The 72089-nt window shown below is 44.6% G+C and overlaps 2 protein-coding genes, 1 long non-coding RNA gene and 2 pseudogenes across 8 annotated transcripts; all 5 read right to left on the bottom strand.

Annotated features, from left to right (window-relative positions):
* Window positions 1-14994: 14994 nt before the first annotated feature.
* On the bottom strand, window positions 14995-16901 carry LOC125524714. Of its 2 annotated transcripts, none has more exons than XR_007290922.1 (3): window positions 15781-16901; window positions 15510-15670; window positions 14995-15373 (listed from the first exon to the last, which is right to left on the bottom strand). It is a non-coding gene; the product is annotated as an uncharacterized LOC125524714 (long non-coding RNA). The 2 variants fall into 2 exon arrangements; XR_007290921.1 differs by having other exon boundaries at window positions 15806-16889.
* Window positions 16902-22459: 5558 nt separating this feature from the next.
* LOC125524713 lies at window positions 22460-24034 on the bottom strand. The gene is made up of 2 exons (XM_048689753.1): window positions 22903-24034; window positions 22460-22729 (listed from the first exon to the last, which is right to left on the bottom strand). Exon 1 carries the CDS (start codon window positions 24020-24022, stop codon window positions 23363-23365), a length of 660 nt encoding a protein of 219 aa, XP_048545710.1. The 5' UTR covers window positions 24023-24034; the 3' UTR covers window positions 22460-22729; window positions 22903-23362.
* On the bottom strand, window positions 23395-23533 carry LOC125526127 (annotated as a pseudogene).
* A 17313-nt stretch (window positions 24035-41347) lies between the features above and the next one.
* LOC125523826 (disease resistance protein PIK6-NP-like) lies at window positions 41348-47892 on the bottom strand. Of its 5 annotated transcripts, XM_048688894.1 has the most exons (7): window positions 46835-47890; window positions 43701-46538; window positions 43489-43574; window positions 42980-43383; window positions 42363-42653; window positions 41926-42084; window positions 41348-41833 (listed from the first exon to the last, which is right to left on the bottom strand). In XM_048688894.1, exons 1-3 carry the CDS (start codon window positions 46948-46950, stop codon window positions 43538-43540), a joined length of 2991 nt encoding a protein of 996 aa, XP_048544851.1. In that variant the 5' UTR covers window positions 46951-47890; the 3' UTR covers window positions 41348-41833; window positions 41926-42084; window positions 42363-42653; window positions 42980-43383; window positions 43489-43537. The 5 variants fall into 5 exon arrangements, 4 of the variants coding, with proteins under 4 accessions (XP_048544851.1, XP_048544850.1, XP_048544852.1 ...); XM_048688893.1 differs by lacking the exons at window positions 41348-41833; window positions 41926-42084 and adding an exon at window positions 42101-42143; XR_007290446.1 differs by lacking the exons at window positions 42980-43383; window positions 43489-43574; window positions 43701-46538; window positions 46835-47890 and having other exon boundaries at window positions 41926-42143; window positions 42363-42973.
* Window positions 47893-51950: 4058 nt separating this feature from the next.
* On the bottom strand, window positions 51951-58289 carry LOC125526047 (annotated as a pseudogene).
* Between the last annotated feature and the right edge of the window lie 13800 nt (window positions 58290-72089).

Genomic DNA, 72089 nt, shown 5'->3' with positions numbered 1-72089 from the left:
GCGGACGGCCGGCCGAATCCATGCCGGGAAATCGGCGGCGGCGGCGACATGACAAACCCGTAGCTACTGCATGCGGCGATGGGACATTCCGGGAGCTGCGCGAGGTGCTCCCCGACCATTCCATCGCTTCGCGCAGCCACCGCCGACCGGAAAAGCCAAATCTGGGCGGCCCCACGACCAAGGGCCGCGGATCTCCATCTTTCCAGCCAGCCGACGCAGGAGGGGGTGGCGGAGGGCAACCTCATCCGTGTGGCGGCCTTCGGCGTGATCTCGCCGGCTACTTTGGCCGGAATCATGGGCGGCGCCCGGCGGCGGGGGCGAGGGAAGCGGGGAGGTGGTTGGTGGGGAAAAGCGCGGGCTGAAATGTCCTCCCCACCAACAGCTCCCGCTATATGCAGGGCACCGACGGGCCGGGAGGAGGGGGGCTCGAATAACGGGTTGGGCCGAGATTTTGCAGCGTCCCTCAAAATTTTTATGGGCTGGCCGTGTTTGCGGGGTCTGTTCAGGCGGGATTTTCCGCGCCGACCCATATTTTGACAGTTATTATGCGAGTCGGGTGTTTTGCGGGATCTGCTAGAGATGCTCTGACCAACCACATGCTCGTACCAGCCCGTGTTTGACAGCGAGTACTAGAATCATTTTCCAACTCGGCTACGACGCCTGAATTAACAGGACAAGACAGGAGAGATGGTCTTGGGCTCCATATATATGCAGACAGAAGTAACTGAGAGCGCGCGCATGGCCATCATCCAGATCCAGCTCTGGACATGACACATTCGTTCATTGATCTCGGCCACCTCCATATGTGTTCGACAATAGATTTGATGTTTTTGGGGCTATATAGACGGAAGGCCAAAGATGTGTTCGAAGGGTACCAGTAAGCCCCCACACGCCCTAGTAGCATTCTTCAGACCTGGGCGCGCGACATTGGCGACTTGTTAGCTCTGACGGCCCGTATTTGCAGGTTCTTTTTTTTTTGGAAAAGGGGGATTCCCCGGCCTCTACATCAGAAAGATGCATACGGTCATCTTATTAACCAAATAAAGTAGTGCGAACATGGTTTCAGTTGTCTCCAAAAGAAATAAAAAGCACAAAAAAGCTCCCACAGAGCCAATAAAGGCTAGAAACACCAACTAGCCAAGATAAGACGCCACAACCGGCTGGCTCAAACTAGATAGGGAAACTAAATGCCTATCCTATTACATGACCGTCATCCAAACCAATTGAAGATATTCCGAGCTACCATCTCCCAGCGGAAAGACCCAGTAACCAAATGCTCCCTGGCCTCTGTCTGGGTGAGTAGCGACCACGAACGGATCAGTGCCGTAGTTCGGAATATGACCTGCAAAAAAAATGTATATATGATATTCTGTTAAAAACCGGATCATTTCTGCAAGTCCAGATAGTCCACAGCAAAGCACAAACTCCAACCCGAATATGTCTCGCTAAGTCAGGCTCAATCCCATTAAGCCATGTCCCAAATAAGGCATTAACAGAATTCGGTGGATTGATGTTAAAAGCAATGTGGACCGTCTGCCAAAGGACCTTGGCCAACGGGCAATCAAAAAAGAGGTGTTTGATAGTCTCATTCCGATCGCAGAAACTACACCTAGTAGGTCCTGTCCAATTACGCTTTATCAAGTTGTCCTTAGTTAAAATAACTTGTTTATGGACAAACCACATAAACACTTTTATTTTCAAAGGAACTTTGACATCCCAAACATGCTTGGATGTAGGAATGGAGCTCGAATTAATAACATCAATATACATCGATTTAACCATGAATACTCTAGACTTAGTCAATTTCCAGCGTAATTCGTCGGGTTGTTGTGAAAGCTGGACCTCCATCAGTCTCCTAACTAGACGGAGCCATTCTTCCCAACGATTGCCCGCTAGCGTTCGTCGGAACTGAATATTAAGGGGGGTAGATTGAAGGACCGATGCGACGAAGACCTCACGTCGTTGAACAATGCGGTACAAAGACGAATACTGGATGGCCAAGGGTGTCTCGCCGAGCCAAGTATCTTCCCAGAAACGTGTACTCATGCCGTTTCCAATAACAAATTTCGTCCTATTAAACAAGGACTGTTTGACTTTCATCAGGCCTTTCCAGAAAGGTGAATCGGTCGGCCTGACTGTAACCTGGGACAAAGTTTTTGTCTGGAGGTACTTGCTGCGAAGGATTTGAGCCCACATAGCATCATTCTCCGATGAGAGCTTCCACAGCCACTTGCTAAGAAGGCATTTATTCTTAACTTCGAGATTCTCAATACGTAGACCCCCTTTGTCTTTCGGTCTACAGATGATATCCCATTTAGCAAGCCGATATTTTCTTTTAAGCTCATCACCCTGCCAAAAGAAACGCGATCGATAGAAGTCCAGTCTCTTCCTAACACCAACTGGGACCTCAAAGAACGATAGGAGAAACATTGGCATACTCGTGAGCACCGAATTAATCAGTATTTGCAGGTTCTTAACTCCACAATGTTCTCCTATCATGAAAATCTCAGAAAGGACATTTTATGATTTTTATCGCTTCGTAAAATAACTTTTTCTGTAAAGCAAAAAAACAACATTTCACACTCTGTCAATAATATGTTGGTCCAAAAAAGTGAAAAACGTTGTATAGAAGTGTGTATAAGTGCAACAAATATGGCATGAACATGACAAAATACGCCCGACCAGGCATGCAAGCTATTATAGCTAAGATCATGCATGCAACCAATTAAATTGCTCCAATCATTTAAGCTGGATGGAGGGGGTATATGATTTTTGGAGAAGATGTGTTCTCATATGCCTCCCTTACATATTTCTCAACAAATTACATATCCAACCCATCACAATTCTCACTACTATGTCCCCTCTCTTGCACCACTACTATGTTCATGTTTGTTTGACTGCTAGTAAAATCCTTATAACATAGATAGAGGCTACAAGAAGTGGCGACTCTTCGTTTTGTAAGTGTTTGTCATGCTCAGAGTGAGAAATATTGTTGAGCACATTAGCTATCCATCAATTAAATTTATGACCAAATCTTGGAGTCTGCGTCGTACCGGAACCTTTATTTCCCTTTCTCTACAGAGGTTTTGCTACACATGTGTGCTCTGCTAGGCTTGGCACGTACACTCAATACTAAATATCAGTTCTTGTGGGAGATGGTGCGTATGGATCCTGTACAAAATAACAAAGCCATGCTCCCATTATAACCTCACACACCATCTGGATTCTGAGGAAGGAGTGAAATTCTTGGATATCCAAGATCCCGCCAGCCCCCTTGCAACGGCCTTCAAGATTGCAAATGAGGTGGCTCCCCTGATTCTTGCAAGAGGGTACTGTAGTGCTATCTTCGTACTGCAAACACTTCTCCACTATTGATCCTTGTTAGGAACTTTTCCCTACTACAATGGATGACAGAGCCTTGGCTGGTTTGGCCAATTAACTCCAAGCTAAAATAGCATGTCATGTCCTACGAAGAAGCTAGAGTCTTGTTCTATGCTAGTCGGGGATTTGTAATTTGCACTCGTGGTAAGATGGAGGGTGTGGAAAACACAAATATTCATTCCCGCACTCGAGCTCATCTGATCTCGGTGAACAGTAAAGATAAATACTAGATTTTTTTTAAGAAAATTGTTTTTTGGCATGGAAGATATTTGAGTGTATGAGGTCTTTGCCAATTTTCAACGCGTTCGGACATCTGAGTAGCTCGCAGAAGAAAAAATCATTCTGAGCAGTGGATGAACAGCAAACTTTTTTACAGACCCTATTTTTGTTTGACAGCTTCTCCCTCCTTCCCAAAATATAAGGCGTGCGTTGACTTTTTTGTCTTCATCACACAACTTTGATGACTATCATTTTCACTTACCGTATGACTAAAAATTATTTTTCTTGACAAATACAATGATACTATTGATACATGTTCAATCCATGTACTTCGGTATATATTAATGATCAAAGTCATGCATCAAAGACCATGCAAAGTCAAGCGTGACTCATATATTTCGGGAAGGTGGGAACACTCAGATAACAAACGAGCTGAAAATTGATACTGACTTCATGCACTCAGACATCTTCCATGCAAAAAAAATCACATTTTTTTGAATTTATAGCAATGCAAAAAACATTTATAGAATAAACATAATTTGTTAAAAGGCACTGAATAAAATGAAAAAAAAGTACAAAACATAAAATGGCCCTCTGAAGCCCATTGGACATGTCGCTCACCAGATAGAAACCGAAAAACAAAACATTATTTTTCTGGGCCAGGACTACCTAGGCCGTTGTCCATTGTCAGATTTGGCCTGTTTAGCTTCAGAAGGCCCGTCTGTGTCTCCGGTCCAGCACCAGCTGTTGGATCACAATCAAACGGCTCAATACGCCTCCCAGTCCCAGAGGAACAAAATAAGCAGCTGGTGCCCAAAAAACCTTCGTCTGTCGTTATCTGCCCCCGATGAGAGAGGCGATTACATCGGCAATTCAAGTGCGCCGGTTAGGCGACCCCATCCATGGTGGCACGGTGACTGCGTTCAGCGAAGAAGCGTGTGACACGCGCATGGCATCCGGTGATGAGGTTGTGGAGGGGAGCGGCGGTCTGTCTCCTGGTCTTCAGAAGGCTCCTTGTCTTTGTCTTTAGTCAGTCTGCTGATTCCTCAATTTAGCCTACAGGTTCGTGAAACTATCAACGGTTGAAACGAGAAACATGGTCACAAATCATAGATGGAAAATACTGCTCCCAAAATAAAACCTATGGGTTTCATATGCCGCCGCTTCGCCTTTTTCTGACAAACCGTAATTGGCAAAGTGAAAAATCGATGAGGATCACAAGTATAGCAGGCGCATTATTCCATCAACTCAAATTTTGCGGAAAATGGATGACAGCAGATGCAATCATCATTCTTCATCGGCAAACAAGCACATACAAGAATTTGAGAGCAATTAATCATCTTCAAGGAAACGGAGTACTAGGAATAGAGCAAGTTTGCATTCTCATCAGGTTGATTTTGTACTACGGGACTGCTCGACTCGGCACTGTCCACTCGACGGAGTCAGAGGAATCGCTGCCACTCCGGAGTGGAGAGAATTCAAACATATTCTTAAATTTGCTGGACTTGGATAAATACGTATGCAATCCTCATTCTTTGATTACAAGCAAGCACAAGTAAAAATCCTCTTCTCCCTTTCCAATTTCTCTACCTACTGACTGCTCACATGTACCAGGCCCTCCATTGCAGCTGTGATTATCTCAATGTTACCACTGCCTTTCCTCCTCCGGAACACGTGAACTACACCTATCCATACGTCCCATATAATTTTTCAAGATAATGTGTTTCCAAATGCCTCCCATTCATATTTCTCCATTGATTGCTTTGATCCAACGTATTGTTTTTTTCACCGCTCTCTCGATTGGGATCCTCAACTCCGTATGTGTTTGTTTGGCTGGTAGTACTATCATGATAACATGAAGGCTACAGAAAACCACAAAGAGTAGTGTGTCTTTTATAGAGCGGTAAAGGTTGGTGAGTACATTAGCTATATATTAATTTCAGTCATTTTCAGATTTTGCATCATACTTGAGCCTTAACTGCCCTTTCTCGAAAGAGGACTGGCTACACATGTATGCTCTGCCACCGCTTCTCCGTCTCACCTTGGCCTCTACAGACAACACCGAGTTGCCAAGCTTGTAGGAGACGAGCATACACTAAAAACCAGAACAATGGTCAATGTTATAGCAACGTACACCATCCTAAATTTGTGGAAGAAGTGACATGCTCGAATCTACATCAACGCCACCCACCGCCCCTTAGTGAGGTGGCCTTCAAGATTCCAAATGACATGTTATCTTCGTTTGCACTAACATGGCCTAATGATTCCAGGAAACAATGTGTCCTACGACACTACGATTGTTTGTTGCTTTTGGCCATTTATGTTTGCTTTGAGAGAGAGAGGAAGTCCGTCAATGTGGCATGCGACGCAACAAGTTTGATGAAGATGACTCGACATATCATTCCTTCTCCCGCAGAGTGTCAAAAAAGGACTACAAATTGGATTGCATCGTTTCCATCGAGGTGAAGGTGTCAAAATTCTTTAATAAATAGATCTGATGCTTTGGGTGTATGCAGATGGAGGGTCACCGAGACGTTGCAGGGGTACCAGTGGGCCCCACACACCCTAGTAGAGTGTCCTAGACCTGGGTGCGGGGGAGTGGGGGCTTGTTGGCTCCAGCTGCTCCCCTTTGCTGGTTCCTGGCTCCACGGTGTTCTCCTTATTATGAAAATCCCGGTCAGGATTTTTTTCTGATTTTTCTCATTTCATAAAATACCTTTTTATATAAAGCAAGAACAACAGTGGACACTCTGGCAATAATATGTTGGGCAAAGAGAATAGCAGACTACATGTGTGATTGTGTGTAAGAGGCACAAAATGCCTCACGTGATGCTTGTAACCTCTTCCTTCAAATGGACACGACATCTCTCTCTCTCTCTCTCTCTCTCTCTCTCTCTCTCTCTCTCATGTGTGTGTGTGTGTGTGTGTGTGTGTGTGTGTGTGTGTGTGTGTGCTCTGTCTATTGAGCCACACCCCTTTTCCAGCCGAGCAAGAAACCCAACGATTTCCAGCCACCAATTTGGCTTGCAACAGGTATATACTCCCAAGCCTCCGCCCTGCTCCCTTTTCTTGTATAATGTAAAATCCTAGGTCATGATTCCCAGTTGCAGCAATTATAGGCTTTCGTGAGATGAAAATAGGTTGCAATCGGTTGAGGAGGCATAGAAGAAAATGTTGAGCCATTTTTACGTAGTGAAATTTCTCTTCTTTCCTTTTCAATGTAGCCACCTAGTAGTACTCTGTCCCTGATTTGTACCACCGCCGTCATGAGCTCTGCGATTACCTTAGCGTTATCGCTACATACCCTTGAAATACATGGAATAAATCTCTTTTGCATCTTACTTCCTCCATTCGGGATTAAAGGGCCTATGAGCCACGGTGAGCCGTTTGAATTTACAAGGCCGTGATAATTACGTCAGAAATTTCTGCCTAGATTCTGCTCTAGTTTGTTGCAGCAATTACGACTGGCAGCATGAAACCACTAAAATCGGCGAATATGTCCAATGAGGCATGCAACCTATTACAGCTGAGAGCATGAATGTAGCTAGTTAAATTGCTGCACTCAGTGAAGCTGGCGTTCATGTGTTTTGGCTTTCGAGACTGATAAACCCGGACCGAGGGAGTATATGATTTTTTGGGAAGGTGTGTTTCCATATGGCTCCCATTCATATTTCTCAATAAATTCCATTGATACAAACTATCACAATTGTCACTGCAATGTCCCTCTCTCTCTCTATCTTGGGCCACGATTTCATTCATGTTTGTTTGGCTGCTAGTAGCATCCTGATAACAGAGCACAGGTAGAGGCTACAAGATGTAGTGATTCCACGTTTATAAGTGTTGGTCATGCTTAGACCGAGAAATGTTGGTGAGCACATTAGTTATTTTACGAAATCTTGGAGTCACGTCGTCCCTGAACATTTATTTCGGTTTCTCCAATGTAGGTTTTCCTACAGTTGTGTGCTCTGCTCTATTATCCCCATCTAACCTTGGCATACATTCAATACTGAATATCAATCTGGTGGGAGATTGTGCATTTGGATCTTGTACAAAAAACAAAGCGATGCTCCCTGTTAGAAGAGAGAGAGGGGGATTGTTGCGGAATATGATGGATGTATTATTGAGCCTCGAGGGCGAGTATATATTGAGTACAAGACTTGGAGGGCAAGACGCCTCTCCTGGAGATAAGGTAGGAGACGGATTACAAATCCTAGACTACCAAATACATGTATCCTAAATATATCTCTAACATCCCCCCGCAGTCGTAGCGGTAGCGTTGCGAACAACAGGAGCGACGCGGACGGTCAGAATGGAGAGAATAGCAGCCGACAGACTGACATCCCCCCGCAGTCCTAGCGGGAGTGTCGTGGACGGTGTCGCGTTGCGGACGCGTTGACTGTAGAGGAAGCCGACGAGTTACTCAAGCGGATGATAACCCTTTGTGCCGATGTCGAAGTAGCCGAGAGCGTAGGGTGGTGTAGCCGTGGTCGAGGTAGCCGTGCGAAGAACGCCGTGGTCGATGTCGAGTCGGATAGGCGGTGTAGAGGGAGTTGCCGTGGAGCCGCGAGCGCAAGGAGGTGCCGAGTTAGTCATGGGCGCAGTGGTGTCGAAGAAGTGATGCGCCAGGAAGGAGAATGGTGTTGACGATGCGTCGCGCCGGGGTTGCCAACCCCCCGTGGACACATCGTAGACGAAGGCACGCGCCGGTGTTGCCAGCACCGGGCATGCGTAGACGGACGAAGACGAAGTTGACGAAGCGTCGACCAGGCTTGCCAAGCCCGGAGACACGTCGTGGACGAAGGCACGCGGCGGTGTTGCCAGCACCGGGCATGCGTAGACTGGGACCTGCACGAGCTGTACGCCATGTCGAAGAAGTCGGAGAGGCCGGCAGAGAAGAACTCGACGACGATTGCGGCGTCCATCGGCGCGGGGCCGATGTCACCAACGGTGGTCGGAGTAGATGAAGTGGTCGGGGTAGATGGCGGCGACGCTGACGACGGGCTCGTGCTGGACGAAGACGAACGGGGTGGACGGGCGGCGGCGACAGCTACGGAGGTAGCAGTGGCGGCGGCCAAAGAAGAGCGGCGACGGCGGCCTGACGGCGGCGACGTCGGCTAGGTTAGGAGTGCGGCGGCGGTGCTCGAAGTAGGCGAAAAACCCGACAGCGTGAAGAAGACCCGCGCGGACGGTGGCCTTCCCGCGCCAAAGAGAGACGGCGCGGCGCATACCACGAGAGGTCGACGCGCGTTGACGGCAGAGTGGACCGCGGGCCGCGGCGCTACGGCCCGAAGGGGCGACGCAGCGGCGGCAGGCGGTTCGGGGCGACGGCGGGAAGACCTCAGGGTGGCGGCGGGGACCACGCGCCGCGGCGCTACGGCCCGAAGGGGCGGTGCAGCGGCGTAGTGCGGGTCGGTGCAACCGCGGGGACGGCCTCGGGGTGGTGGCTGGGACCGCGTATCGCGGCACTACGGCCCGTAGGGGTGACGCAGCGGCGACGCACGAGTCGATGCAGCCGCGAGGAGAACCACGGGGCGGCGGCGCTGCGGCCCGACGGGGCGACGCAGCGACAGCCTGTTGCTCGATCGGTGGAGGGGCGCGCTGAACTCGAGGACGATCTTCACGGGACCTGCGGAGGCGCGCGTAACCCACGGGCTAGGTCGGTCATGCGGCGTAGATGAGGCGGATCGCGGCGGCGAGCGGGTGATCAAGCCGATCGCGCGCGAGGTCGGGGACGTCGCTCGGTGGAGGCGGGGTGGCGGCGGAGTCCTGTGATGAGGCCGGCGACGGCGGGCGGCATGGCGGCTATGATTGGCCGCCCCATGGCGCGAGGTCGCCGGGTCGAGGTGATGCAGGTGTTCCGGTCGGAGCAGGGCGGTGACAGCCGACGCAGGGCGACGGGCGGATCGACACGCGGACGGCGGCTGGACCGGACAGGTCACCGCGGCGCGCGTGGCCGCCAGGTCGAAGGAGAGGCCGGCTGGTCGCGCCGGGGTCGGAGTAGAGGCGCACGGGGGTCGACGGCGGCGGCGGGTGATGCAAACCGATCAACATTAGATCGGAAAACCAAAAAGAAAAACGCCGATCAAAACGACCGGCGAGAGAGCAAAAAAACCCGGAGCAAGGGCTCGGGAAAAAGACTCTCTAGGGCAGCCGGCCAACACGGCCGACGGACGAACCCTAGGTACGGGCGGCGCGGCCCCCGGCGACGGTCATGGAGGTCGACCGCCCCGGGGGCGGCGCGCGGGTGCGGAAGCGGCGGCGGCTAGGGTTTGGGTCGTGATTAGGCTGATACCATGTTAGAAGAGAGAGAAAGGGATTGTTGCGGAATATGATGGATATATTATTGAACCTCGAGGGCGAGTATATATTGAGTACAAGACTTGAAGGGCAAGACGCCTCTCCTGGAAATAAGGTAGGAAACGGATTACAAATCCTAGACTACCAAATACATGTATCCCAAATATATCTCTAACACTCCCATTATAACCTCACACACCATCTTGGATTTTGAAGGAGTGAAATTCTTGGATATCTAAGATCCTGCCTCCAGCCCCCTTGCAACGGCCTTGAAGATTGCAAATGAGGTGGCTCCCCTTATTCTTGCAAGAGAGTAGTGTAGTCGTATCTTTCTACTGCAAAGACTTTTCCATTTTTGATCCTTGTTAGGTTGTGAAACTTTTCCGTACTACAATGAATGACAGAGCTTTGGCTTGTTTGGCAAATGAACTCCAAACTAAAATAGCATGTCGCATCCTACAAAGAAGATAAAGTCTTGTTCTATGCTACTCGGGGAACATTTGTAGTTTGCATTCGTGGTAAGATGGAGGGCGTGGAAAACACAAATATCTATTTCTACACCCGAGCTCATCTGATCTCAATGAACAGTAAAAGGCAAATACAAGTTTTTTTTCTTCAAAAAGTTCTTTTTTGGCATGGAAGATATTTGAGTGTGTGGGGTCTATGTCAATTTTCTACGTGTTCGGACATCTGAGTATTTCTCAGAAAAAAATCATTCCAAACAGTGGATGAACAGTATGAATTTTTTTCAAACCCTTAATTTTCTGAGACCTACTCAGATGACAAACGCGCTGAAAATTGACACAAACATCACGCACTTAAGCATCTTCCGGGCCAAAAATGTCAGAGTTTTTGAAATTATACAATGCAAAAAATATTTATAGAATAAACTAATCTATTAAAAGGCACTGAATAAAAATGAAAAAAAGTCCAGAACATAAAATAGCCCACGGAAGCCCATTAGACACAAGGCCCACCAGATAAAAACCGAAGAACAGAACATTATTTTCTGGACCAGGACTACATAGGTCATTGTCCATTGTCAGATTTGGCCCGTTTAGCTCCCAAAGGTCCGTCGGTGTCTCTGGTCGAGACGCCTCCCAAGGAACAAAATCAGCAGCCGGTGACCAAAACCTTCGTCTCTTCCCTGACTTATCAGATCCCGACGAGGCGATTACATCGGCGATTCAAGTGCCCCGGTCTGGCGACCTCATCTATGGCGGTGCGGCGGTTGCGTTCGGCGAAGAAACATGTGACGGACCAAGTCATGTGCCCTCCTCCGCCGACCATGGCTGCCGGTGACGCGCGCATGGCGTCCGGTGATGAGGTTGGGGAGGCGAGCGGTGGTCTGTCTCCTGGTCTTTTTCTTAGTCGATCTGCTGATTGGCTCAATTCAGCCCTCTGGCTCCTGAAAATATCAACATTTTTTAGGCTGAAGACTATCAACGGTTGAAACGAGAAACATGGTCACAAATTACATTTGGAAAATACTGCTCCCAAAATAAACCTATGGGTTTCGTATGCTGTCGCGTGGCGTTCTGTTGATAAACTATAATTGGCAAACCCAAACCGATGAGGATCGCAAATTTAATGGCGTATATAGGAGGTGTATTATTTCATCAATTCAAATTCCGCGGAAAATGGAGGACAATAGATGAAAGGAAAGGAGCCTCCCCGGCGCCGCCTCCTCTTAGGCGACTCGGGGGCGAACCCTAACCTCTCCTCCTCGTCCCGCCTTCGTATTCCCCTCTCCGCCGCCGTCAGAGGTGCTCACCAGCGCGGTCGGGTGGCTCCGGTGAAGGTGGTGCCAGGGATCCGGGTGGCTCCACTACGAGTGGAGTGCCTCAACTTCCAGGACGACGGCCATGGGTGGTGGCGCGCAGCGCGGCCTGAGCGGCGGGCGACATCGGCAGGTGCAGGTGGGCCACTTTCTCGACCGTGTGGGCGGCGTGCAGGCGATGGGCATCGGCTGCCACGGCGGACCCCTGCTGGTTGCTGGATTGCCATGGAGTAATTCGTCCTCAACCCTGATCTGCTTCAGATCCAACCGCTGGTGGCTCCGGCTGACGCCCTCGGGTGCTGGTACTACGGATCTGGTGGCTAGAGGTGGGTCCGAGCGAATCCCTTGGTCGGCGCGGCGGCCACACCGAAGGCGGCGCCTTTGGGCCGCTGCTCCCCTTGTAGGAGGCTTTGGCGAGGATCCCCTTCCTCCCACCCCTCCCAAGAGCTCGGGTGAAAGCCTCAAACCCCTTGTTCCATGTGACGACGCCACCATGGTGGTGTGATCCTTCCTGAAGGCGCCATTTGGGGGTTTCTCGAGCGGTGGTGCAGTTGGCGGCGGTTTGATGACGGCGTGTGTTGGCCAGACTTTATCTTCGGGAGCTTGCTCGGCTCTTGGTGCGGTTGGTCCTGGCCGTCGGTGTGAGGGGATCGGTGTCCCTCTCGCCGCCTATGGTTTCCGGCGATTCCTACCCTTGACCAATGTGTTGTGCTGCCATGTTCGGCCTTCTCCGTGGTTCGGCGCCTTCGTTCGACATCTCCCGTCTGGCGTTCTGCCTTGTCACTCGCGACGATGCTGCTTGGGTGGTGGGGCCTCCGTTGCGTGTGGGTCTGCTCCTGCTGTCTCCCATTGGGCAGCTTGGACACCTTGATTTGGGTTCTTGGAGAACCACTCTGCTGGTCGCCGGTGCCTCACCCTTCCAGCCTGGGTGAAAGGGTAGTGGCCCTTTGCGGCGGCAGAGACAAATCTTTGTTGCCCGTGTGTGGCCCTTCGGTGGCAGTCAGCGAACACAATACTCGCACGGTGTTTCCCTCCTCCCGTGGCCTTAATTAGTAGGTTAGCTGGTGTAGGTGTACCGGGGGTCGTTGGCAACGACGCGGTGTGTTCTTGCCCGCTGTGGTTGTTGCCTTGGAGTTGTTCTACTTAGCACCTTGTATCCCTTATTTCCGCTTTCTTCCTTTGTATTTGTTGCTTCCATGTATTCCTGGCCGGTTGATGGCTTTTTTAATTCAAAGTCAGGCTAGGTGCGAGCTCCTCTTGGGCTCGGCCGATGCCTTTTCATGCAATCATCATTCTTCGTTTACAAACAAGTGCAGACATAGTAGCAACAAGAATTTGAGAGCAATTAATCATCTTCAAGAAAACAGAGTACTAGAAATAGAGTAAGTCTGTGAAGCGAAACCAATGAGAATCGCAACTTTAATGGCATATACTCAGAGTATACAGCAGGCGCATTATTTCACAAACTCATATTTTGTGTAAAATGGATGACAGCAGATGAAATCATCATTTGTTGCCTACAAACAAGCACAGACATAGTGGCAGCAAGAATTTGAGTGCAATTAATCATATTCAAGAAAACAGAGTACTAGAAACAGAGCAAGGGTGGATTCTCATCAGGTTGATTTTGTACTATGGGACTGCTCTGCTCCGCACTGCCGACTCCACGGAATCAGAGCGGTCGCTGCTGTTTCGAAGTAGAGAAAATTTGAACAGATTCTTAAATTAGCGGAACTTGGATAACAACACATGCAATCCTCATTCTTTGATTACAAGCAAGCACAAACATACTGGTAGGAACAACTTGAGAGCAATAAACCATCTCTAGAAAAACATATTACTAGAGAAGCAAAGTAAGTCTGTAATCAAAAGTCAAAACTGAAGGTCTTCAGATGAGGTTGATCAGCCATTCCATTCCACGGTGTTCCCCAAGAACAGTTTTCATTTGGGCCAACAATTCCAACTTGTAAACTCCTTCAGAAAATAGCATTGCAGTTTGCTACTCCCCTCCGTCATGTTGAAAGCCCCAAGATCAATGCGTTCCTCTTCCATCCACAGTGGAGAAATGTCGAGATTCCTCTCAGCTTCACCTTTGCACCATATCAGAGGTGCCAGCCAGCAGAGAAATTGCAGTTGAACTGACCACTTATTGGTGTGATCGCCGTTCACATCAGAGAACATTGAGTGTCCTTCTCAAGCACTGGATGGCTGGAACATTTTGCTCACTTCAGCTGCAGAGGGCAAGCACCCGCTCAAATCTCATCTGCCAGAGTTGCTCCAGTTCCTCCTAAATATCAAGATTCCTGGCATTTGGAAATGCTACCACACTGTAGCACTAATTTATCTCTATCGTATAAAATTATACACGGAAATACAGGAGGAACACGAGGTTAGTTGGTGCTAACCGCTGGTACTTCCATTGGTTAGACCTTCATCCAGCTGGCTCCGTGCTAATATACTTCCTCCGTTCCTAAATATGTCTTTCTAGATATTTCAACAAATGACTACATACGAAGTAAAATGAGTGAATCTACACTCTAAAATATGTCTACATACATCCGTATGTCGTAGTCCATTTGAAATGTCTAAAAAGACTTATATTTAGGAACGGAGGGAGTACAACCTTGAGCAGAAAATCAAGTAATGCGCCGCCATAAGTCGCATTAATTGCATCATGAGCTTAATCATGCCATGCTCCAGCTTGTCCGAGGTTGAGAAATCCTTACTTCCTGTGAAGTGCGTAAACAAAATGGGTGCTTCAAATTATGAAAGACAAGAGGAGGTAGCCCAATTGATAATGGTGAGAGTCTAACAGACCAAACTGACCATATGAAAAAGAACTTACAGTGCAGATTGCATGTCCCAATTCGTCATGGTGAGAGTCTAAGAGACAAAACTTACCATACGAAAGAGAACTAGTAGTTCTGTTTGGATATGGCAGGTAACAACAACTTACGGTGCAGATTGTATACCGTCGCGAGGCCTTTTTGCTGGCACTGACTATAGATGGAAAATACTACTGCTCATTCCAAAAAAAAAACTGTGGATGGTGGATACCGTCGCGAGGCCTTTTTGCTGGCAAACTGTATTTTGCAAACGAAAACGATGAAAACCGCAGAGTGCATAGGGCAGCAGGCCTATTTGTTTCATCAACTCAAGTTTGCAGAAAATGGATAACAATTCAACAACAGATGCAATCATCATTCTCTGTTTACAAACAAGCGCAGACATAGTGGCAGCAACAAATGGAGAGCAATCAATCATCTCTAGAAACAGGGTACTAGAAAACAAAGTTAGTTTGTATTCAAAATTGAAGGTATTCTCATCACGTTCATCATCTATTCCATTTCCATGGTGTTCCCCAGGAACCCAGTTTTTCATCTGGGCTAGTTGCAACTTGTAAACCTTCTGAGATCTCAAGATGGCATTACATTGAAAACAGTTGCAACAGCTTGCTACCCCCCTTCATTACATTGAAGCCCCAGATCAATGCAATCCTCTTCCATTCGCAGTGTAGTAATGTCGAGGTCCCTCTCAGCTTCATCTTGCACCATATCAGAGGCCAGCAGCCAGTAGAGAACTTAGAGAGCTGAACGTGATGGTCAATTGCAGCATAACAGTACATATATGCAGCTTGATTGGTAGCAGCATTTTGTGTGGTGTAGTCCATTGCATTTTCCAATGTCGTCGCCCCAGCTGAGAACAAATACAGGGCATTAATTAATTAGCACATATCATCAGCAGATGCATGTTCGGAACCTTAAAACGACACCAGGAACTGTATGTATATGGAAAATCGAACATGCCAAGAACGAGAAGGAGCTGAACTGACCATTTATGGTGTGATCACAGTTCACACTTCAGAACATTCAGTTTCCTTTTCAAGCACCGGATGGCTAAAATGTTTTGTTCACTTCAGCTGCAGAGGCATGCACCCTGCTCAGACCTCATATACCTGAGAGTTGCTCCAGCTCCCCCGTTATATCAAGATTCCTGAAATTTTGAAATACTACCACATTGAGAGCACTAATTTCTCCCCAGCATATACAATTATAAACTGAAATACAGAAAGAAAAGGAGGTTAGCCGGTGCTCACGGCCCACCTCTGGTACTTCCATTGGACTATACCTTCCTCCAGTTGGCACCTTGCTATTATACAACCTTCATCGGAAAATCAGGTAATGTGCCGCCATAAGTCGCATTAATTGCATTATGAGCTTAGTCATGCCATGCTCCAGCTTGTCCCAGGTTGAGAAATCCCAACTTCGTGTAAAGTGTGTCAACAAAAGGGGTGCTTCAAATTATATAAGAGATGAGGAGGTAGCCCATATCGTAATGGTGAGAGTATATAATAGAGCAAGCTGACCATATGAAAAAGAACTAGTTCTGTTTGGAGACGACAGGCATCAACTTACAGTGCAGATTGTATGGCCTATAATTTGGGGTTTATGTTTAAAGAACAGAATGTTATTTTCTTCTTTTGTACAAAAAACAGGGGAAATATAAGCTGAAAGGAAATCTAGGAAAAATCAGTCACCTGTAAGCTGTAGCCTTGGAAATATATGCAGACGATTTGGGTGCAGAAGCATGGTGCTATAATTAGACTCCGATGCCATCATATAACAGCGCAGCTCATCATCGCTATAAGAGACAATAAAAAGAGAGATGAATCGAAACATCTCATCTGGTAGCTAGTAGCTAGTACCTACTGCTTGAACAAAAGAGAAATCAACTTATCAACAGCTCACTGAAAGAAACTAGGTTAAGCGTTTGATAATCTTATCAGGGACGCGTTCATGTTGATATATATAGCACAGAGTACATGCGGTGAGGTAGGTTGTTGAAGTCTTGGCCCCTAATCCAAGCTATACAAGATAAGGCCGAATTCTAACAACCTACCTCGATTACAACCAACTCATACAACGCATACACAAATACGTACAAAGTTGACACGCTACAATCTACCTTTTAACATCCTCCCTCAATCTTAACATGTCAAGGTTGAGATTGTTCTTGAAGGCTTGAAGCTGTGGAACTTGTAGTGGTTTAGTGAACCCATCTGCAACTTGATCTCCAGTTGGGATGAATTTTATCTCCAAAAGTTTCTGTGCAACTCTTTCACGTACAAAGTGAAAGTCAATCTCTATGTGTTTTGTTCTGGCATGAAACACAGGGTTTGCAGACAAATATGTTGCTCCAAGATTATCACACCATAAGTATGACACACGTGGTCTATCAATTTTTAACTCATCAAGAAGTGTCTCTATCCACATCACCTCAGCAGTAGCATTTGCCAAAGACTTGTACTCAGCCTCAGTACTAGAACGTGAGACTGTTGCTTGTTTCCTTGCAGTCCATGATATGAGGTTTGAACCAAAGAACACAGCAAAGCCTCCAGTGGATCTCCTGTCATCAGGACACCCTGCCCAATCTGCATCAGAAAAGGCACTAACAGTTGTTGAAGGAGATTTGCATATTGTCAGACCAGTGCCAGCACTTCCTTGGATATATCTTAGTATTCTCTTTACAGCTGTCCAGTGAACAGAAGTAGGAGCATGCAAAAACTGACAGACCTTGTTGACAGAGAAAGATATATCTGGTCTTGTTAATGTTAAGTACTGAAGTGCACCAACTGTACTTCTATATTTTGTTCCTTCTTCTGGACTTAGTAATTCTCCTTCATGCAATGACAATTTTTCAGTAGTTGACATTGGTGTGCTGGAAGGCTTGCAATCTGACATTCCTACACGCTTTAATATGTCCTTGGCATACTTTTCTTGTGCAAGTAAAATACCTTCGTTTAACCTTTTAACTTCTATGCCTAGGAAATAATGCAACTCTCCTAAATCTTTGATTGCAAAGTCATTTTTCAAATTTTTCAACAATGCTGAGGTTGCTTCTGATGAAGAGCTAGCAACAATTATATCATCAACATAAATTAACATAAATATGATCACCTTCCCTTTCTGAAAGAAGAACAGAGAGGTATCTCCTCTCGATGGTCGGAAACCAAGTTGTTGCAGCTTTGAGCTCAACCTTGAATCCCACGCCCTGGGTGCCTGTTTGAGACCATATAAAGCTTTGTCCAACCTGCATACATGATGTGGTCTTGACCCATCCTCAAAACCAGGTGGCTGTCGCATATAGACTTCTTCCTCGAGAACGCCATGCAAGAACGCATTCTGTACATCCAATTCGCGAAGGCTCCATCCCCTGGAGACAGCAACAGACAGAACAAGCCTAATAGTAGCAGCTTTAACTACTGGACTAAAGGTGTCCTCATAGTCAATACCATATCTTTATTTGAATCCTTTAGCCACTAACCTAGCCTTGTATCTGTCTATTGTACCATCAGATTTCCTTTTAATTTTATATACCCATTTACAGTCTATAATATTTCTTCCTCGCTTAGGTGGCACTAAATGCCATGTTTGATTTCTCATAAGAGCATCATACTTAACATGCATAGCATTTTTCCAATTTTTGTTACTCAAGGCTTCTATCAAATCTTGTGGTTCACCAGTGGCAGCAAAGTTAGCAAATTTGAATTTTTTCTTATACCTGACTGTTCCATCTTTGGGAACTGTTGGTTTGAAATGTAGCGACCAGACCCGAATGGATCAAGTCTACTGTGCTCCGGTGTCATCCCTGGATCAGTAATGCTGACACCACACAGTACTTCGAAGGATTTATAGCAGAGTTGCAATCACACACTTATTACATCGGTGTCTCAAAGAGAACTTATTACAATAAATGGGCTTAAGGCCATCTAATAACGATAACAGCGGAAGACTCGGAAGATAAATGGGTCCATCAACTCCAACGGCATCACTGAGTATAGGACCACGACCTAAATGCACCTTACTCGTCGTCTGAAAAGTCTGCAACATGAAAAGTTGCAGCCCGAAAACGGGTCAGCACATGGAATATGCTGGCAATGTAACACATAGAGAGTAATGGAATGAAACAGCTATACTACATGCATATATGGCTGGTGGAAAGCTCTATGGTTACAGTTTTTGCGTAAAGCCAGTTTTTCCCTACTGCAAAGGAATAAATTTATTTAACTATCATGGTAGTTGTTAAACATCGAGAATGGTTGACAGCATTCCGATCCCAATTAAGTGAACAATTAAAACCCATCAATATTAATTAGAGTAACATGTTGAGATTCACATGATATTCAAGTACTAGATACTCAAGTTGTCCATAACCGGGGACACGGCTAATCATGATTAGTTTGTTACACTCTGCAAAGGTTTGCGCACTTTTCCCCACAAGACTCGATCGCCTCCGTTTGGTTTCTCGCACTACATGGTGTTTGAGAAGACGGATGACCGAGACACAGTCTTTCAGAAGCGCTAGCACCTTACGTCCGGGTAGACCGGTACACCTACTTTCCCCTACATCTTCTAGTCTACCACTGTAAGAGTTCGCACGACTTAATCAACTATGCCAGAGCCCATAATGTCTTGTGGCTGCACACGGAAGTTACTAGTATGAATGATCTTATGATCCCTTCGAGCCTGGGTGGCGGTCCAAAATAAAACAGGCAAGTCCCGATAGACATCAGGTGCCTCAATCCACCCAGATGTGTGTTTAAGTTGCCACCTTAGATAAACCATTAAATTATCAATACATCTGTCATGGATATCACTCACCCAATCCACGTCTACTAGCATAGCATGGCATAATAAGCAAACGTAGAAGTAACTCCCAAAGGTTTCATAATAATCGGGTAATAGGTACTACCTCATCTACTTCCCATCCCACAATTTAATTAGATCCTAATCATGCAATGTGAGAGGATTGATCTAATGCAATAAAACTGGGTTGTAGAAAAGGTATGATCAAAGTGTTACTTGCCTTGCTGATGATCCGCGAGTCCTAGGGTTTCGAAGTAACAGGCGGCGCAATCCGGGTAATCTATCGCAGACAAACAACAAGCACACAATAAGTACTCATCTAATGCACAGGTAAAACTCGAACAAGAGAACGAACCAGAAAGTTCAACTTAAGAACTCCGGTTGCAAAGAAAGAAAGAACCGAACAAACGGCGGAAAACAAACGGCGGAAGAAAACAACTCGGTTCTAGCAAGTTGAAACTAGGTCAAATTTTACTGTAGCAAAAGCTTGTTCAAGTTGATTAGACGGAATGGCGGTTTCGAGACGAAACTCCAGGCGCTTGAATCACCTGATTCCGACAAACGAGCGAGAAGAAAGACTAGAAAGAAGATCGGATCTGAGATCACGATCGCGTAATAAATCCGATGAAAAGAAAGAGCCGAACGGTTAAACGAACGGGCGTCGTTAACCGGGAATAATCGGTGATCACGTTCGTTGAGACGAATGGTCCGGAAGAAGAACGAAAACCGATCTAGGGTTTTCGGAGAAAAAGACCGAAAAAAGAAACGGAATCCTATCTAGGGTTTTGGAAAAGAAAACCGAAACAAAGAACGAAAGAAAACCGGAACGGTTTAGAAGAAAACTGAACCGAGGGGAGAAAAAGAGACGCGGCGCGGGGCAACCTCGGCGAGGCTCCGGCGAACGGCGGCGACGGCGGCGTGCTAGGGCGGCGGCGGCGGCGCTATAGGGCGGTGGCGGCGGGTGAGGGGCGCGGGGTGGGGCGCGCCTTGGGGAGGCGCGGGGTGGTGTGGTGTTTAGAGGGGGGGGGCGTTGGTAATTATATTGGTGAGGGGAGAGGAGACTTGGGGTAGGGGGCAAGAAAAAGAGAAGGAAAAGGAAAAACGAAACGGAGTCCTAGTGGGACTCCACTTGGGCGGCGGAGGTGGCTCCCCGCGCTGGCGCGCGCGCGGTGGCCTGGCCTTGGCCGGCCGGCTGCTGGCTGGGCTTTGGCCCAAGGCGCTGCGAAGATTTTTTTTTTCTTTCGGTTTCGCGCACAGAAAAACACAAAAAAGAAAATCTAAACGAGCTCCAAAACTCCCAAAGTAAATTTTCCCCGACTCCTAAAAATGAGTCGAACAAAATGAACTTTACTCCGGACCTAAAATGCAAGTTTTGAAAACGCGCATTTTTCCCTATCCAAAGAAAACGCAAAAGAACTCCGGCAAAACCAAAATTTGATTTATTCATTAGATCTTCATTTTTCCTAACTTTTGGGAAAGTCATATTATTCCCTCTCTCATATTTTGATATTGGAAAAATAATTGAAGATGAAATAAATAAATCAAATGATCCTCTTTTCAAATTCGAGAAAACTCTCAAATATGAAAATAACGAAATCTCCAACTCTCTCCGAGGGTCCTTGAGTTGCGTGAAATTTCTAGGATCAACCAAAAGGGAAGAAAATATGACATGCATGATGATCTATGTATAACATTCCAAATTGAAAATTTGGGATGTTACATGAAAATACCTTGTTGCGACCGAGTTACTCGTGTAGACCCAGCAGTATTTGTTGATCCAGCCGCAGAAGATCCTCCTCCCATAACCGCGTCAGGATCAAGAGTGGCCACCGAAGATCCGCCTCCTCGTACTGACCTGCCAGGAGAATCCGCCTCGGCGCTCGAGCGGTCGATCTGCCTCGGATCAGGTGCAGACGGCGACGGCTCGCGACGAGATGGGCTGCCAGCCTCATCATGACGTGCAGGATCTGTCGCGCACCCAGCCCGGCTGTCGTCACATGAAGACAAGGGCGGGCTGGACCCACCCGCTCGTGGACCGAATTCCGTCCGCGTATCATGCGCGGAGAGGGGGCTCGCACCCCGTGCGGCTGTCTCCGCCCGCACATCGCGCGCAGGACTGCCGCTGCCAGGCGAATCCTCCCTGGGATCCGCGCCTGTTGCGCCTGTCACAACTGCGCCAGATCTCTCGGGATCAGCGCATGTCCCTTCCTCGTGTCCTGCGCCTGTGGAGCCATGCAGAGAGAGCTGTTTCTGCATAAAATCATGACCACAAACAGCATTTTTTTCCTGTAAATCAGTGTTATGACTAGTTGCCAATTGATCAACACATTCATTACCCCCGTGATCTATTGGATTTAGAAGCTCCGGGGACAAAAGAAGAATTTCTGCCCGTAGGCGAGCGCCGGCATTTGGGTGCAATTCAGAGAATGGGAAAATTGTTTCATCAAAGACAACATCCCTTGAGATGTATACACGTCCAGTAGAAATATCTAGGCACTTGAAACCTTTATGCAAGTTGCTGTAGCCGAGAAAAGCACACCTTTTGGAGCGAAATTGGAGTTTATGCGAATTGTATGGACGCAAATTTGGCCAGCAAGCACACCCAAAGATTCTAAGAGATGAATAATTGGGTTTTTCATTTGAACAATTTTTCAAGAGGAGTTTCAAACTTAATCACTTTGCTAGGCAACCTATTGATGAGATAGGTAGCGGCAATAAAGGCCTCATCCCAAAATTTCAAGGGCATACAAGCTTGAGCAAGAAGGGAGAGACCTACTTCAACGATGTGACGATGCTTGCGTTCAGCTGACCCATTCTGTTGATGGGCATGGGGACATGAAACATGATGGGATATTCCTATTTTATTGAAAAAAGAATTTAATTTCTCATATTCTCCCCCCCAATCTGTTTGGAGAGCAAGGATTTTTCGGCTGAATTGTCTTTCAACAAGATTTTGGAAGTCATGAAATTTTTGAAAAACTTCTGACTTATGTTTGATTAGGTAGATCCATGTGAACTTACTGAAATCATCTATGAAGCTCACATAGTATTTTTTTTTTCTACCTACTAATTCAACAGCTGGTCCCCATACATCAGAAAAGATAAGTTCCAAAGGAAACTTGGATTCACTTATAGACTTTGGATATGGTAACTGATGGCTCTTGCCCTTCTGGCAAGCATCACAAACAAGTTCATTATTTGACAAACTAACACATGGAAGCTTATTCTTGCTAATTATTTTGCTAACAATAATCGATGAAGGGTGTCCTAGACGCCAATGCCATCTGTCCGAGGATGGAGAGGTGACACTGAGCACATGCTTTTTGGCATCTTGTTCCATGTGTTTTACAGGGTATAGGCCTCGCCTACCCCTGCCGCGAAGAAGGGTTCTCTTCGTTGCCCGATCCTTAACAAGAAAAGAATAGGGGTGAATCTCAACGAAAGAATTGTTATCAATGGAAAGACGACTAGCAGAGATTAAACTTTTATCAGCTTCAAGGACATGAAGGATATTTTTAAGGACAAGATCTCGTTCAGGGGTATATATGTGTGATTGACCAATGTGAGCAATAGTCATACCTGATCCACTAGCTGTGTGGATTTGCTCGTTTCCTGTGTAGCGATCGCGAACTGTCAGCTTCTCCAAGTCTCCCGTGATGTGATCTGTCGCGCCGCTGTCAAGATACCAGTTGGTATCCACTCCATATTGGGGAGCCGCCATGTTTGCCGAGCGCTGGTGCTACTGTTCTTCTCCTCCCTGGTAAGATGAATCATACCTTTTCCAACACTTCCACGCAGGGTGTCCAATCTCGCCGCAGATCTGGCACGTAGGCTTGGCAGAGGGATTGTTGTTGTAGTTCCCGCCGCTGCCACCTCCGTTGCCACTGCCTCCCCCGTTTCCACGGTTTGGCGGCTTGGAGTAGTTGCGGTTGCGATCACCGCCGCCACCGCCGCCTTGCTTGTTGGGGAAGCCACGGCCGCCGCCGCCACCTTGCTTGTTGGGGAAGCCACGACCACGTCCTGCCGCGTTTGCAGATGACTAAGAGGACCCGCCACGCAGGTTCATGCGAGTCTCGAAGCTCAGGAGCTGCGAGTACAGCTCCGGCACCCCGACAGGTTCGACCCATGAGCACATGGCAGAAACCACGGGGTCAAACTCCTCGTCGAGTCCAGCGAGGATATGGGAGACGATATCTTCCTCGTCCACCTTCTTTCCTGAAGCCATTAATTCATCACAAAGTGTTCTGACCTTACCGACGTATTCAGCGACGGAGAGGTTGCCCTTCTGGAGGTTCGCCAGAGCAATCCTGACGTTGACGGTCTGTGCGCGGGTATGCGACGCCAGCATCCCTTGCACGGTGTTCCACAGCTCAGCTGCGGTATGGCATGTTGCCACTTGGATAGCCATCTCGCGGGGCAGCGTCGTCAGCAGGTATGAGAACACCTGCTGATCTCGCGCATACCACACGCCGAACTCAGGGTTCGGAGCCTTGGACTTGGTTTTGCCGTCGGAGGAGGTGACTTCAATGTGCGTGGATGGCACCTCCTGCTCGAGGTCGAGGAAGGCCGCCATCTGCGCCCCTCGGATGGCCGAGAGGACCGTGGCGCGCCAGAGTGCTTCGTTCCCTCTCGTAAGCTTCTCTGTGGCGAAGTGTGCAAAGGGAGATGAGGGGAATGAATTTGTGGAGGAGCTCGCCATGGATGAATCCGAGGTAGGCTCTGATTACCATGAAAGAAACTAGGTTAAGCGTTTGATAATCTTATCAGGGACGCGTTCATGTTGATATATATAGCACAGAGTAGATGCGGTGAGGTAGGTTGTTGAAGTCTTGGCCCCTAATCCAAGCTATACAAGATAAGGCCGAATTCTAACAACCTACCTCGATTACAACCAACTCATACAACGCATACACAAATACGTACAAAGTTGACACGCTACAATCTACCTTTTAACACTCACCTGTCGCTTGTGGTCTGCATTGCTGCATCTTGTGAGCTCTCTCCCGCTGCAGGCCCCTGAACGGATGACTCCTCTGTAGCTTCTAATTGAACAGTGGATCCTTCGCGGAGGTCCAGGTCACGGAAGATTCGTTCATAGTAAAGTTGCAGCACGGGATGGTTGCGGTGTGCATTGACTCCACCTTCCAGCACAACAAGCCTCGCAACTTTTCAGAAATAACCGACCCGCCAATGGACTAGCACTGTGAGAAATCAGATGGAAAGGAACAAACATAGGGAGGTTCCATCTGTACGTACCATGGAAGGCGTCGAACCTCCACTATATTGGTGCTTTTTTGTAAACGAAGAAGAATCTTGTGAGGCAAGGGATCAGAGGCCAGCAGCAGTGAACATGGAATCCCGAGCATGACGGCCAATGAAGGGGGCATCACAACATCTACATCTTGATTGGTAGCAGCATCTCATGTGGTGTAGTCCATTGCATTTTCCACGGTTTTCTCCCCAGCTGAAATGCATTTACAGAGCATGAATTAGTCTTATTTCGTCAGCAAATGTACTATGTATTTGAAAGCTTAAAGGTACATCAGATGTTGGTTGTAAGTACCCAGAGAACATGTTTGACTGACCAAGTTACCATGCTGACACTGGATACTGAAGGAGGTTTTTCATTAACAACCAAATGGTACGCTATTTTGTTCCGCTACGAAATGGATTATAGGAAATATGAAAGCAAGCTCAAAGGAAAAGAAAGGCGGGATGTCATGATATAAAACAAACAAGGAAAGCTCACACTGCAAGATAGTTCTCACATGTTCAGCAGGTCAATAGTAATGGTACACGATAAAACATACTAGGCGCAGGTAATTACATCGAACCAAAATTTGGAACAACCAAATAATCAACTGCAGGTCACCAAATGTGCATCTGATAATTAAAAATAATTGTGTTCAAATTTAAATTGAAGTAGCACACACTTAACCTCTGAGAGACGTTGAGACAAACAGTTGATGTGCATGCAAGAAAATCTGAAAAACATCATGAGAAACCAGATGTAATGAAGCAGAATCGAAGGAGGTTTGAGCTGTACCAGGATGGCGTCAGAAGTCTCAGCGATGGCAATTGGAAGAAGCGGAGGAGAAGCAAGCAACGGGAACGTAAACGGAGGCTCATGTCATCGGTAGCAGCAAGAAGCAAGCGGAAATGAGTAACAAACACATCCTGTTAGAGAGAGAAACGTCGTCAGAAATCCAAACTGAAGCGAGTGAAACAAACCGAGGGAGATTCGATCAAAGTTGAGATTAGATCGCAAGGTGGCGACCTGTGCGAGACTTCAAGCCGAGCATGCCGCAGTATTTAACCGAGGCGAGCGAAGAATCGAATAATGGAACCTCGGGAAGCGATCCATCGTCCACTAGTGAACTATACTCTCTTTTTAGCGCAGATCATCTTCGCTGTTAAGAGCGGCGAAAACATAAGAGAAGAGAGATTAGCATCATCAGTTGATAGCTACTGCTACTGAACGAAAGAGAAAAATAGCTAGCTGACCTGTCGCTCCTCGTCGCTTCTTCCGCTTGCACTGCTGTAGTGGAACCTTCGGCGACATCGCCTAGGTCATGGAGGATCCGGTCCATCCCGAGTCGCAGAACAGGATGGTTGGGGTGTGTGTCCACTTCACGTTGCAGCGCACCAAGCTTTGCCACTCGACCACTCCAATGAAGTGAAATCTCCTTGAGTCTTGGAAGGTGTTTGATACCAGTAATCCCCGATGGCAAACTGCAGTATCTGATTTCTACCTTTTCTAACTGGGGCGAGGTGCCCACCTCAAATATCAACTCTCTCAGTTGCTTCATGTCCGAAATGTCAAGTCTCCTGAGACTAGGGAATGTTTCTGCTCTGAAAATCAGTTTCCCCCCAACATAAGACTGCCAAGAGAGACCAAGTATCATGAGCTTGGGCAGTGCGCCTAGTAATTCCATACTTTTGTCACCATCCTTCAGATTGCTCGACTTTAACTGAATCTTCACCAAATTTACCAGATCCCCAAACCAGTCAGGCATCTCCCCAAGATCTCCATCCAAAGTCAGCTTACTCAGGAGAGGGGGAGGTGAGGAAATAGATTGCAACCACTTGAGTGATGCACCACTTCTCCCAGATGTACTATCATCCGCACAAAGGCAAAGAGAGCGGAGGGAAGTCAGCTTCTCAAGGGATGTACAGAGTATCTTGCTCTTTTGCTTGCATGCCCCTACATCGACACTTAACTTCCTTAGCTTTATAAGCTCCCCGAGCTCTTTAACTGCTTCCCTACTTGTCCGTTCAATATCCACAATCTCTAGTATCTCTAACTCCTTTAGGTTGCTGATCCCTTTGGGCAACCTCACACCTTGAGAGTTGGACAAACAAGCAGTCCAGGCCAAGTGAATGCGCACCATAAGGCCTGGACGCTCATCCATACTAACTAATGGAGTCAACAAAATAGGCATACATAATGTTGACATGAACCAGATCATGGGGTAAAGTAAGCATAAATATTCCTCGGCCCTCCTGTTGCTGCATCGAAGGCTACGAAGGCTTTGTAGTTTAGTGATCTCAGTTGGTAGCGATGTCACATAACTTTGTCCTATGTCCAAAGTCTCTAAGGCTTGTAGTTTTCCTATTGATCGTGGGAGCTTGTAAATATAAGTTAGTTCATGTGAAGACTCAACATGGACATATTTCAAATGACGCAACGACCCTATGGTGTTGATGTCTTTTTGTGCAAAACATGCATCATGTATATCCAAGACTCTAAGCATCCTAAAGTCAGGTGAACAAAGTGAAGGTGCTGGATTCATGTGTCTGTCACCAAACACAGTCAATGATCGGACATGGTTCCAGTCCAAGCCTTTATTTGGGCACAAACTACCTTGGTATGCTACATGGCGGAAGTTATTTCCTATTGTGCCGCTTACATTATCCCACGTTGAGCATGCAAAGTTTTCATCTCTAGAAATTGAGACTATGACATCGCGAACGATATCATGAACTCGACATCTCTTCACAGTGCCTTCTATGTTCACTTTTGATCGTTGAATCATGCTTCGGTTGGCTAGTTCATTAAAATAACTATTCCCAACATCCTCAGAACTCCAGCCAACCCTAGCGACAACAAACCCCTCAGCTATCCATCTTTCTACCAGACGCCTTCTTTTGATGTCAAAATCCTCGGGAAATATACTTAAATAGAGGAAACATGACTTAAGATGAGAAGGCAAGTGGTTGTAACTAAGAGTAACCATCGTCCTCATTACTTCAAGGCCGCTGTTGCTCTCTATCTCTGAGGGGAGTTGATTATAATTACTTTGCCACTCACTGACCACTCTGGTGGCAAGCATGCTTCCTATTGCGAGTATTGCTAGAGGTAACCGTCCAGACTTCTTTACTATCTTAATGACTATTTTCCTCATATGCTCGTCATTTTTCATGTCTTCCAAACTTTTCCTTGTCTTCCTTAGTAGCAAATTTATTGCATCATTTGCTTCTAGGGGTACATGGTGGTAGATATGTGATCCAAAAGATTCAAAAATGCACCTCTCAGCTAAGCCAACATCACGTGTTGTTAACATAATCCGGCTACCTCTGTTATTACTACTTGGTAAAGCAATAGTTTTGATCCACTTCCAATCATCTATACTCCATAAGTCATCAAAAACAACAAAATACCTCTTCTCAAGTAGTTCTTTCCTGAGGTAGTCGGCGAGATCCTCTTCTCGCACCACCTTCTTGTTAAGTAGATGCTTCGATGCTTTTTCATCAATAAGCTGTTTTATCATGAAGGAAATATGCCCTAGAGGCAATAATAAAGTTATTATTTATTTCCTTATATCATGATAAATGTTTATTATTCATGCTAGAATTGTATTAACCGGAAACATAACACATGTGTGAATACATAGACAAACTTAGTGTCACTAGTATGCCTCTACTTGACTAGCTCGTTAATCAAAGATGGTTATGTTTCCTAACCATGAACAAAGTGTTGTTATTGGATTAACGAGGTCACATCATTAGTTGAATGATCTGATTGACATGACCCATTCCATTAGCTTAGCACCCGATCGTTTAGTATGTTGCTATTGCTTTCTTCATGACTTATACATGTTCCTATGACTATGAGATTATGCAACTCCCGTTTACCGGAGGAACACTTTGTGTGCTACCAAACGTCACAACGTAACTGGGTGATTATAAAGGAGCTCTACAGGTGTCTCCAAAGGTAGATGTTGGGTTGGCGTATTTCGAGATTAGGATTTGTCACTCCGATTGTCGGAGAGGTATCTCTGGGCCCTCTCGGTAATGCACATCACATAAGCCTTGCAAGCATTGCAACTAATGAGTTAGTTACGAGATGATGTATTACAGAACGAGTAAAGAGACTTTCCGGTAACGAGATTGAACTAGGTATTGGATACCGACGATCGAATCTCGGGCAAGTAATATACCGATGACAAAGGGAACAACGTATGTTGTTATGCGGTCTGACCGATAAAGATCTTCGTAGAATATGTAGGAGCCAATATGGGCATCCAGGTCCCGCTATTGGTTATTGACCGGAGATGTGTCTCAGTCATGTCTGCATTGTTCTCGAACCGTAGGGTCCGCACGCTTAACGTTACGATGACAGTTATTATGAGTTTATGCATTTTGATGTACCGAAGTTAGTTCGGAGTCCCGGATGTGATCACGGACATGACGAGGAGTCTCGAAATGGTCGAGACATAAAGATTGATATATTGGATGACTATATTCGGACACCGGAAGGGTTCCGGAAGAGTATCGGATAAAACCGGAGCACCGGGGGGTTACCGGAACCCCCCGGGGGGTTAATGGGCCTTATGGGCCCAAAGTGGAGAAGAGGAAGGGGCAGCCAGGGCAGGCCGCGCGCCCCCTCTCCCCCTAGTCCGAATTGGACAAGGAGGGAGGGGCGCCCCCCCCTTTCCTTCTCTCCCCCCTCTCTCCTAATTGGACAAGGAAACGGGAGAGGAGTCCTACTCCCGGTAGGAGTAGGACTCCTCCTGCGCCCTCCTCCTGGCCGGCCGCACCCCTCCCCTTGGCTCCTTTATATACGGGGGCAGGGGGGCACCCTAGAACACACAAGTTGATCCACGTGATCGTTCCTTAGCCGTGTGCGGTGCCCCCTGCCACCATATTCCACCTCGATCATATCGTTGTAGTGCTTAGCCGAAGCCCTGCGTCAGTAGAACATCATCATCGTCACCACGCCGTTGTGCTGACGAAAACCATCCCCGAAGCTTTGCTGGATCGGAGCCCGGGGAGCGTCATCGAGCTGTACGTGGGTACGTAGACAACACTCTCCCCTCTCGTTGCTATGCATCACCATGATCTTGCGTGTGCGTAGGAAATTTTTTGAAATTACTGTGTTCCCCAACAGTGGCATCCGAGCCAGGTTTTATGGTTTGATGTTATATGCACGAGTAGAACACAAGTGAGTTGTGGGTGATATAAGTCATACTGCCTACCAGCATGTCATACTTTGGTTCGGCGGTATTGTTGGATGAAGCGGCCCGGACCGACATTACGCGTACGCTTACGCGAGACCGGTTTCCCCGACGTGCTTTGCACATAGGTGACTTGCGGGTGACTGTTTCTCCAACTTTAGTTGAACCGAGTGTGGCTACGCCCGGTCCTTGTGAAGGTTAAAACGGAGTCAAATTGACAAACTATCGTTGTGGTTTTGATGCGTAGGTGAGATTGGTTCTTGCTTAAGCCCGTAGCAGCCACGTAAAACTTGCAACAACAAAGTAGAGGACGTCTAACTTGTTTTTGCAGGGCATGTTGTGATGTGATATGGCCAAGACATGATGCTAAATTTTATTGTATGAGATGATCATGTTTTGTAACCGAGTTATCGGCAACTGGCAGGAGCCATATGGTTGTCGCTTTATTGTATGCAATGCAATCGCGATGTAATGCTTTACTTTATCACTAAGTGGTAGCGATAGTCGTGGAAGCATAAGATTGGCAAGACGACAACGATGCTACGATGGAGATCAAGGTGTCGCGCCGGTGACGATGGTGATCATGACGGTGCTTCAGAGATGGAGATCACAAGCACAAGATGATGATGGCCATATCATATCACTTATATTGATTGCATGTGATGTTTATCTTTTTATGCATCTTATCTTGCTTTGATTGACGGTAGCATTATAAGATGATCTCTCACTAAATTATCAAGAAGTGTTCTCCCTGAGTATGCACCGTTGCTAAAGTTCGTCGTGCCCAGACACCACGTGATGATCAGGTGTGATAAGCTCTACGTCCATCTACAACGGGTGCAAGCCAGTTTTGCACACGCAGAATACTCAGGTTAAACTTGATGAGCCTAGCATATGCAGATATGGCCTCGGAACACGGAGACCGAAAGGTCGAGCGTGAATCATATAGTAGATATGATCAACATAATGATGTTCACCATTGAAAACTACTCCATCTCACGTGATGATCGGTTATGGTTTAGTTGATTTGGATCACGTGATCACTTAGAGGATTAGAGGGATGTCTATCTAAGTGGGAGTTCTTAAGTAATTTGATTAATTGAACTTAAACTTATCATGAACTTAGTACCTGATAGTATCTTGCTTGTTTATGTTTGATTGCAGATAGATGGCTCCTGCTGTTGTTCCATTGAATTTTAATGTGTTCCTTGAGAAAGCAAAGTTGAAAGATGATGATAGCAATTACACGGACTGGGTGCGTAACTTGAGGATTATCCTCATTGCTGCTCAGAAGAATTACGTCCTGGAAGCACCGCTGGGTGCCAGGCCTGCTGCTGGAGCAACACCAGATGTTATGAACGTCTGGCAGAGCAAAGCTGATGACTACTCGATAGTTCAGTGTGCCATGCTTTACGGCTTAGAATCGGGACTTCAACGACGTTTTGAACGTCACGGAGCATATGAGATGTTCCAGGAGTTGAAGTTAATAATTCAAGCAAATGCCCGGATTGAGAGATATGAAGTCTCCAATAACTTCTATAGCTGCAAGATGGAGGAGAACAGTTCTGTCAGTGAGCATATACTCAAAATGTCTGGGTATAATAATCACTTGATTCAGATGGGAGTTAATCTTCCATATGATTGCGTCATTGACAGAATTCTCCAATCACTGCCACCAAGCTACAAGAGCTTCGTGATGAACTATAATATGCAAGGGATGAACAAGACTATTCCCAAGCTCTTCGCAATGCTGAAAGCTGCGAAGGTAGAAATCAAAAAGGAGCATCAAGTGTTGATGGTCAGCAAGACCACTAGTTTCAAGAAAAAGGGCAAAGGGAAGAAGAAGGTGAACTTCAAGAAGAACGGCAAGCAAGTTGCTGCTCAAGAGAAGAAACCCAAGTCTGAAACTGAGTGCTTCTACTGCAAGCAGACTGGTCACTGGAAGCGGAACTGCCCCAAGTATTTGGCGGATAAGAAGGATGGCAAGGTGAACAAAGGTATATGTGATATACATGTTATTGCTGTGTACCTTACTAGAGCTCGCAGTAGCACCTGGGTATTTGATACTGGTTCTGTTGCTAATATTTTCAACTAGAAACAGGGACTACGGATTAAGCGAACACTGGCGAAGGACGAGGTGACGATGCGCGTGGGAAATGGTTCCAAAGTCGATGTGATCGCGGTCGGCACGCTACCGCTACATCTACCTTCGGGATTAATATTAGACCTAAATAATTGTTATTTGGTGCCAGCGTTGAGCATGAACATTATATCTGGATCTTGTTTGATGCGAGACGGTTATTCATTTAAATCAGAGAATAATGGTTGTTCTATTTATATGAGTAATATCTTTTATGGTCATGCACCTTTGAAGAGTGGTCTATTTTTGATGAATCTCGATAGTAGTAACACACATATTCATAATGTTGAAGCCAAAAAATGCAGAGTTGATAATGATAGTGCAACTTATTTGTGGCACTGCCGTTTAGGTCATATCGGTATAAAGCGCATGAAGAAACTCCATACTGATGGACTTTTGGAACCACTTGATTATGAATCACTCGGTACTTGCGAACCGTGCCTCATGGGCAAGATGACTAAAACGCCATTCTCCGATACTATGGAGAGAGCAACAAATTTGTTCGAAATTATACATACCGATGTATGTGGTCCAATGAATATTGAGGCTCGTGGCGGATATCGTTATTTTCTCACCTTCACAGATGACTTAAGAAGATATGGGTATATCTACTTAATGAAACATAAGTCTGAAACATTTGAGAAGTTCAAAGAATTTCAGAGTGAAGTTGAAAATCATCGTAACAAGAAAATAAAGTTTCTACGATCTGATCGTGGAGGAGAATATTTGAGTTACGAGTTTGGTGTACATTTGAAAAATTATGGAATAGTTTCGCAACTCACGCCACCCGGAACACCACAGCGTAATGGTGTGTCCGAATGTCGTAATCGTACTTTACTAGATATGGTGCGATCTATGATGTCTCTTACTGATTTACCGCTATCGTTTTGGGGTTATGCTTTAGAGACGGCCGCATTCACGTTAAATAGGGCACCATCAAAATCCGTTGAGACGACGCCTTATGAACTATGGTTTGGCAAGAAACCAAAGTTGTCGTTTCTTAAAGTTTGGGGCTGCGATGCTTATGTGAAAAAGCTTCAACCTGATAAGCTCGAACCCAAATCGGAGAAATGTGTCTTCATAGGATACCCAAAGGAGACTGTTGGGTACACCTTCTATCACAGATCCGAAGGCAAGACATTCGTTGCTAAGAATGGATCCTTTCTAGAGAAAGAGTTTCTCTCGAAAGAAGTGAGTGGGAGGAAAGTAGAACTTGACGAGGTAACTGTACCTACTCCCTTATTGGAAAGTAGTACATCACAGAAAACTGTTTCTGCGACACCTATACCAATTAGTGAGGAAGCTAATGATGATGATCATGAAACTTCAGGACAAGATACTACTGAACCTCGTAGATCAACCAGAGCGAGATCCGCACCAGAGTGGTACGGTAATCCTGTTCTAGAAATCATGCTGCTAGATCATGATGAACCTACGAACTATGAAGAAGCGATGGTGAGCCCAGATTCCGCAAATGGCTTGAAGCCATGAAATCTGAGATGGGATCCATGTATGAGAACAAAGTATGGACTTTGGTTGACTTGCCCGTTGATCGGCAAGCAATTGAGAATAAATGGATCTTCAAGAAGAAGACTGACGCTGATGGTAATGTTACTGTCTACAAAGCTCGACTTGTCGCAAAAGGTTTTCGACAAGTTCAAGGGGTTGACTACGATGAGACCTTCTCACCCGTAGCGATGCTTAAGTCTGTCCAAATCATGTTAGCAATTGCCGCATTTTATGATTATGAAATTTGGCAGATGGATGTCAAAACTGCATTCCTGAATGGATTTCTGGAAGAAGAGTTGTATATGATGCAACCGGAAGGTTTTGTCGATCCAAAGGGAGCTAACAAAGTGTGCAAGCTCCAGCGGTCCATTTATGGACTGGTGCAAGCCTCTCGGAGTTGGAATAAACGCTTTGATAGTGTGATCAAAGCATTTGGTTTTATACAGACTTTCGGAGAAGTCTGTATTTACAAGAAAGTGAGTGGGAGCTCTGTAGCATTTCTGATATTATATGTGGATGACATATTACTGATTGGAAATGATATAGAATTTCTAGATAGCATAAAGGGATACTTGAATAAGAGTTTTTCAATGAAAGACCTCGGTGAAGCTGCTTACATATTAGGCATTAAGATCTATAGAGATAGATCAAGACGCTTAATTGGACTTTCACAAAGCACATACCTTGACAAAATTTTGAAGAAGTTCAAAATGGATCAAGCAAAGAAAGGGTTCTTGCCTGTGTTACAAGGTGTGAAGTTGAGTCAGACTCAATGCCCGACCACTGCAGAAGATAGAGAGAAAATGAAAGATGTTCCCTATGCTTCAACCATAGGCTCTATCATGTATGCAATGCTGTGTACCAGACCTGATGTGTGCCTTGCTATAAGTTTAGCAGGGAGGTACCAAAGTAATCCAGGAGTGGATCACTGGACAGCGGTCAAGAACATCCTGAAATACCTGAAAAGGACTAAGGATATGTTTCTCGTATATGGAGGTGACAAAGAGCTCACCGTAAAAGGTTACGTTGATGCAAGCTTTGACACTGATCCGGACGATTCTAAATCGCAAACCGGATACGTGTTTACATTAAACGGTGGAGCTGTCAGTTGGTGCAGTTCTAAACAAAGCGTCGTAGCGGGATCTACATGTGAAGCGGAGTACATAGCTGCTTCGGAAGCAGCGAACGAAGGAGTCTGGATGAAGGAGTTCATATCCGATCTAGGTGTCATACCTAGTGCATCGGGTCCAATGAAAATCTTTTCTGACAATACTGGTGCAATTGCCTTGGCAAAGGAATCCAGATTTCATAAGAGGACCAAGCACATCAAGAGACGCTTCAATTCCATCCGGGATCTAGTCCAGGTGGGAGACATAAAGATTTGCAAGATACATACGGATCTGAATGTTGCAGACCCGTTTACTAAGCCTCTTCCACGAGCAAAACATGATCAGCACCAAGGCTCCATGGGTGTTAGAATCATTACTGTGTAATCTAGATTATTGACTCTAGTGCAAGTGGGAGACTGAAGGAAATATGCCCTAGAGGCAATAATAAAGTTATTATTTATTTCCTTATATCATGATAAATGTTTATTATTCATGCTAGAATTGTATTAACCGGAAACATAATACATGTGTGAATACATAGACAAACTTAGTGTCACTAGTATGCCTCTACTTGACCAGCTCGTTAATCAAAGATGGTTATGTTTCCTAACCATGAACAAAGTGTTGTTATTTGATTAACGAGGTCACATCATTAGTTGAATGATCTGATTGACATGACCCATTCCATTAGCTTAGCACCCAATCGTTTAGTATGTTGCTATTGCTTTCTTCATGACTTATACATGTTCCTATGACTATGAGATTATGCAACTCCCGTTTATCGGAGGAACACTTTGTGTGCTACCAAACGTCACAACTTAACTGGGTGATTATAAAGGAGCTCTACAGGTGTCTCCAAAGGTAGATGTTGGGTTGGCGTATTTCGATATTAGGATTTGTCACTCCGATTGTCGGAGAGGTATCTCTGGGCCCTCTCGGTAATGCACATCACATAAGCCTTGCAAGCATTGCAACTAATGAGTTAGTTGCGGGATGATGTATTACAGAACGAGTAAAGAGACTTGCCGGTAACGAGATTGAACTAGGTATTGGATACCGACGATCGAATCTCGGGCAAGTAACATACCGATGACAAAGGAAACAACGTATGTTTTTATGCGGTCTGACCGATAAAGATCTTCGTAGAATATGTAGGAGCCAATATGGGCATCCAGGTCCCGCTATTGGTTATTGACCAGAGATGTGTCTCAGTCATGTCTGCATTGTTCTCGAACCGTAGGGTCCGCACGCTTAACGTTACGATGACAGTTATTATGAGTTTATGCATTTTGATGTACCGAAGTTAGTTCGGAGTCCCGGATGTGATCACGGACATGACGAGGAGTCTCGAAATGATCGAGACATAAAGATTGATATATTGGATGACTATATTCGGACACCGGAAGGGTTCCGGAAGAGTATCGGATAAAACCGGAGCACCGGGGGGTTACCGGAACCCCCCGGGGGGTTAATGGGCCTTATGGGCCCAAAGTGGAGAAGAGGAAGGGGCAGCCAGGGCAGGCCGCGCGCCCCCTCTCCCCTAGTCCGAATTGGACAAGGAGGGAGGGGCGGCGCCCCCCCTTTCCTTCTCTCCCCCCCCCTCTCTCCTAATTGGACAAGGAAACGGGAGAGGAGTCCTACTCCCGGTAGGAGTAGGACTCCTCCTGCGCCCTCCTCCTGGCCGGCCGCACCCCTCCCCTTGGCTCCTTTATATACGGGGGCAGGGGGCACCCTAGAACACACAAGTTGATCCACGTGATCGTTCCTTAGCCGTGTGCGGTGCCCCCTGCCACCATATTTCACCTCGATCATATCGTTGTAGTGCTTAGCTAAAGCCCTGCGTCAGTAGAACATCATCATCGTCACCACGCCGTTGTGCTGACGAAAATCATCCCCGAAGCTTTGCTGGATCGGACCCCGGGGAGCGTCATCGAGCTGTACGTGTGCTAAGAACTCGGAGGTGCCGGAGTAACGGTGCTTGGATCGGTCGGATCGGGAAGACGTACGACTACTTCCTCTACGTTGCGTCAACGCTTCCGCACTCGGTCTGCGTGGGTACGTAGACAACACTCTCCCCTCTCGTTGCTATGCATCACCATGATCTTGCGTGTGCGTAGGAAATTTTTTGAAATTACTGCGTTTCCCCAACAGATCATATTTGTGAGAACCTTCATCCTGGAAAATGACTGCGAGATATTGATCCAAGCACAATAATATGTATTTTTTATACGTTCATAAACCCTCTTTGTAAGAGCAGTCTTACCCAGACCACCCATGCCAACCACGCATACTACCCGAGCAGGGCCATTGTGAGCATGGTTATCTAAAAGCTTCATCAGCTTTTCTTCGGGCTCGTCTAACCCTACATGTTGAGAATTATCAATGTTGCTAGCTGATTGTTTGCGAATACCTTCCATGCAAGAATTACTCTCATCAATAGCTCTACTTATTTTATTCATCTCAATTAGGTTGTAGCGGATGTTCCTGTTGCTCACTTCTTCAACCCTTGATTTTAGATCACGGATCTGCATGGCAATTCGATGGCGGTCTTTGAGCTCTATAAGCTTCCGCGACAAGCTTTGACTTGCTACATGCACCATAAATTCACCAAGGCAATCTTCAATATTGTAGGACAGGTCCCTTACTTGCTTTGCCCACACCTTCAGTAACTTGTCTCTCTCCTTCATTGCTTCAGCAGTCTCCAGGAAAGCATGCATCGTCTCTAGCTCATCTTTGATGAACCTGCCAAAAGGCCCACAAAAGAACTTAGAACAAAAATTGGTGACCTTGATATAGGACGTAATGTGTACGAACATATGACGGAATTTGAACCTTCCTGAACAAATTTTGCCCGGGCCACTATGTAAGTTTTGTAGTGCAAACAATTTAAGTAAAACTATTGGTCATGTTTCAAGCATTCATAGACATAACCAATTTCAAGCATGAGGGGAGGGGGGGGGGGGGGGGGGGACTGACGTTTAATATGAAATGGAGGTTATTGGACGACAATTCGATTATAGAAATGGGAGGGGTGAAAACATGAAAAAAAAACTGCTCCGAATTACAAAAGACTGTATATTCGTGGCTGAAATTGGATTGGACCTAAGCTAGCCTAGGCGCCCTAGTGTTGCCTAACCGATCGGCTTGAGTGCAAGATCTTTAGCTATTGTATCACTTTGCCTCAGTGTGCTTAGATACAATGTGCTAGTACCAATTCCATGGATCGATCTCGTCACTCATATCTAACTAATGAACAGCCCCGTTCAGCTCACGTGAACAGCCACACGCGATCCTCATCGCCGCCGGCAGCGGCCTGTAGGCTGGCTAGCTAGTGGCGGCGGGGCTTGTAGGCCGTCCCCCCTCCACTCCCACCCCCTCTCTCCATGATTCTATTATGGAGCTCGTTGGCATCTCCGGCGTTCATCCAGATTGGGATGGGTAGACAGATGGTTGTCGACGTGACTGGATGCTCGCTCTGTTGATTTTCCTCCCGGCGGCATCTCCTGCTTCCCAGCGTTCAGATCTGATCGGGCAAGCCGATGGTCATTGTGGTGGTTGTCTCGATTTGGCGGCCGTGGACTGGGCGACACTGATGGCTTGGGGCTTCGGCGTGGTGGAGCTCGAAGGCTCCATGGTAGTGCTGCGGTGGTCGCGTCTGGGTGGATGGCAGATGGTACTGGTTGATTTGCCAGATCAGGCTTCTTGATCTCCGGTGGCTGTAGCGGGAAGGGTGGTCACTCCGAACTGCGGCGACGACACCTCTGCGAATTGTTGTGGCCACTGAAAGATTTACATGAGGTTTTCGCTCTTAAGGTCCGGTGGTTGCCTTATGTGGTGTGATGCAATCTATGAACGATGGCTTGACGTAGAGGGTATCAGTGTGCAACAAGGACACTTGGTTTTCTTTACCGGTGCATGTAGCTGCTGGGGTCATGGAAAAGTGTTGGCGACAACACTTGATTGACATCAACGAGCTATGGGGCAAAAACCTAGGTTTGACTCATGTTGGTCATACCCGGCAATGGCGATGTATTTGCATCGTCACCTTCTTGAAGGCATTGCTCGGATATGCTCTGTCTGATTCTTCAACTTGAAAGCCTAGATTATGGCCTTTGCTGGTTGAATCCGGTGATGGCGACCTCTCTTCATGAAGGTGTTGCTATTGAAAAACCTCTTTGGCTTTGTGGTGTCATAAGATGATTGGTGGTGATATGGCCATAGCTATAGTTTGTCGATCGTGGATTTGGTCGCTTCGGGTTTTTTTTCCTCGCTTAGGCATAGTTTTGGTCTGATTTGACTATTGCCAGCATGTTTTATGTATGTGTGCATTAGTGTTGGTTGTGTGCATTCTATTTGTACGGAGGCTAGGTGTGTGCTTATTGTGTTTATATCCTCTTGATGCTTCATTTTCAGTGAATAAAATCCATACTTTATCGAAAAATCCAATTAGTGAAAGATGTAATGATGAAACTATAGGAGAAGAAAAGGTGTTGGTTTTGATTGCCAATCTTGGGTTGTCATCTTTTGAAAGAGAGAATAACTTGCTGATGGAGTGCAGCTAGTAGAATAGAGTTCATGACAACATTGAACTCTTCTCATAAAATTAAAAAATGGCCTGAACACAAGAAGCGCGGAGAAGTTAGTAATTGCGAACATAGTTACCAGATATCCTTGCGCACACCCATGAGGAGACTCATCTCGGCAGCAGCGGCAGATGCGGCTGTGCTGATGGCGCCTCCCAGCATGGACCTTGCCATGCTCAGCACCGTCCCCGCCATCTCCGGCTAATTCCTCTTCTTGCTCCTGCTCAAGTTGGAACAGTTGCTTGCAGTTAGCTGCCTCACAAGCCCTGGTAGGAGTGGGCTCTACTTATAGCAGCTGATTGATTGACTGAGCCCTGGCTGTGAACCAAGTCGTGTGAATGATACAAACGTCCTTATCCCAGTGCAGTTAATGCGCTTGGAATTCTCAAAACAAAAGACGAACAAAATTTTGAGCTTGGACATCAACTCACGAGATGTGTGTTTCCAGTGCGTTTGGTTGTTCCTTGTGAAATTTTGTTTTCAAATTATATCATGGAATTATTATGGCCCTTGTTTTCCTTGCTGACCAGACCAAAGGGAGCCAAGCAAATTACCTTGACTTGGCGGCCAAACGACAATAATTGTATTTTGGAAATTAAACAGCAAAAATAAATATAGATATTTTGGAAGCAACAAACCCAGAATAGTCTGCTCCAAGAAGAAAAAAACAGTGTAGCGAGTACAACAAACAAAGGAATCCTGCACTGACAATTGCACGCCTTCACAACAGGTTGGTTGAACATCCATACCTTGTTGTTTTCGAAGAATCTATCATCCTCTGCAGTCATCGGCTCAGTTACATTGAAGCCCCCAAGTCATCTGCAGTCATGAACGACCACCACTACAAGAAAAATGTAGTTTGCCGAGTGTCGAGTGGTTTGCCGGGTGCATTTCATCAGCCACTCGACAAAACAAGCCTTTGCTTCCGGACAAAATAATTGATACAAAAAGGAACTCGATAAACGATATAAACATGAGTTTTACCAGCATACAAAAATCACTCAGCAAAGCATCTTCAAAATACAGAGCCGCCAGATTTTAAGATTGATGTAACCATAATTTGAAGCTTACAATACGGCTGAGTATGCTACTTCATTAGATGTGGGGCGCCATACATGGCTTTAGTATGCCATGTGATTCTATCTGAATACGTGTAACCATTTTGGTTGATTTAGAAAGCATAGCGGTATTGCCTAAAAATTAGTCAAGCCCTTGGAGAACTGGCGATGGTTATACACATCCTAGATATTGGTTAAGATAGATCATTTTTTCTTGTGAAATATGTCTATGTGCTTGTTGAGGATGTCGGTACAAACAAGATAAAACTCTGTCCAAATTACTAATTATTCCAAGGGCGATAGTTTTACGGTAGTGTGGTGGCACCGTCAAGTTTGGTTGAAATTTGAGGTGTTAGAGCATCTACAACCGGACCTCTCAAACCCGCCTCATACGCCCGGGCGGGCCGACCGGTCACTGTCCAGTCACGATTTTTTACCCAGACGGACCTCTCAAACGGCCCACAAATGTTCGGGCTGACCGGCACCCCCATATCCAGCCCAAACATGGGGCGGATATGGGGGCGCTCGGGCGTATCCAATGCAGTTAATGCGCATGGAATTCTCGCAAAAAAAGACGAAGAAAAATTTGAGCATGGACAGCTATACGGGCGCCATGTGCGTTTGGTTCCTAGTGACATTTTGTTTCGAAATTCTTTCAAGGAATTATTGTGGCCTTTGTTTTCCTTGTGAAATATCCGAGAATCTTCCTGTGTGGAATATACCAAGGGGAGCCAGGCAAATCATCTTGACTTGACTTTGGGGGGACCAAATGATGTAATGGTATTTTGGAAATTATACGGCAAAAATAAATACAGATATTTTAGGAGCAGAAAAACGAGAATAGTCTTCTCCATAAAATAAAAAGGAAATAAAAGAAAAATAAAAAATAAAGAAAAAACAGAGTAGGGGGTACAACAAACGAAGGAAGTCTGTACTGGCAACTGCACGCCTTTGCAGTCATACATTTTGTAACAACAGTCCGTAAGAAGATGTTGTCAGGGACAAATTAATGGCATTGCGTGATCACAAGGATGCCAAGAGTACAGACCTGGCATCACCCCATACTGAATATCAACCAACTTGATGTTGGATCTAGTCCCGTTCTATGAAATAGAGTACAGACCTGGCATCACCCCGTATTGACAAGAGAAATGTGGAAACTGCAAGATAATTGCAAAGTAACACCAACGAAAACCACATAGCTGATATGGCATGTCCATATGATGTTACAGGTGAAAAACAGAGCATTCATATCTGGCTACGTTACAAGTTCCATTGGCTTGCATAGTAGCATGTCTCCTCATTCTTCAATTACAAATAATTACAGAACATAGTGGCAGCACAAAATTGATTATCGTCATAGTAGAAGCAGATCATGTGATAATATGGTGAAGAGTGCAAGATGATGCAGCAAACTAATTAATGTTCCTGGGACTGGAAAGATGTTGGAGTCCAAAGAAAATACAGTTTAGTATCAACTTGACCCATTCCATGGTGAAGAACTGATCATCGTCTGGAAAATGGTACGAGACCCACGAAGCAAGTGTCACTTTTGAACCTCGGTTGGTGGCGTCACAACCATGGAAATGATGTTGTAGCTTGCTCCAACATCGTAGGAGCATTTAAAGGTCAGGGGCGAATCCTGCATGAAAAACTGCACAGGTGTTAGTGTCATCGTCACTGAATTCTTTGTATGTCTTCAACTTATTAAACAGTCTAACACGCAGGTTAAAAAACAATACCTACCAGAAAGTTCCGCACATAGAGAACCCAGGTAAACCATCTGGCCTCTCTTGCAGTGGTAACTATGGACAATAGGATGAACATTTCAGCTTCGACGCTTAGTACTTAGTGGTGCATCATCTGTACTTTGTTGGATCTTCCTCCTCTTCTGCCCTGCTGAATCTGATTATATTTTTTCGATAAAGGGCTTTTCATTGAATTGAAATATCGAGTTGATGAATCTGATTAGATAGAAGAGCATTAGTTTATTTCGCACATGTTAATTAGATGTCAAACTCTGTCACATGGGGGATGCTCAAGGAACTCTTGATATAAACAGGGGTGTAAATTTATGTGGCCATAAGCTGAAAACTTTTATCAGGAATTGCAAGTACAGAGTATGTGACAGTCTAACATGATGATTACGACAGAAATGAGATGCTGGATGTTGCTGAACTGACCTTTTTATCAGTATGAGCCCGTCACAGTTGACACTTTAGATGTGCGTGGACTGTGAGGCATTGCGAACTCGATAGGGATTCCTCAGCTTCCAGCTTCACTTGAGATCACTACATCACGGTCAGCTAAGTACTAGATTCTTACTCCATTCACAACAGGATCTGATTGGGATGTTCACTCCAGCTTCATAGCTCCTCAGTGCCCTGCTCAAATCTCATAGTTGCTCCAGCTTGAATAGTAAAAATTTCTCCTACTTGTCCAGCTTGAACTGTAAAAATACTTCATAGTTGCTCCTGGACACCAAGATTCGGAATAAACATTTGTTACATAATATCAACCATTCAATTGCTGCTCCAGCTTGTCTTGGGTTGAAAATATCTAATGTTTACAGTGCAAAAAATTGTACTTAATCGGAGCATGTTAAAGAGCACTTGCATACAGAAAACTGTATCTGTTGGGCAACTAGTTGAATTTAACAGGAAGAAGAAACTGAAACATTCCATAGATACTAATACTAAAACATGCTGGAAATAGAATGCTAACGTTGCCGAGCTACTGAATACGCTAACTCTGCTCTGAGAGACAAAAACGGTAATAGACATTTCACAAACCAGCATACCAGATGTAATCAGACAAACAGAGGGAGATGATTCCTCCGTTGCTTGCTCCACTCGTACAGTATTGGATTGTTCCACTTCCACGTCATCCACCAGGTCATGGCGGGTCCAGTAGGCAGATATTCGCAGTAGCGAATGGTTCGGGGTGCGCGCCCATCTCACGTTGCATGGATTTTTGGAACGAATTCATCTGGTTAAATAGCCTAACACTGATTTTTACAAGGAAATACCACCGCGATGTGATGTTACGCCGTATGGAGAAAGCATCTGGCCTCTCTTGAAGTTGGGTCCCATGCATCTTGTAACTGTCCACAATGGGACGAATAATTACTGCAGCTTGGTGGTGCTCCTGGGTGCCCAGCTGAATCTGAATGCACTACGTGGAGCACTAGTTTATTTCGTCAATCTGCAGCAGGAAGTCTTTGCTAAAAACAGGGGTACGTGTATATGATATGTGTTGACAAGCACAAACCGGAAAAGAACAAGATAGCTAGAAATATTTGAGCTGTACCACTATAGTGTTACATGGTGGACCTGACAGGAGGCTTGCTCCAATTCAGTCAGCACGAGTTGTAATTGTAAAGCAGATCATCTTGGCTGTTACACATAAAAAGAAAACAAATAGGAACACCGTAAGCGTACGGTAGTACAAATTAATTAGCACATCTCACTCCGTAGTTACTAAGTACTACTGGTTTAAGGAAACAGAAGCAATTAGCTGACTTGACGTTTGTCGTCACCATGGCCACCGCCTGGGACCGTGAGAGCTCTCCCGCAGCTGCAGATTCCACGTCGTGGTATCTTTTGGGCATCTGCAGTCGCAGCACAGGACTGTTGGGGTGTGCGTCCACTTCACTTTGCAGCATAGCAAGCTTCGCCACTCGACCATAGGAACCAAGTGAGATCTCCTTGAGCTTTGGAAGCTGGTTGACTCCAATAATTCCTGATTCCAACGTGCACCCACTGATTTCTATCTTTTCCAACTCGGGCGAGGTGCCCTCCTCGAATATCAACTCTCTCAGTTGCTTCAGACCATAAATATCCAGTTTTTTGAGATTTGGCAACGTTCCCGTTTTAAACACCAACTTCTCCCCAATATAAGAGTCATTTCCAAGACAAATCTGCATGAGGTTGGGAAGTGGCCCTAGTATTTCCATGATTTTACATTCTTCCTTTATTATGCTGCCCTCTAAGTAAAGCTTGACCAAATGCATCATATTGGCAAACCAGTCAGGAATCTCTCCAAGGGGTCCATCCAACTTCAGACTCCTCAACAGGGGAGGAGGAGAGGAAACGGCATGCAGCCACTCCAGTGAACCATCCACTTCAAGAGAGCGCAGGCAAGTGAGCTTCTGAATGGCATCACAGAGTACCTTGCATTTCTGCTTGGTGGCCCCTTCTGTTACCACGCTCAGTTTTCTCAGCTGCACAAGCTCACCTAGCTCTTTAATTGCCTTGCCACTGGTTCGGCTGATGTCCACGACCTCTAGTATTTGCAGCTCTTTCAGTTTGCCGATTCCTTTTGGAACCCTAACACCTTCTGACTCAGACCGACGGCTAGCCCAGGCCATGTGTAGCTCGGCAACTACCTTGGTACGCTCACTAGGATCAACCAAAGGTGTGAACAGCATGGGCAGACAAAGTGTTCGCACCAAGCATGCCTTGGGGTCATACACCAGGTCAAAGCATTGATAGGAATTATTTCTGGTACAACAGAGACTGTGTAGACTCTTGAGTTTACAAATCTCAATTGGCAGTTCTGTAATATAACTGTCTCTAATGTTCAAAGTTTGCAGGCCTTGTAATCTCCCTATGGATCTAGGAAGTTTATAAATATGTGAATATCCTCGAGGATCAGAAAAATTCAGATACTTCAAGTGGCGAAACAATCCTATGTTGCTGATATCCTTCTGTGTGACTTGAAACTGTGCATTCTCTAGATCCAAGGCCCGGAGCATTCTCATGTCTGGTGAACAAACTGAAGGTGATGGCCTCAATGATCTCTCACCAAACACAGTTACTGATCGGACGTGGCTCCAATCCATATCTATCTTTTGGCACATGCTACCATGGTATGCTACATGTCGGAAGGTCTCTTCCGTAGCACCAGTTACATTATTTCCCTCCACATACACAAAATTTTCATCTCTAGAAACTGAGATCATGACATCACGCACAATATCATGGACTCGACAGCTCTTCACAACTCCTTCTATGTTCACTCTTGATGGCTGAATCATGCTTTGGTTGATTAGATCATTAAAGTAACTATTCCCAACCTCCTCACCACTTAGCCCATCCCTGACAATAACAAACCCCTCGGCTATCCATCTTTCTACGAGACGTCTCCTTTGGATTTCAAAATCCTCAGGAAATATGCTTAAATACAGAAAACATGACTTAAGATGAGAAGGCAAGTGGTTGTAACTCAGAGTAACCATCCTCCTCATCGCGTCAAGACTTCGGCCGCTCTCTAGTTCTAAGGGGATCTGGTCGTAAATACTTTGCCATTCACTGACCTCTCTAGTGGCAAGCATGCCTCCTATTGTGAGAATAGCTAGTGGTAACAGTCCTGACTTTTTGACTATCTTGGTAACTGTTTCCCTCATTTTCACATCATTTTTCATGTCCTCCTCACTTCTCCGAGTCTTCCTTAGTAGCAAGTGTATGGCATCATTGGTTTCTAGGGGTTGATGGTGGTAGATAAGTGGTACAGAAGATTTCAATGAGCACTTCTTAGCTAAACCAACATCTCGTGTTGTTATAATTATCCGGCTACCTTTTTGGTTCCTACTCAGAAGAGCAATTTTTTTTATCCAGTTCCAATCATCTATGTTCCACAAATCATCAAGTACAACAAAGTACCTCTTCTCAAGCAGCTCTTTCCTCAGATAGTTGGCGAGGTCCTCTTCTCGCACTACATTACCTTCAAGCTGCTTCTTCAATGCTTCATTGCCAAAAAAAAATTTGATCATAACCTTGAGAAGCTCCATCCTGACAAATGATTGCGAGACAATGATCCAAGCACAACAATAAAAGTTCTCCATACTTTCATAAACCTTCCTTGTAAGAGTAGTCTTACCCAAACCGCCCATGCCGACGACACATACTACCTGAGCAGGACCATTTTTGGCATGAACATCTATAAGCTTTATGAACTCTTGTTTGGGCTTGGAAAACCCCACAAGTCCTGCTTCATCTATGTTGCTATCTGAATGGTTGCGAATATCTTCCATACAGGAATCCCTCTCATCAATGGTTCTGGTAATTTGGTTCTTCTCAATCAGGTTGTAGCGTCTGTTCCTGTTGCTGACTTCTTCAACTCGTGATTTGAGATCGCGGATTTGCACCGCAATTTGATGTTGGTGTTTGAGCTTCATAAGTTTCCGTGACAAGCTTTGACTTGCCACATGCACCATGAATTCACCAAGGCAATCTTCAATGTTGTATGACAGCTCCCTTACTTGCTCTGCCCACACCTTAAGTAGCATGTCTTTCTTCTTCATACCTTCAGCAGCCACCAGGAAAGCCTGCATCGTTGCTAGCTCGTCTTTGATGAACCTATCAACAATGGGAATGTAACTTCATTACAGCATGCTTGGTGTTATTCTTGCAGCCTGTGACATGCAACAAAGAAGAAGAAGAAATGTGCATCTCCACGAAGAGATTTCAAGCCTACCATGAATGACTGGTGTCATTCTATATACAAGAGTTGAGTAAAACATTTTGGTTGTTTAAAGAATTTATATATCCAACTAATGTCCATCCAACAAGATGTTCTTAATAACAGAGAAAAAAGGAGGCAGGAGGCAGTGCGAAGTGCATGACAAAAACAAAAGAAGTGCATGTGCACATACCAAATATCCTTGCGCACACCCATGAGGAGGCTCATCTCGTTGGCGGCGGCAGAGGCGGCCTTGCTAATGGCTCCACCCAGCATGGACCTCGCCATGCTCAGCACCGTCTCCGCCATTATCTCCGGCCGGTTCGGATATTGTCCTCACACAACAATTGATCAACCTCACAGTAGCTACCTGTGTGTGTGTGTGTGTGTGTGTGTGTGTGTGTGTGTGTGTGTGTGCGCGCGCGTGCGCGCGCGCGCTCCGAGAAAAGCAAAGGTTGCTGTGCTCTTTGTCCTGCCACAAACAAGGCAAGTTTGCAGTGCTCTCATAGCGAAACCACAGAGGTTGTTCCTTTCTCTCGTCACGGTTATTCATCAAACAAAAAAAGGTAATGTTGTTTATCACCCACCCGTGTTTGTCTTATCGTCCGGCCTGTTGTTGCAATACAGCCATCTTGCCAGCGACAAATTGGCCGGCCAAATTAGAAGATGCCAGAGCACTACCTCCCATGGCCTGAGTTCTTAAATCTTACTCCGTTGATGATTAGCCTAACTGTGATTTTGTATTCGGGTTGTTGAAATGCAACTAACCAAATAATTAAGCACACGTTAATTTCCTAGCTAGTACGTATGGAAGAAATAAAAATTAAAAGAAGGCCGTGGGTAGCAGCGAAGGACGTGCGGTTTGTACAGAAGCGGAATTGGATCAATCTCGTCAATTTCGCAGAAGCATGTTAGGTGATTTGCAATGTTATACACTCAAATGGGACACACCACGAATCAAGTCAAGTCTTTCTTTCACATTCTAGCTGTTCAAATGCAGCTCTCGGTAGTCAGTACCCAGATAAATAATTGGCGTATGTCACTACCTATATCATAAGCATGCGGCAGGTAGCAAACGATGCGTGCTTAATTATATTGTACCGGTAGCTATAGAAACTTGGAATCTGACCATTTCACACTAGCTTAAAACTAACACAGGCTAGCTAGCTAAGGGCAGTTCTAACCAATCCCCTAAAAATTGCGGAGAATCCTGCTGAGTAAACCCTTAGTGGAGTATATTTACGGAGTAAAATAAATTTGCATAAATTCAACCTAGTTTCAACCAAAATTTGCATAAATTCAACCTAGTTTCAACATAGCTTCAACCGAAATTTGCATAAATTTAAACACAAGTTCAACCTAGTTTTAACATAGCTTTAACCTAGTCTTGACAACCGAAATTTATACATAAATTTAAACATACACTAAACTTAAATCCAGCCATGGTAGAGGTCGAGCCAATCTTGCTTCGACGTGCCATCGCCCATTGGGTCCGGGCCGGTGCCGGCGTCGTCGTTGTCAGGGAAGATACGCCGCCTCTCCTAGGCGTCGAACTACTCGTCCTAGTCCTCGTCATCGACGCCTTGCACCTCGTAGTCGGAGATGACGATGGCCTCCCCGCCATTGTCCGCGAATGTCGCTTGCTCCACCTCCACGAGGTCGGGGTGCTGGCTGCGGAGGTCCGCCATCTACGCCTCATCGGTGGCCTCCGCCGCGAGGCGCTCCCTAGCCTCTCGGTCCTCCTGAGCCATCGCCGCACTCACCACACCCGACGCTACCATGGAAGTTGAGCCTCACAGGGGAGCCATGGAACTGGACTTGCCACTGGTCGTATTAGGGCGCTGCGAGCTCCACCGTGTGGAATGACCCAATCCACTTCTTTGTGTGGCTATCCCAGTTGGTGATCCACGCCGAGATATTTCCTCTGTGGTTCCCGTGGCGGAGGGAGGTCTGGGAAGTCGGCGAGCCGGGACTCGGGGCGGCACGCCGGTTGTGCGGCGGTGGCTCGAGGACGCACCGCTTGAAGCCGAACCGTGGGTGCGGCGGTGTAGATCCGCGCTGCGGATCGGCAGAGGCGACCTCCGGCCACCACGTCCGGCCATTGGTAGGAGAGGGGGCGGCGGGGAACGGCGGCGGTAGTCGCTGGCAGCGGGGCGGGGGAAGGCTGAGTGGAAGAGGAGGCGCAATGAAGAGTTTTTACTTGGCCACCGAGCGATGGAGTAAATATAGGGAGATGAGCGGCGGCTAAGTATAATTTTTACTCCACTAACGCTGATTTGGGATCGGCTAGGTCCCGGCTTCAAGAGAAAAACCAGGATTTTACTCCTCGAGCCGATTATTGGGGATCGGTTAGAAATGCCCTAGCGATCGTATTCTACCACTAGAACATCAAGGCGCGCGTTGCCGCGCCCACCTATCTTCAGGAAAGAGTAATAAGATAATGTAAATATTTGTGAAACATAAATGGAAGTATATTATATTATAATTGAACATTCGAGTTCCAGTGCCACAGATTGTAGAATGAAGTACAATATATATTTAACCATAGATAGAAGAGCCAGTTCAAATAGTCAGGCAGCATGAGATTTTATAAATTATTTGCAAAACCATATGATAGAAAACTGGCAAGGAAAATATTTAAACGATCGATGGTGAGAGAAGATGATGTCATATTACTTTCACTGTACCACAGATCCATCAGTTAGAGAACAACCTCTAATCAACACAAACCATGGATCCAAATAGGGTGAAAACATATAGATTACCTTCAGTAACATGTCCATGCTGCGAGAATGCATCATTCAGAGAACTTTCATTGGAGCCATACTGCCATGGTAGCATTGGACAAACCTGCAGCTGAGTGTGGAAGAATAGCAAGCAATAAAAACATCATGAACTGTAAGTCAGCAATCCTAATGTTTACATTTATACTTAAAATTAGCTAGGTTTGCAAACTGCGATCCAGGAGGAGGCACCCATATCTCAAAACCAATAGGGCATTTGTGTCCTAAAGAAGCTGACAATAAATTGAAAGGAATGTGTGTACAAAGAGAAGTAGAGAACCTCATGTAAATCATACCCCCAATGGATATTTTGGAGCATGAGCAGAAAACAACAGTCCGATTTACAGTCCCATATTTTGGAGCATGAGCATCTTTTCGACTGGAACAATGGCTGTTCTTCCCCAATTCAGCATCAGCGGTAAACCCCTAAAATTAATACCCATAACAGTAGGGAATCAACAGGAAGACAGCGCTTGCGATGCACGAGATTGAAATAGAAGATTTTACACAGGGCGTTGCTAGTGACAATTATGTTTTGATTGAAACAAAAGTGTGAAACCAAGTTGAAAGAGGGGAAAACTATTGTGCTTTCTGTAAGCAAACACTGCCATGCGCTGTTGCACTTGCCTGCCCGTCACATAGACCAAGGGTTTGCACCACACATTCGACCTCACAACACCCCATCGCAGTTGCTGGAGTTTGAGTCGCTGGTCGAGGCGGAGTGCCAATGGATCTGTTATCAAGCCTAACACCATTTGGAAATGAAAAAACAACAAGGGAATATGTAGGAAGAGTAGAGGGCGGGTGGACCGGACGCTCGGAGGCAGTCGCACAGCAGCTCGCCCACGGCGGAACGCCGACGCATCGAGGGCGAGCAGAGAACTGCGGCGGCGTCGGGAGGAAAAGAGAAACTGCTCCGCTCGATAGGAGGTCGAACCTATAGGAGGTGGGCTGTTAGACCCGAACTACAAACTAGTGGGCCTTCCACGGCCCGGTTAAGGAGGGAAAACCCAGGTCGTTCCGCGGAGAAGCGGCCCGCGAAACGTTACGTGTGTCGCTCGGGCGACCTGGGATGCCCAGAGCTAATCTGGATCGTAGATTCGAGGATCCGATGGTTCGGACAGTCAAATCACTATGGAGGCTCGTAGATAGCTGTGTTATACTGTTTTTTAATATACACGTGAAGCTAGGTCTTAGAAAAAGTCAATTTATCAAAGCGTAATTGAAATACTCCCTTCGTTTCTTTTTAGTCTGCATATAAGATTTGGTCAAAGTCAAACTTTGTCACCTTTGACTAAGTTTATAGAAAAAAATATCAAGATTCAAAATATGAAATCAATATTCTTAGATGCATCATGAAATTAATTTTTATACCATATAGCTTTAGTATTATAGATGTTGATATTTTTTCCAACAAAGTTGGTCAAACTTTACAAAGCTTGACCTTGACCAAATCTTATATGCAGACTAAAAAGAAACAGTGAGAGTATTAGGAAAGAAAATGCTATTAGGACAAGGATGGCATAATTTAGCATTTTCTCTCACACGTGTTCTTGCCTTCGTGTTAAATACAACCCATGAGAGGAGCAAACTAGAACTGGCATCTCATCTTCGCAAAAGAGGACAAGGCTGGTCGTAGTGGGGAGTATCATATATTATATGATACTAGTGTATGATAATACATCTACAATGCATAGTATGATAAAATAATAGTATTATAGATGGCCCCATTTATTGTCATGCATGATACATAATAGCATAAGACTTATTATAATATGATATCATAACGATGAAATGCGACAAGGCAATAGAGCATCAAACCAGACTTGCTTAGCGAAGGGACAGAGAAGCAGCATGTGGCAAATGTCCTCTCTCGTGTTCTTTTACACGTCTTATCTGCCGGATTGTATATGTGGCTTCTAATGTCCCACAGCCAACTCCCAGGAACATGCTCTTGATGTTACAAATATCTGCACTATTTCCTACCCTTCCTAAAATTTATGTCTTGTCTGTTCGGACATGAAAGATACAGCCGATTTCTAGCTACCCGCTTCTCTCGAAGGTGGATAAGCGATGTGTGGAGTGCCATGTCCTCTTGATCCGTGGTGGGTCCAAGCGTGTGTTCGTCGATGACGTCTTCGGTGTTCCGCCCTGTTCTTTGTCTCAGTCAGTCTGTTGATTGCTCAATTCAGCCTGCAGTCCCGTGAAACTATTGACAGTTGAAATGGGGAAACATGGGGGCTCCCAAACTAAACCTATGGGTTTTGTATGCCGCCGCATGGCCTTTTGCTGACAAACTATAATTGGCAAAGCGAAACCGATGAGAGGTCACAACTTTAATGTCATATATAGCAGGCACATTATTCCACCAACTCAAATTTTGCGGAAAATGGATGAAAGCAGATGCAATCATGATTCTTCGTTTACAATCAAGCACGGACATAGTGGCAGCAAGAAATTGAGAGCAACTAATCATGTTCAAGAAACAGAGTGCTAGAAACAAAGGAAGTCTTTATTCTCATCATGTTGATTTTGTAATACAGGACTGCTCCGCTCTACACTGCCCGTTCGCAGCATTACCGGAGTGGAAAGAATTTGAACAGGTTCTCAAATTTGCGGAATGTGGATAACAACATATGCAATCCTAATTCTTTGATTACAAACAAGCACAACCATAGCGGCAGCAACAAACAGAGTGGAACTAAACATCTATGGAAAAACAGAGTACTAGAAAACAAAGTAAGCCTGTATTCCAAATGGCAGGTGTTCTCATCAGGTTGATGAGCCATTCCATTTCATGGTGTTCCTCAAGAAGCAATTTTGCATCTGGGCCAACAGTTGCAACTTTTAAACTCCTTCTGAGTAGCAGTGTAGCTTGCTACTCACCACCATTACACTGAAGACCCAAGATCAATGTATTCCTCTTCCATTCGCAGCGGAGAAATGTCGAGATCCCTCTCAGATTCACCTTGCACCATTTCAGTATAGTATGTGGAAGATACAACAGTTATATATAGAAGGCATAAATGAATGAATGAAATTCAGCTTGCCAAACTTGCTCAGTACTTGCATCCGGGCCCATACACATACACATCTTTCACTTGCAAAGCAGAGTAGAGAAAACAGTGGCAATCCCAGCAAAAGAGAATAAAAAAGATACAACAGCAGCAACAAACGGAGAATACCGGTAGAGATCTTGTCATGTTGCGATGAGTGAGTCCCTGAACAGTACTCCTCTGTTGGAGCTCACGAAAACAGGTTGAATTTGGCATCAAGATCATCAACTTCAGCTACATGGTCAAAAAACAGATTGCGCAGATGCATCTTTCACAACGCAATCACAACTGATGATCTTGCAGACGCATGGTCACTGCTCCCTGTGTACGGAGCTGTGGGCGAGCGAAGTGGTGAATTTGCAAACTAGGGACTTTGATACACTGAAACAAGACCTCATTCTTACAACTTGCAGTTCTCAAAGTGAAACCAATGGAAAATTGAAATCAAAAGTTAATGGCATCTGGTACATATGATATGATGTTACATGTGGAAGATAGAGGAGCAGCCTAAGCAGGCGTAATTCATGATATTCAGTTTGCCAAGCTCTTGCATGCAGAGTGCAAATACAGTGGCAGAAAAAAGAAGAGAATATATGCAGATGACCATCATGCTACGGTGATTCTCGGAACCACAGAAGACGGATTGCTGGGACTGGAAGCTGTTGTAGTGGAAGAAAATATGATTTGACTTCAAATTGATCAACTCCATGGCAAGTGGACTAGAACTATAAATTGACCTGGCGTTGATGCGTAACCACTCACCATTCTGGTTTTATTTGTTCTCGTCGGTGTATCTAAGTGGTTCTATTGGGGTTCTCTTCGAGATATTGGGAAAAACTGATACGACTCGTCTAGGCCTAACTGAAAAGCTGGAAATCAGGGCCGGCAAGTATGTATGCGATCCATGTAGCACATCCGAATGCATTTTTGATCTCCAAGAGTAACACCGGCGGCGGCTGAGTGGCAGAGATTGCAGTGTTAACATCAAGCTCCAGCACCCATTATTTGTGCCTGAAAGATTACACATGTATCATTAACGTTTCTGACATTGTAGACATTGCAACAAACCGAGCAACGTACCAGAAAGGATCATTTGTGGAAAAAGAAGTCAACAGACGTCAGGCAAATTTGAGGACGCATCTTCCATTTGTAATTCCAAATAATGTTGACCATTCCACGCTCCAGGTTGAGGAAGAGAATCATATATAACATAGCCTAATTGGTAATGGCGAGATTCCGTGACAGCAGAGTGATACTGCAGGTTCTGTTCTTGAGACTCTGGCAGCCCAGCTACATGTAACAAATATCACAGCGCTTATAGCAAGACTATATATGTGACAAAGAATGGATAAACCAATAGATTAACACTGCAACAAATCTGATGGAAAGAAACAAACAATGTGGAATTCCATCTGTACTGACCATTGGAGTTGCTGGTAAGGATGCACTGGTTGGTCGTAGACCATTGGAGATTGTATGGCCATCAGCCTTGTTTACATTTCTCCTGAACTCTCTGTGAGCCGAGACACCTGTTATTTTATAAGTTTCGTGGATGCTACTCCCTCCGTTCCAAAATATAGTGCTTCCTCTATTCCCGTGCTTCAACTTTGACCATAAATTTAACCAACAAGACTGACTGCGGCGGGAGCAAAAGTTATACCAGTGAATTCGTATTCAAAAGAAGTTTTCAATTATATAATTTTTTCTACCGCCGCAGTCGGTCTCATTGGTTAAATTTATGGTCAAAGTTAAACCTCGGAATGCGCGGACGCACTATATTTTGAGATGGAGGGAGTATAATATTGGGAGTGGGAGGGCTCCTAAGTCGGAAAAAAGAAACATCTGTACGGACCACCGAAAGCGCCAACCTGTGTGCGGCAGCAGACTTGAAAGATAGCACCAGGAGCAGTAGGAGAGGCGGCAATCGACCTGAGAAAAGAAACGAGCAACGTCGATCGATCATCAAGCATCGCCATTTTCGTCGTCATAATTGCAGGCGCAGAAATGATCATCGTCGACGTCCCCATTGTCACGGTCTTGGCTGCTACAACAACAACAACAAAAACAATCACACGAGAGCATGTTTATTAGTGCCATCAAGTGACCTCTTTCTAGCTACTACAACTGAACAGAAGGGAAACTACCTAACCTGTTGCACTTTTATCCTTGGACGATGTCATCGAGGTCATGGTGGCTCCAATCCCACCTGAGTCGCAGAACGGGACGGTTGGGGTGTGTGTCCACTTCACGTTGCAGCATACCAAGCCTCGCTACTTGACCATGGTGATCCAGTGAAATCTCTTTGAGTCTTGGAAGGTGCTCAATGCCAATAATCCCGGATCTCAACGAGCAGCGACCAATTTCTATCCTTTCAATATTGGGTGAGGTGCCCTCCTCGAATATCACCTCCTTCAATCGATTCAGATCTAAAACTTCAAGTGTCCTTAGCTTTGGAATGCTCCTGTGATGAACACGAGCTTATCCCCATCGTAAGAATTCGAATCCAGATGAAAGAGCATGAGGTTAGGGAGCGCCCCCAATATTTCCATGGTATTACCACCTTCCTTCATATAGCTCCGCTTAAAGTAAATCTTCACCAAATTCGTAAGATTCCTGAACCAGCCGGGCACCTCTCCAAGAGGTCCACCCAACTTCAGGGTCCTTAGGAGTGGGGGAGGGGTGGAAATATAATCCAGCAACTTGAGTGATCTAGCATCCACACCAAGAGATGACAGGGAAGTTAGCTTCTCGATGGCTGAACAAAGAATCTTACATTTTTGCAGGGTAGCTCCTTTGGCTACAACTCTTAGATTTTTTAGCTGCACAAGCTTCCCCAGCTCTTTAATTGCCCTCGTACTAGTTCGTTTGATATCGACAACCTCCAATATTTGTAACTCTTTTAAGTTGCCAATACCTCTAGGCACTCTCACGCCCATCGACATGGACCAGCGACTAGAGCATGCCATGCGGCGCTCAGCACTGACTTCAGCACGGCGACCTGGATCAACCAAAGGTGTGAACATTTTGGGTACACACAAAGTTGCATACAGACAGTCAATTGGTTCAACTGGATCAAGAGCTCTGAACAAGACTTGTTTTGTGCAATGGAGACTACGGAGACACTGGAGTTTACTTATCTCAGTTGGCAGTGATGTAATATATGTGTCACGTATGTCCAAAGTTTGCAAGTGCCGTAGATTACCGATGGATCTTGGAAGTTTGTCAACATATGAACATTCTTCATCAAGCCGAATATTCATATACTTCAAGTGCACCAATAATCCTATGTTATCTATATCTCTCTGTGTAACTTGAAATTTTGTATCCACTAAATCCAAGACTCTAAGCATTCTGATGTCATGTGAACAAACTTTCGGCGATGGCCCGATGGATGTCTCACCAAATCCAGTTAATGACCGAACATTTCTCCAATCCATGTCTATGTTCTGGCATATGCTACCATGGTATGCTACATGACGGAAGTTGTGTTCTACTGAAGGAGTTACATTACCCCCTATAATGAACACAAAATTTTCATCTCTAGAAATTGAGACCATGACATCACGTATGATATCATGGATTCGACAACTCCTAATGATTCCTTCCATATTCACTCTTGAGGGTTGAATCATGCTTCGGTTGATTAGCTCATTAAAGTAACTTATTCCAACATCCTCCATGTTTACTCCAACCTTGGCTCTAACAAACCCCTTGGCTATCCATCTCTCTACTATACGCCTCCTTTTGATTTCAAAACCCTCAGGAAAAATGCTTAAATACAAAAAGCATGACTTGAGATGAGATGGCAAGTAGTTGTAACTCAGAGTAACTATCCTCCTCAATGCTTCAAGGCTAGGGTTGCTCTCGAGCTCTGATGGGATCTGCTTATAAATACTCTCCCACTCCGTTAGTTTTTTGGTGGTAAGCATACCTCCTATAGTGAGTACAGCCAGCGGTAAACCGCCGCACTTCTTCACTATATTAGTGACCATGGTCTTCATTTTCTTAGAATTTTCAATGTCTTCCTGTCTTTTCCTACTTCTCCTTAGTAGCAAATCTGTGGCATCATCTGCTTGCAGGTGCTTAAGGTGGTAGATAAGTGATTCGGAAGTGCACTGCTCAGCTAGGCCAACATCTTGTGTTGTGACTATTATCCGGCTACCTTTATTGTTTCTAGAAGGAACAGCAATACGTGTTATCCCCTTCCATGCATCTATGGTCCACAAGTCATCAAGAACAATAAAGTACTTCTTCTCTTCTAATCCTTTTCTGAGGTACATGCCGAGATCATCTACTTGCACTGCCTTCCCTTCGAGTTCTTTCAAGCATTTCTTCATTGACTCGACACCCAAGAGTTGTCTAATCATGTCCTTGAGCATCTCTATCTTGGAAAAAGATTGTGAGACAGTGACCCAAGCACAACAAGAAAAATTATTCACAATATCTTCTTTACATTCATATGCCTTCCTTGCAAGAGTAGTCTTGCCTAAACTACCCATGCCAACGATGCATATTACCTTGGAAAGACCATCTCCGGAGTTGACATCCATCATCTTAATCAGCTCCTCTTTACGATTTACAAAGCCCACAAGCTCTGCCTCATCAATGTTGCTAGCTGAGTGACTGCGAATATCTTCCATGTAAGAATTCACCTCTTCAACGTTGCTGGAGGCATCAGTGGTGATCAAGTTGTATCGTGTATTCCTATTGCTCACTTCTTCAACTCTTGCTTTGAGATCACCGATATGTTTGGCGATCCGACGACGGTCTTTCAGCTTAAATAATCATCGAGGCAAACTCTGACTTCCCACATGTACCATAAATTCATCTAGACAATCTTCAATACCATAGGCAAGGTCCCTTACTTGCTTCGCCCAAACCTTCAGTACCATGCTCTTGCTCTTCGTTGCTTCAGTGGACAAAAGGAATGCGTGCATGGTCTCTAGCTCGTCTTTGATGAACCTTCAAAGCATGGTTTATTAAAGCAAACTATTTGTGCTATTCTATGGCTCGTGAAATTGAATATTGCATAGCGAACTTTGTCAAATGTATATATGAAAACAGCTTTTTATGCCATGGACATGAAAGCTTGACATGTGTTTCCATCAGGAAAGAAAGAGCAAGAGCACATTACAACAACAGTCCAAACAAAGATCCATTCGTCTCTTGCTAGTGAGTTGCAGTTTGATCCATAAGGATATCTCATTCTCACTAACAAAGGTATCATTCTCATTCTCACTAACAAAGATATCATTCTTATTCTCACTAACAAAGATATCATGCATGTCGTGCAAAACTACTTTTTGACCGTTCCAAAATATATGACGTTTTTTGTTTTTCTAGGACAGTCTTTAACCAACGGTTAGTATGTTATTCATGTTATTAAGTACTTTTGAGCAGAAACTGTCATCAATTTCAATTCACATAAGATATATACTACCAGTGAATGAATACATGGTGTGTGACCTGTAAAAAACAAGACTGTCAGTAAGTGCATAGTACGTACTCCCTCCGTCCGAAAATACTTATCATCAAAATAAACAAAAAGTGATGTATCTAAAACTAAAATACATCTAGATACATCCCCTTTTATTTATTTTGATGACAGGTATTTTTGGACGGAAGGAGTACCAAATGTCCTTGCGGACGCCCATGAGGAGGCTCATCTCGGCCGCGGCGGCAGAGGCGGCCATGCTGATGGCGCCCACCAGCATGGACCTCGCCATGCTCACCACCGTCCCCGACATTTCCGGCCTGTTCCCCCCTCTCTCTCTCTCTTTTGTTAATGCGTGCTATCTTACTCAAGTAGTTGCAGCGACTCTTGATTTTCAGCTCACGCAGGTAGACGGGCGCCCTTATATAGCTGATCGACCAAGATCTGAGGTGTAAACTAGCCAAATCGCTTTACTCCGCAAATGAATGAGCCTTGTAGTAGCACACATATCAAAGTCGATGCAATAACGGTCCTTGAACGGCAACGCACGAGCGACCTGGGCTTTTCTTCTGTGCTCCAAAATTCATCCACTGAATTATATTGTGGCTCTACTTTTCCCGCATGTCTTGTCTTTTTGCATCTTTTTCCCCGGTATCCCTACTTGCCATGTCCCACACGAAAGGGCATCGGAACAAATAAACTGCATGAAAGGACTATGGCGATCGCTGTCACATAAAATACGTTCCCGCACAGCCGCACTATTATAGTGCCATTATTGCAGACCCCCCTGAGTAACCGTGTGCGATGATAGCACATCCACACTATTATTGCAGACCCCACTATTATAACCGTGTGCGACGTGTTGCACACATTTTCCTTTGCGTGAGCTTGTGCGGTGACTAGCACCATCGCACACAAGTGGCAAAAGCAAATCATGTGTATTTTGCATCTACTTCTATAAATCACACGGTTCTAGGAATCTTTTTTTTGTATTTTGCATCTACTTCTATTTCCTACTATCTAAATCACCACTTAAATAAAGCCACATAACTGCATAATTTCACATATGAAATTGCTTACCACACATACCATGTGGTACGGTTCTAGGAATCTAAATGAGTGCGATGATGGCACGCATCACACACATTTCACATCGGTGCATTGTGTGCGATACGGGCACACGGTTGGCTACCTTTATTTTTTTTTAGAGAAAAGGCTCGGCCAAGCCTGAGAAGGGCTTGGACCTAATCCAGCTTTGAATTAACAAAGCCATCAACCGGCTAGGATACAATCAACATTACAAGCTAAACCAAAAAGAAGAACAGGGGATGCAACCCCAAACGGCAGGTACAAGGTAAGGAAGGTAAGCAAACGACATTGAGCATGAAGCAGAAGCAACAGCCACAAGGTCTCGCCCATTAGTGCACCCGTAGCAGAGGAGTTGCCGACGCCCCAAGCACGACGCACAACAGGAAGCTGCAGAAGGGCGAGGTCGCCACCGGAGACACGGTCGGAAGAGGAGCACCGCAGCCACGGGACAGAATCAGAGCTCTCCAAAGGCCAGCTGCCCTCACCACCAACACATCACAGTGGCAGGAGAGGGGACCACTATCCCCTCTCGCCCAGGCTCGAGGACGCCGCACCGCCGGGCTCACTGGAGCACTTGCGAAAGGAGCACACCGCCTGGACGAAACATCAGACCTGCCCGGAGCTGCGACACAGTAGATCAGACGGGCCGCCACAAGGAACCAGATGAGCTCGCCACGCACGCCCGCCATCCCCATGCCCAAGTCGGCACCTTCAAGAAGGTGACGACGCAGTGGCGCCGCCGCCTCTTAGCCACCGGGGCTAGGGTTTTCACCCGGGCGCAGGGGAAGGGGGGAGGCAGGGGAAGATGAGCCTCGACGCCGCCACCAAGGAGGGAATGGCATCCAGGACGCCATCGATGCCGTGACCGCCACCTGCGGCCAAGGGTTTCCCTGGCCAAGCTCCCTGCCGCCACCTCCGAACCAGCCACAACATCAGCACGCGTGCGCACGCCGGAGATCCAGGACGGCCGGAGGACATGCGTCGCGAGCGGACCAGAACGCCTCAGGTCTGACGAGGGAAGCCCGGGGCCTCCCCGCGCTACGACCAGCGCCCACCGGGACCTCGCTGCCCGCGCAGCCGAGGGGATCCGGCCAACCACACCGACGAGCACTCCCCGTCGCCGGAGGAGAGCCGTGCGCACCAGCGAGGCCGCCGCCTCAGATTCGGGCAGTTTGGTATTTTCGGTCTTCCAAGAATTCTGACTTTCAATTTAATTGACGACCCGAATTATTTCACTCTTCCCAAGTCTCTACTGTTTGGTCTTCGATTTTTACAAAGATGGTGTTCGGTCCCGACCAAACATATACCAAATTTCATGTTGCCTGCGTTGTACGGGGCCTTGGTTGACAACTTTCAGAATAAAGATTAGTCCGAACAGTGCGTGAGCAGTAAACTTTTTCATTGACCCTAATATTTTTCTGAGAGCTATTCAGATGTCTGAATGCGGTGAAAATTGGCACAAACATCACACACTCAAACATCTTCAATGAAGGAAAAAAATCAGTTTTTTTTGAATTTATAGCAGTGCAAAAAATGTTTATAGAATAAACATAATTTGTTAAAAAAGGTACTGAATAAAATGAAAAAAAGGTCCAGACCAAAAAAAGGTCCTGGCGCCTACTGAAAGAGCCCGATTTGCTAAGTGCACGCATATTAAAGGCTGTTTATTACCCTAATTGCACCGTTCTGGAAGCTGTGCTGGGAAGCAATCCGTCTCAAGTGTGGCGCTTCATACATGAGGGGTGTGACACCCTGAAATTGGGAATCATCAAAAGGATTGGCACGGGAGGTGAGACGAGCATTTGGCATGACAACTGGATACCGCGAGATCATAAGCTACGGCCGGTGTGCCCAAAGACCCCAAACCCGCCGCAACTTGTGTCAGAGCTGCTTGACCACACTACTGCGGGCTGGAATATTGATGTTCTCAATGAGCACTTTTATGCTATGGACAAGGAAGCGATACTGAATATCCCTTTGAGTACACGAGTACAATCTGACTTTTGGGCCTGGCATTATGATAGAAGAGGCACCTTTTCAGTACGGTCTGCATACCGTTTACTGGCGACTACAAAGCAACAGAGAACGGAATGGTTGGAGCATGTTCCGGGGCATTCAGATTCAGATGCAGATAAGAAGTCTTGGGGCAAACTCTGGAATTTGAGCATCCCACCCAAAATCAAAATTTTTGCTTGGCGGTTAGCCAGGACATCGATCCCCACCGGCGAGGTGAGGCAGCAAAGGAAGATGACAGACTCGCCCGCTTGCCCGCTCTGCCAAGCGGCAGTGGATACGTGGAGACACTCTCTGTTTGATTGCCATATGCTGGCTGACGAGGAATTGACAGAAGTAATGATCTCAAACCGAACAGAGGATGCTCGTTTGTGGATGTTCTGGCTACTGGATACTCTAAAAGAGCAGGAAGTTGTTCAGAGCAGGAAGTTGTTCATATTTTGATCACAATGTGGGCCATATGGTGGGCGCAACGCCGCGCTATCCATGATGAGCAGTACCAAAGCCCCTTGAGCACCTTGGTTTTCATCAACAAATTTCTGTCCGATCTGGATTGCATGGCTGTGCACAAGTCACGCCTGAGGGACTTGCATGCAAAGCCAAAGGACCTACATGTAACAGCGGAAAACTCGAGGACCAGAGCGACATCACCTGGTTGGCTTCCTCCAACCGATGAAGAAGCGAAGCTAAACGTTGATGGGGGCGTGTCCAGATCTGGTAGAAGGGGTGCAGCAGCTGTGGTCTGCCGTGACAGAGCGGGAGCCTTTCTTGGAGCCTCAGCCAGAGTTTTTGAGGGTCTCACGGACCCGTCCTCGTTGGAAGCACAATCATGCAATTAAGCCCTTGCTTTGGCGATGGATCTCAATCTCAATTCTATATGCGTGGCTTCGGATTGTGCTGCTGTTATTTCCATGATAGGCTCAGATGTTCCCTGCCAGTTTGCCTCAGTTTTGAGTGAGATAAACCATAGGGCTAGATTTTTTTCCTAATATCCGTTTTATTCATGAGAATAGGAAGCATAATTTCGAAGCGCATGCTCTTGCAAAAGCTGCGGCTTCTTTGTCTCCTGGGCGCCACGTGTGGCTTCTAAATACGCCCGATATCATCTGTATCCCTATGAACATCCAGATTTAATAAAGGTTACAGATGCTAAAAAAAAACCCACCAGATAAAAAGAAACATTATTTTCTGGGAAAACGAAATATTTCCTGGTGTTCAGAAGGCTCCTGGTCTGTCTTGGACGCGGCTCCTCTACCGTGCCGCTTAGCACGGCACCGGTGCCGTGCCTCCTTTGTACGCGTGCGGACGCAATCACATGGGCCAAAATATGATAATTACCAAAATCTAATATGCCCAGCCCATCGATTAGATGTATACCCCTAAAAAAAATCCATTAGATGTATCTATATCTATATCTATACCTACTAACAAAGCAAGGTGCGTTTCTCCAATTTTTTCATCCGTTCACCATTGAAAATATTTTTCTTATATCTGAGGTGGTACTAAATTTTCGTGGTGCATCTACTAAAAAATAAAAAGTTTTGTCCAGAATTCCGTACGTGGGCCGCACGCACTAACGCCCAGAAAAGCCAGCCATTTATATCCTGCGCACACAGCTGGGAAACCTTATTTGTTGCACAGCGCGGCATATAGTTGAAGCTTTCCATCGGTCGCCCAATGTTGGTCCGGCCCATTTCTGATTTTTCTGTGTTCTTTTTCTATTTTTATTTTTTTCCCTTCCAATTTATTTTTTCCTTTTCCCATACATTAATTTTATAAATTTTCCAAAATTTAGTTTTTTGTACTAATTTTTGTTAAATCTTAGAATTTCAAAATTTGTTCCCACTTTAAAAAACAATTGGAAATTTAAAATTTTATTTTCGTCCAAAATTTGTTTCAAAATTGAAAAAATGTTCGCATTTTTGTTAAAAAATTGAAAGTTTTTCTAGATATCCAAAATAAATTTCATTTAAAAATAATAGAAATTCGGAAAATATTCATTTTATCAAAATGTTCACAAATTCAAAATAATATTCGTGATTAAAAAGACATTATTGAAAATTGATTTTAATGTTCAAAACATGTTTCCATTTTAAAAAATTGTTCACAGATTTGAAAAATGTTCGTTTCTCCGCCTTAAAATGGTCCTGTTTTCAAAAAGTGTTTGTAAATTTAAGAAAATCTTCCTATTTCAAGTTTTGTTTTCTTTTTTCTAGAAATTAACGTTTTTTTCGGAGAAAAAAATGCTCACATGTTTTAAACATAACATCAGGAGGTCACCACAAAACCTGGACAAGGAGGCGGACCTAGACTTATTAGATGGGTTCTCTTGCTACAAGAATTTGATTTGCATATTGTTGATAGAAAGGGAGCTGAGAACCCCGTTGCAAACAACTTGTCTAGGTTAGAAAATGTTCTTGATGACCCACTACCTATTGATGATAGCTTTCCTGATGAACAATTAAATGTTATAAGTACCTCTCATAGTACTCCTTGATATGCTGATTATGCTAATTATATTGTTGCTAAATTTATACCACCTAGTTTCACGTACCAGCAAAAGAAAAAGTTTTTCTATGACTTGAGACATTACTTTTGGATGACCCACATCTTTATAAAGAAGGAGTAGATGTTGTTATTAGACGTTGTGTACCTGAGCATGAACAGGAACATATCCTACGCAAGTGTCACTCCGAAGCTTATGGAGGACACCATGTTGGAGATAGAACTGCACATAAGGTATTGCAATCCGATTTTTATTGGCCTACTCTCTTCAAGGATGCCCGTAAGTTTGTCTCGTCTTGTGATGAATGTCAAAGAATTGGTAATATTAGTAGACGTCAAGAAATGCCTATGAATTATTCACTTGTTATTGAACCATTTGATGTTTGGGGCTTTGATTATATGAGACATTTTCCTGCCTCTAATGGATATACACATATTTTAGTTGTTGTTGATTACGTTACTAAGTGGGTAGAAGCTATTCCAACTAGTAGTGCTGATCATAACACTTTTATTAAAATGCTTAAAGAAGTTATTTTTCCAAGGTTTGGAGTCCCTAGATATTTAATGATTGATGGTGGTTCACATTTTATTCATGGTGCTTTTCGTAAGATGCTTGCTAAATATGACGTTAATCATAGAATTGCATCTCCATATCACCATCAGTCTAGCGGTCAAGTAGAATTGAGTAATAGAGAGCTCAAATTAATTTTGCAAAAGACTGTTAATAGGTCTAGAAAGAATTTGTCCAAGAAACTTGATGATGCATTATGAGCCTATAGAACTGCATATAAAAATCCTATGGGTATGTCTCCGTATAAAATGGTTTATGGAAAAGCATGTCACTTACCTCTCGAACTAGAACATAAGGCATATTGGGCTATTAAAGAGCTCAATTATGACTTCAAACTTGCCAGAGAGAAGAGGTTATTTGATATTAGCTCACTTGATGAATGGAGAACCCAAGCTTATGAAAATGCTAAGTTGTTTAAAGAGAAAGTCAAAAGATGGCACGACAAAAGGATACAAAAGCGTGAGTTTAATGTAGGTGATTATGTATTGCTATACAACTCTCGTTTAGGATTTTTTGCAGGAAAACTTCTCTCTAAATGAGAAGGCCCTTACGTTATCGAGGAGGTCTATCGTTCCGGTGCCATAAAAATCAACAATTTCGAAGGCACGAATCCGAAAGTGATGAACGGTCAAAGAATCAAACATTATATCTCAGGTAATCCTATAAATGTTGAAACCAATATTATTGAAACCGTAACCCCGGAGGAATACATAAGAGACACTTTCCAGAACGTTTCAGACCCCGAAAAGGAATAGGTATGTGGTACAGTAAGTAAACCGACTGCAAAACAGTTTTTAAGTCAATATTTCTCCGTTTTGGAATATTTAGAAAAATAAAAAAATAAGTAGCAGTCCGGGAAGGACACGAGGGTCCCACGAGGGTGGAGGGCGTGCCCTACCCCCTCTGGGCGCGCCCCCTACCTCGTGGGCACCTCGTGTGCCCTCCGGACTCCGTTTTCTTGCACGATACGTATTTTGGTCGGTAAAAATACATTATATATTCTCCCGAAGGTTTTGACCCCTATAACACGCAATTATCCTCTGTTCCTGTTTCGAGCTGTTTTTCTGACAGATCTAGATTATCATGACGTCCCTAAGTGCCTCCAAGGACAAGTTCTTCGAGAAGGTCATCAACCCTTACCTCGCGGAGGTGCTGCGACACCCTCAAACCATTGAGATGCGTGATGGTTTGCTGCACATCCGCGATGGTGAGGGACCAAAGGGGACCGGAAGCATGGAGACGAGGCTCGAAGCTATGGAGCAACAAGTTTTCAAGTGCCAGGGGATGGTGGAATGTGTGGACTCAACTCCAACCACATGATGATCGCGGAGTTTACCAACAAACACAAGCTGGATGCCGACAACATCGGGGAGACCATCTTCAAGCTTCATGAGAAGATCGAACACCTTCAAGCCCAAATATATGACCTGCAAAACCAAAACTATGAGTATGAATATAGATTCAAAAGGATGAGTTTGGCTGCAGATTTGAGGATCCCGGAGACTCGATCATCCTTCTATGATGGTGAGCCTATGCCTTGGAAGATGGACGATCAGCCCGCATCATCAACAACACCTCCACCTTCTTCACCAGCAAAGGAGACATAATCACATGGGTATGGGCACTCCCCTTGGCAACTGCCAAGCTTGGGGGAGGTGCCCCGGTATCGTATCACAATCACATCTCCTATCTTTACCGTTTTTCTTAGTTCGATCCTATTAGTAGTATCTTGATCTAGTAGAATAAAGTTGATGGCATGATCTAGTTTTGAGTTTTTGCTTTATGATCTCTTTATGTAATCGAGTCCGTGAGCTATATAATAAAGATTAGTGTTGAGTCAAGGGCTTGATTGTTTTGCCATGATCTTGAGTGAACAAAAGAAAAGAGAAAAGAATAAAAAAAAGAGTTCATATTGATCTTATTGAGAGTAATGACTTCACATAGAAAGAGTATGATGATAAAGAGTTGTTGGGAGCTGGCAAACATAGCTTTGGTCATCATTGCAATTAATAGGAAGTAATAAAGAAACAGAGGTTTCACATATAAATATATTATCGTTGACATCTTTTATGATTGGGAGCACTCATTTAAATATGACATGCTAAAGAGTTGACGTTGGACAAGGAAGACAACGTAATGGGTTATATTTTCTTATATCTGAGATAAAGTATGTTGTCATGGATCATCCAACATGTTGAGCTTGCCTTTCCCCCTCATGCTAGCCAAATTCTCAGCATCAAGTAGAGATACTACTTGTGCTTCCAAAACCCTTAAACCAGTTTTGCCATGAGAGTCCACCATACCTACCTATGGATTGAGTAAGATCCTTCAAGTAAGTTGTCATCGGTGCAAGCAATAAAAATTGCTCTCTAAATATGTATGATTTATTAATGAGGGGGAAAATAAGCTTTATACGATCTTGTGATGTAGAAGTAATAAAAGCGACGAACTGCATAATAAAGGTCTATATCACAAGTGGGAATATAAAGTGACGTTCTCTTGCATTAAGATTTTGTGCATCCAACCATAAAAGCGCATGGCAACCTCTGCTTCCCTCTGCGAAGGGCCTATCTTTTATTATTATCCTCTACCTTATGCAAGAGTCATGGTGATCTTCACCTTTCCTTTTTACATTTTATCCTTTGGCAAGCACAGTATGTTGGAAAGATCCTGATATATATATATATATATATATATATATATATATATATATATATATATATATATATATATATATATATAGGGGAGCATGAGTTATTATTGTTGACATTACCCTTGAGGTAAAAGGTCCGGAGGTGAAACTATAAGCCCGTGTCTTTCTCTGTGTCCGATTAAAACTCCGTAACCACAAGTACCGCGTGAGTGTTAGCAATTATGAAAGACTAAATGATAGTTGAGTATGTGGACTTGCTATTAAGCTCTGCTCTGACATAGACTCTTTCTGATGTTATCATAAATTGCGATTGCTTCGATGACTGAGATTATAGTTTGTTGGTTCTCAATAAAGTTTATGATTCGTACTCTGCATTGTACTTGAACATAAGAAATCATATGACAATATCTATATATGTTGATGTTATGAGAATAATCATGATGCCTTCATGTCCATATTTTATTTTTATCGACACCTCTACCTCTAAACATGGGGACATATTTATCATTATCGGCTTCCGCTTGAGGACAAGCGAGGTCTAAGCTTGGGGGAGTTGATACGTCCATTTTGCATCATGCTTTTATATCGATATTTATTGCATTATGGGCTGTTATTACATGTTATGTCACAATACTTATGCCTATTCTCTCTTATTTTACAAGGTTTACATAAGGAGGGAGAATGCCGGCAGCTGGAATTCTGGGCTGGAAAAGGAGCAAATATTAGATACCTATTCTGCACAACTCCAAAAGTCCTGAAACTCCACGAAAGTCATTTTTGGAAAATATAAAAAATATTGAGCAGAAGAAGTTCACCAGAGGGGGACCCACCTGGCCACGAGGGTGGGGGGCGTGCCCTACCCCCCAGGGTGCACCCCCCTGCCTCGTGGGCCCCCTGTTGGCTCTCCGATGGCCATCTTTTTCTATATGAGGTCTTTCATCGAGGAAAAAATCATAAGCAACCTTTCGGGACGAGACTCCGCCGCCATGAGGCGGAACCTTGGCGGAACCAATCTAGGGCTCCAGCAGAGCTGTTCTGCCGGGGACACTTCCCTCCGGGAGGGGGAAATCATCGCCATCATCACCACCAACGCTCCTCTCATCGGGAGAGGGCAATCTCCATCAACATCTTCACCAGCACCATCTCCTCTCAAAACTCTAGTTCATCTCTTGCATCCAATTCTTGTCTCCAAGTCCGGGATTGGTACTAGTAGGTTGCTAGTAGTGTTGATTACTCCTTGTAGTTGATGCTAGTTGGTTTATTTGGTGGAAGATCATATGTTCAAATCCTTTATGCATATTAATACCCCTCTGATTATGAACATGAATATGCTTTCTGAGTAGTTACGTTTGTTCCTGAGGACATGGGAGAAGTCTTGCTATTAGTATTCATGTGAATTTGGTATTCGTTCGATATTTTGATGAGATGTATGTTGTCTAGCCTCTAGTGGTGTTATGTGAACGTCGACCACATAACACTTCACCATTATTTAGGCCTAGAGGAAGGCATTGGGAAGTAATAAGTAGATGATGGGTTGCTAGAGTGACAGAAGCTTAAACCCTAGTTTATGCGTTGCTTCGTAAGGGGCTGATTTGGATCCATATGTTTTATGCTATGGTTAGGTTTACCTTAATACTTTTGTTGTAGTTGCGGATGCTTGCAATAGAGGTTAATCATAAGTGGGATGCTTGTTCAAGTAAGAACAGCACCCAAGCACCGGTCCACCCACATATCAAATTATCAAAGTACCGAACGTGAATCATATGAACGTGATGAAACCTAGCTTGACGATATTTCCATGTGTCCTCGGGAGTGCTTTTCCTTATATAAGAGTTTTTCCAGGCTTGTCCTTTGCTACAAAAAGGATTGGGCCACCTTGCTGCACTTTATTTACTTCTGTTACTTGTTGCTCGTTATAAATTATCTTATCACAAAACTATCTGTTACCACTTATTTCAGTGCTTGCAGAGAATACCTTGCTGAAAACCGCTTATCATTTCCTTCTGCTCCTCGTTGGGTTCGACACTCTTACTTATCGAAAGGACTACGATAGGTCCCCTATACTTGTGGGTCATCATGCACCTCATGAAGATGCTGACGGCCCAACAATACAATGGTTTTGTCACCAACGAGCCAAAACCGTACCTATTTCATTTGCCCTGATTGGAGAGCCTTCGCAATTGCTTACGAGATGGAAGCTGGGGAGAGAGCCACGTTCGACCTCGACTACGTTCGTGATGAGATCATGATCTAGTACAGCCCTGCTGGCAGCGACGAAGGTTCACTTACTCCGAACTATGACCCTGAGTCCGCCCGTCAAAAAGTCTAGTTAGCTAGTTGGCATGCATGGAAGAACTCATGTTATTGTCACCTCTATTTATTTGAATTTGTACATTCACGTGTTATTTTGCCTACTTTGCTGAACTATATCAATAAGTGCATTATTGAACTTAAATGATGTTATTGCGTCTATTTAAAGTTGATTGAATTAATGTTTTTAAACTGGATTATGTGGTCATTTTGGTTGGGATTGCTGTTGTACGACTTTTATTTCAAATATAAAAATCAAATTACTAGCGACACGGCAACATAGATTATCACTACTGATGAATATTACTGCTGGTGTTGGCCACGTGGCATGCCATTACGCTCCAAAATACTGCTGGCGTAGGGTCCAAGGCCAGCACTAGTTTTTAACAATGATGCCATATTTGTGGTGTCGGGTGTCCACACCAGCAAGCCCCTTTTTGGCACGCCATAGCTAGCCTTTTCTATACTAGTGTTACCATAGTGCTTTGAAATAAGGAAGGATGGGCAGTTATCCTTCCTCCCCTTGACTCTTTTGGTGGAAAACCTTCCTCGGAAATATGTGGTTTTTGAACCAATCGACGGTGTTCCACGATTTATCAAGTATAACTTTCTACAAATTCTCAAGACCAAAGGCTACTTCAAATCATACTAGAGGACATGACTGGTCCAATATTTCTTGATTTGCATCATAGGATGATTGTGGTGTGCATCCACTTTCCCTTGATGCACATCAAGATTCTCCACTCGACAAAAGGAACCAATTCATGTGCAAACCACTGAGACAATTCTACTGAGAGAGCCACTACTCAGTTTTTTGGAGAAAGTCACTAGTCATTTATGGGTTTTACGTGGATATAGATCAAATCAAGTGGAAATTGGGTACGTGAATTCTCTTTTATCTTTGGGAAATTCATAAGCAAGTAATGCCAAGGATTTAAGGACAACTCGTTGTAAACATCTCATATACTCTAGAATTTTCTATTTACTTACACCTAATATAAACAATCATTTATTCTGGAAACCTCTATTAAGATAATTGTTAGAGCATATGAATTGGGCATAGTTTCCAGCATATGTAAGTATATATGAATGCAAACAATAATCAACTAAGTGGCTTGATTTATCTATGGAGCATTGTGATTTTATCCTTTTTATATTTATTTTTCTTGAATCCACCAATAACCATTCAATTCAAAAGGAGGTTATAAAGAAAAAATATCTTGAAAAATAAATAATTAAATCATCTTTGAATATATATTTGAAATTTATTAAAGTATATTTGTGATCCTAAATGCTAAACTTGTATGGCAAAAAACATCTTAACATGATTATATGAGCGATTGAAGTGAAACAGAAAAATACATCTGAAAATAGTATATTGAAAGAATAAGTTATAAATAAGTAAAAAATGCGATCAATTTTACTTAGCTTGATAACTCGAAATATTTGTTAATACTATACATTAACATAATAAGCTATAAATAAAATAGAAAATATTAATAATTTGGTTAATTTTAATGTCTAAATGAACTTATAAAGTTTGTATATTGGCAGAATAAGTTATAAGTAAATATAAAATGTGATAATTTAGATTAATTGGAAATAGGAATACTGATATAATGAATTTAAAAAGATGTGATTAAGTTTTATAAGTGTAATTGAAAATTTATTACTTACTAAATTGACAAAGATATATATTCATGAGGAAGTATAATTATGTTTTCTAAATTTGTACCATGTGAGTATAAGCATATATAAACCACAGTTTTCGCCCTTCACCATGTCATTCTTTGCCAATCTACTAATCCTCTCGTCTTCCGTGACCATTTAGAGTTGTTTATTGCGCTCTTTACATGTGCAGTACTGTTGTCACTTAGAATGGAACAGAAACTGTAATTATTGGGAAAGACACAAAGACTATGTAAGGGTGAGTAAGCATAATTGCATACCCAGCAAATGCTTAGGCTAGGGCGTGATTTTGCCCAATTTGAGCTCCAACATAGAAAAATTATGATAGCAACATGTGAAGTAGGAAGAAGTGGTGTCCTTCAGTAAATTCTACTGTATCGAGCGAGCGTATGTGCCTCGATGTTGGTCCCCTTCTCTCAAAAATAAATCAACACGACTCAAAATCAACAGATTGATCCTCTGGATGACCTCTTTATAGTCTGATGCAATTAATATGTGGTTCAGAACGAGATCTTTAGCCATGCAGGAGCTTCTCGATATGCCATTGCCTCTAAGATAGTGCCTCCACAAGATCAAGATCCACGGTGTCTCCACAAGATCAGGATCACCTAATACCCAAACACACCGTGACATATTCACTCAAGTAAAGAGTGCCTCTTACTTCAAACAAATAAAAGTGCCTCCGGGAGTCCTCGCTGCCACGCACACAACAACTGCTTATTATAGGTGCAATCGCAAAAAAAAAACAGCTTATTATAGGCGACATGTGTCGATGATGTACAAGATCAGCCATGGGCAAAGACAATATAGCAAGTCGTTACAAAAATACTTTTCAATAAACTAACCGTATGTAACTTTTTTTAGGATCACTAACCGGGGCGGCCCTATGTCTCGCTTTAAGCAAGACAGGGGGATGCGCTCGCGCCGGTGCGAGCCCCAGACGGGCCGGACCAGCCGCTCGGGAGTCACTGCCTGTTTTTTGTTTTTTTTTCGCTTTCCATTCTCATTTTTTTTATTTTTTTATTTTTCTTTATACTTGAACAAACAACACTCTTCAAATTTTTTTTTGAAAAAATGTATTAAAAAATGTTGAACAAGAATTTGAAAAATATTGAACATGTATTTGAAAAATATTGAATAAGTATTAAAAATGTTTATCAAGTATTTGAATTTTTTTGAATGGGTATTAAGAAACGTTGAACGAGTATATGAAAAATATTGAACAACTAATTAAATATGTTGAACAAGAATTTGAAAAATGTTGAACAAGTATTAAAAAATGCTATACATGTATTAAAAAATGTTGGACGAGTATATGTAAAATGTTGAACAAGTATTTAAAAAT

The sequence above is a fragment of the Triticum urartu genome, chromosome 7 (genome assembly GCF_003073215.2).
Source record: "Triticum urartu cultivar G1812 chromosome 7, Tu2.1, whole genome shotgun sequence".
NCBI classification, from domain to species: domain Eukaryota; kingdom Viridiplantae; phylum Streptophyta; class Magnoliopsida; order Poales; family Poaceae; genus Triticum; species Triticum urartu.
This window is presented reverse-complemented; position numbering and strand designations above follow the sequence as displayed.

What these genes read in the sequence shown, in the direction of transcription:
- LOC125524713 (XM_048689753.1), bottom strand. Translation starts at nt 24,022, where the DNA reads ATGGCGAGCTCCTCCACAAATTCATTCCCCTCATCTCCCTTTGCACAC.
- LOC125523826 (XM_048688892.1), bottom strand. Translation starts at nt 46,950, where the DNA reads ATGGCGGAGACGGTGCTGAGCATGGCGAGGTCCATGCTGGGTGGAGCC. An exon ending in GGTGTGCGCAAGGATATTTG is followed by an intron (nt 46,539 to 46,834) that starts GTATGTGCACAT and finishes CATTGTTGATAG; the next exon opens with GTTCATCAAAGACGAGCTAG.